General features: G+C 39.2%; 1 protein-coding gene across 1 annotated transcript; it reads left to right on the top strand.

Moving 5' to 3' along the window:
• The first annotated feature begins 29,156 nt into the window (after positions 1 to 29,156).
• LOC145048975 (inositol-3-phosphate synthase) lies at positions 29,157 to 34,853 on the top strand. The gene is made up of 10 exons (XM_078997645.1): positions 29,157 to 29,453; positions 29,533 to 29,601; positions 31,868 to 32,003; positions 32,435 to 32,682; positions 32,832 to 33,058; positions 33,157 to 33,272; positions 33,533 to 33,709; positions 33,872 to 34,060; positions 34,315 to 34,377; positions 34,494 to 34,853. The coding sequence occupies exons 1-10, from the start codon at positions 29,266 to 29,268 to the stop codon at positions 34,611 to 34,613; spliced, it is 1,533 nt and encodes a 510-aa protein (XP_078853771.1). The 5' UTR covers positions 29,157 to 29,265; the 3' UTR covers positions 34,614 to 34,853.
• The last annotated feature ends 37,236 nt before the right edge of the window (positions 34,854 to 72,089 follow it).

The following is a 72,089-nucleotide window of genomic DNA, read 5'->3' as shown; positions in this document are numbered from 1 at the left end:
TCATTCCCTATTTAAACCTTTTCACCTCTTCCCCAAACCTTTTTACCTTCCTCCAATCTTCTCTCTCTCTTAAAAAAATAAAAATAAAAATAAAAAATAAAAATAAAAATAAAAATTAAAAAAAACCCTAGGATCCTAAACTTCTTCAATGGCGGCATCACTGTTCACCTTCTCCTCCACTTCAAGAAGAGTCATCCCAGCTCACAACTCTCCTCCTCTTCCCATATACATCAAAGCCACCAACGTAGTTTTCCACCCTAATATTCCAAATGTTCATCGAGGTCTTGCACTTGATGATTTTGTTAATTTCTTAGTCTCCTGCCGACTCTGATACGTAATCAGTGACGTTCCATCAGAGTTCTTTCCCGAACAAGTCTGTGAGTTCTACTACACTGCAACAATTAATGATGAAAACAATTTCATCTCCGAGACTATTGGTCGTGGAAGACACTCAGTCTTTATTACCGCTGACCTCCTCAGTGTTGCGCTCAAGTTACCAATCTTTGAACCCTTCTCTGAGCTTCCACCTATTGAACGTTGTCGACGTCTCTTTGATCAACTGGGATATGATCACTCAAGGGTTGGTACTCGATCAGCTCTCATTCTGCGTCAATGTATGACTCTGGTATGGAAGTTCTTCACCGGTGCTCTGTGCAAATGTGTGGGTCACAAATCTCGTAGTGGTGATCAACTGAGCACTTATGAGCAACAAGTCGTCTGTTCCCATCTTCTTAACAAACGACTTGATTATGGGGCTTTTTTCTTTGATCAACTTGTTCAACTTCTTCGTGCAAATGTACGTGCTGATCATGTCCCCTTTCCACGCTGGATTGCTCTTGTGCTAGATAATTTTTTCGTTGAAGCTTACTACTCACACTCTGGAAACCCCATCCAATGCCCACGCATGTCAGTACGAATGTATCAGGATGATCCGTTGGAAACTGACATAAGCATCTCCGATCAGATGAGAGAATGGATTGCAAATCCATATATTGCTCCTTCACTAACCGCTGATACTGATGAAGGAGCTGATGGTAACAACGAAGATCATGCTGATCAAGAAGTTGAATCATAGGATGGTGGTCATTTCTCCCCTCAACTTTCTCATCATACTCTCTCTATCACTGAGAGAGTTCACTCAGCTCAAGGGGAGCCACTAATTCAGGGGAGCAACCATCCCAGGGGGAGCCACCATCTTAGGGGGAGTAACCATCCCAGGGGGACCAACCTTCTCCGAGGGAGCAACCTCACTCACAAGAAGTTCCTGGTACTTCATTCCTTCATATACCGGCCTCAGCATTTAATGAGCTTCTGACACTGACTCGGGACATGAGTCAGCATCTTCTACGAATTGAGGCCAATGTCCATCAACTGAAGGGAGTTCTTTTGCCAACTCCTTCCCCTGGCCCACAACATGATGATGATCAAAAATGGGGAGAAATTGATGATGATGATGATCCAAAAGAGGGAGACACTGAATCTATTGAGCTCGGATTTGAGGAAAACATCTTAAACCAGACTGAGCCACCACATCCTGTGCATGAGTCTGATAGACCAGTTGCTGAGGAGCCTGATAGACCAGCAGATACTGAAAAGCTTGCTGAAGATAGTGAGCATGATGATGAACATGATGATGAGTGTCAGATGCTGGACATGAACTTCATTGATTCCACTATTCCAGCTCAAGGAGATGCCTCAGAGGATAATGAAGATGAACATTATGATGAATGTCAAATGCTAGATATGAAATTCATTGATCCCATTATGCCAGTCCAAGGAGAAGATTCAGATGTAGCTAGTGAGGATACTCAACCTCTATCTCGCAAGCCCAAGGCAGCAGATACTGAATTGGCTTCATCACACACTGATACTTCTCTTCCTAGCAAGAAACCTAAGTCCATCGTCAGCATATCCAACTTGGCAGCTGAATGGAACATGTCTCCTGATCAAGTTAAGCAAATTCTTGATGAAGCCAATGAAGCTCAGCTTCTAAAGAATATTGCTCAAGCTGATGAATCTCTCATTCAGCATCAACTTCAGGCCAAAGGATCCTTTGAAGCTCAGATGCAGAAGTTCTTAGAATATCAGTCCAAATCCAAATCGTCCGAGCCTCCTCCCAGTAGTAGCAAGTCAAGGACTGAAAATGTTCTAGACAGGATTGATCGAAAGAGGTTTCAAGATGTTCTTAAACGACGAGTGAGTAGTGATAAAATCATCAAAGTTAAAGCTTCTAAACCTCGTAATGAGAAAATTCTTACATTGCTGATCACTCGTCAAGGTCCTCAACATCCATACACTGAAGTTGTCAAGAGGGATGAGCTTATCAGATACGGATATTCTGAATGGATGGAATTGATCGAATTAGCATCCAAGAAAACATCAGCTCTCTCTTCAGAACTGACATGTGCTCTCCATCTACTTATCAAGAAAGTTCAGCGTTTGGATCTTGTTCCTATACAGCACTCTCAGCATCAAGGCCAAAGTTCCTCAGTTCCTAGAATCCGAAGGACCAGATTTCAAGTTGATGGTGAAGATGTGTTGGTTCAAAATTTTGGTGCTGAAGGAATAAACAGCTCTCTTCCTATCGGTGTTGAGTCAGTTCAACATAAGTTCATATCTGTTCCTGAACATGGAATGTTTTATCTCGATAAAAACAGAAGAATGCGCTTTCTACGCACCACAGAAATTCCAAGAGCTCCAACAGCACATCTTGTTGGCTTAAGACAAATGTGCATGAGTCATCAAGATTTATCTGGAGAGTTTCACATACTGATTGCTATGGAGTTGCTGAATAGAAGACAGGAGCTGTTGGATAGTCCTTACTGGCCTGTGAAAATAGAAGTTGAAGCTGAGTATGAAGAATTTTTGTCCAGAGGTGTTCTCGTATAGCTGTTGTTTTGAACACCATCATATTGGGGGAGATTGTAAGGTCGAACCTTATAATATGATGATGTTTGAAACTGATCCATCAGCATCAGCGTCAGCATCAGCATCAGTGTCAGCATAAAAGTTGTTCAGTATATATATTGTCTTATATGTAACAGATTTAGTATTTATCTTGTTTCCATAGTTATCATATATTAGTTAGCTGGAACATTCCTGATTTGTAGGGATTGTCTATACTAGTTCTATATAATCTTTTGTACGGGTTTGTGAAGGGGTCGTCTTTCAAAAACCCTAATATCCGCTTTGTGCGAACAATAATCTCTTTGTGAGATTCTCATTCTTAGTGAAAGCTCTTTGTGATATTTCGTTGTTCTGTTCTTATTATTAGTCATTGTTTGATAAATCGATTGATCTAAGGTCCTTTTAGGGATCCCAAATAGTAAAACCCTAATATTGATAAACAAGAGGAAAAAAACAAGTACTTACCATCCACAACGAAGAAGAAAACCGCCATCTTGCCACAGCATCTCCAGGACGGGATCATTCCTACACCCGAGAGAAGGGCTTCTGGAATAATCCTCGGGGGACACCTTGATGTTCTTAAGAAAATCAACCACACCCTGGTTATGGGGAAAGAGTTTGGGAGTAGTATCGGCAAAGGTATTGGCATGGTAGCGACCACTACCCACCAAACCCTGGTTCACCTATAACCACTTATCTTGCCAGTTTTTGGGTGTGCGACCATCAGGCACAAGGGTGTGTCCTCCCCGTCGGATGGAAAATGTGTATTTATCGCCGGTACAACAAAATCGGAAGAAGTACTTAAAAACAAAGTAATCAGGAAGATAACCATTGGCCAGACAGATCATTTCAAAAGAAACAACCTTGTTCACATCATTCTGTGTGAGCAGTTGGATACTAAGGCCATATTTCTGAAGGACTTCCTCCTAAAAATTGGTTAATGGGAGACGGAGGTCAGCGACTAGGGTTTTTTGGTAGATACCGACTTTTCCGGGAGGGCGGACATGATAGAAAAACCTAGCAATAGAAATTCCACGCCATCCAGAGAAGAAAAAACATAGGTGCATTCAAGATGTGAGTACTCAGCAGCAGAGGGCACAATGCCTGGGCGAGTCTCCATGGGAAGAAAGAAAGGAAAAGGAAGAAGAAGAAGAAGAAGAAGAAGAAGAAGAAGAAGAAGAAGAAGAAGAAGAAAAGAAGAAGAAGAAGAAGAAGAAGAAGAAGAAGAAGAAGAAGAAGAAGAAGAAGAAGAAGAAGAAGAAGAAGAAGAAGAAGAAGAAGAAGAAGAAGAAGAAGAAGAAGAGAAGAAGAAGAAGAAGAAGAAGAAGAAGAAGAGAAGAAGAAGAAGAAGAAGAAGAAGAAGAAGAAGAAGAAGAAGAAGAAGAAGAAGAAGAAGAAGAAGAAAGAAGAAGAAGAAGAAGAAGAAGAAGAAGAAGAAGAAGAAGAAGGAAGAAGAAGAAGAAAGAAGAAGAAGAAGAAGAAGAAGAAGAAGAAGAAGAAGAAGAAGAAGAAGAAGAAGAAGAAGAAGAAGAAGAAGAAAGAAGAAGAAGAAGAAGAAGAAGAAGAAGAAGAAGAAGAAGAAGAAGAAGAAGAAGAAGAAGAAGAAGAAGAAGAAGAAGAGAAGAAGAAGAAGAAGAAGAAGAAGAAGAAGAAGAAGAAGAAGAAGAAGAAGAAGAAGAAGAAGAAGAGAAGAAGAAGAAAGAAGGAAAGAAGAAGAAGAAGAAGAAGAAGAAGAAGAAGAAGAAGAAAGAAGAAAGAAGAGAAGAAGAAGAAGAAGAAGAAAAGAAAGAAGAAGAAAAGAAGAAGAAGAAGAAGAAGAAGAAGAAGAAGAGAAGAAGAAAAAAGAAAGAAGAAGAAGAAGAAAAGAAAAAAGAGAAGAAGAAGAAGAAGAAGAAGAAGAAGAAGAAGAAGAAGAAGAGAAGAAGAAGAAGAGAAAAGAAGAAGAAGAAGAAGAAGAAGAAGAAGAAGAAGAAGAAGAAGAAGAAGAAGAAGAAGAAGAAGAAGAAGAAGAAGAAGAAGAGAAGAAGAAGAAGAAGAAGAAGAAGAAGAAGAAGAAGAAGAAGAAGAAGAAAAAGAAGAAGAGAGAAGAAGAAGAAGAAGAAGAAGAAGAAGAAGAAGAAAGAAGAAGAAGAAGAGAAGAAGAAGAAGAAAGAAGAAGAAGAAGAAGAGAGAAGAAGAAGAAGAAGAAGAAGAAGAAGAAGAAGAAGAAGAAGGAAGAAGAAGAAGAAGAAGAAGAAGAAGAAGAAGAGAAGAAGAAAGAAGAAGAAGAAGAAGAAAGGAAGAAGAAGAAGAAAGAAGAAGAAAGAAGAAGAGAAGAAGAAGAAGAAGAAGAAGAAGAAGAAGAAGAAGAAGAAAGAAGAAGTAGAAGAAGAAGAAGCAGAAGAAGAAGAAGAAGAAGAAGAAGAAGAAGAATAGAAGAAGAAGAAGAAGAAGAAGAAGAAGAAGAAGAAGAAGAAGAAGAAGAAGAAGAAGAAGAAGAAGAAGAGTAAAAGGAAACGTAAAAAAGGAGGCATGGTAAAACCCCTTTATAAGAAAACAACAAGGATGCGATATTCAAAATGCCTGACACAATGACGTAACTGTTGGCCATCATGAGCGGTTACGTCACCATTAAAACCGGAACAGCGGGCAAACAGGGTGGCAACATGTGTAGAGAATTCAAGTCCAGAATGTTGTAGCTAGCAGTACAACGCTACAGATACCGAACTAGGGGGCTTGATGACGTGCCTAAGCCAGTACGGAAGAGTCATGCCCGGTTGAAGAACTTGGTGCATTGGCTGAGCCAAGCTAAGTGGGCAAAACGCCTGCCAGCACCCCTAAGCGTAGGGCGCCCCGGTGAAAGGCTTGCTGTAATGTCCAAAAAATTTCAACCAATTTAAACTTTTCAAAAACAACCCGTATTCATTAATTCATTACAAAAAGGTTTTCAATACATTTATTATCAGAGTACTCCCAGAACCATATTATAAAACAAGAACATGAGGAGCGGTACGATCATACCTTCGCCTTGCCACGGTCTCCTGAAGTACCTGAAACATTAAACCACAACTATAAGCCAGAAAGCTTAGTGAGATACCCCCGAAATACCAACCACATATACCATACACATAACATATCATAACAGAACAGCCATGCACTTCGAGTCTACTGTGTGACTGGTCCGCCGCACTGAGCCTTCAGTCCACCTGTTCCACCCTCCGAGTCTAGCCATATCCATCGAGTTTGCAGTGTCATTGGTCCGCCCGCACCAGGCCTTCAACCCAACTGGTCCACTCTCCGAGTCTATAGTATGACTAGTCTGCCCGCACTGGGACTTCAATCGACCTGGTACACTCTCCAAACCTCGTCACATCTGGTCTGCCCTCGTGGGGCCTATAGCCTATCCAGACCGCTCGTTGGGCCTTCGGAATATCCGGTCCTTCCCTGGGTATGTTGGCCTACAATACAAAGCAGGACCCACCTCAACCCAGCCCCAGTCAACCAACCATGTGCACATAAACATATAACCATATAACAACTAATCATCAATCACCCGATCCAGTAGATCACATACACAGCATACTCTAACCAGGATACCGACATTAACCAGGTCTATAACATATACCATCCTAACTACCAAGATGCAAGCATATAGCAAATCAATAACATAACAACTACCCGAATTCCCATCCGATAAACGTCCAACCTTGGTGCCTTAGACCCTGTCGATATAGTGAGGATAACTCACCTCGCAACTACTGACTGAAGAGATAAGATCACACTGCTCCACCCTCCGACACGAACTCCACCACTGATCGACACAAAAAGACTGAATTCAATAAATACCAATAATTACCAAAATACCCTTGGAAGTTAACCGGTCAACTCCTTGTCAAATTAAAAGACTTCAGTCAAAGTCAAACTTCCTGACTGACTCTACTCGCCGAGTCAGCCCACTGACTCATCGAGTCCCTAGGCTCTGAAAACTCCCATATCGCGACCCAACTCATCGAGTCCCAGGAACTCTGAGTCCCTTCATGCTCAACTCACCGAATCACGACTTAACCAGAAAAGGCTAGGATTCCTCGACCAGACTCGCCGAGTCCAAGAATAGACTCGCCAAGCCCAAGGAAACATTCATCAGACTCACCGAGTTGTTCTTCCAACTCGTCGAGTTCCTCCATATCTTCATCCAACTCGTTGAGTTCACCCATGTGACTCGCCGAGTACCTCTAGCTCTAAATCCATACAGTGGCTTTCCAAGCCATGCAGGGGCTCCAATCCATAGATCTATCCTTCTACAAGCTATTCCTCACGTAAAGTTGCAAACTTTACGTGAATCTAGAGAGATCTAAGCATAATACACTCCAGGGCTAAGGCTTGGGACAAAAGAACTTTACCTACATCTCTTGATAGACGTTATGGCTCCAAGGGTCATTACAAGCCTAGATCTGAGGTAGCAACCTCAAATCTTACACCAAACTCGAGATAGACCTCATTTATGCCCCAAAAACCCCACAATTGATAAATCTAGAAGCACAAAAGCTCAAGAACATATCTATTACCTCCAATGCAAGCTCCCACTTAAGAATGAACCAAATCTCTACAAATCCCCTTGCTCCAAATCTTCTTGCTCTTTAATTCCCCTCCAAGATTCCCTCCTCCAAGGCTCTAATTTCTCACAAAGGAAAGCTCACGTGAATCTAGGGCTTCTGGAACTCAAAGGGAAGGTAAAGAGGTTGGGGAAGAGGTGTTATGTTCTTTATATAGGGCACAACCCTCGAGATTAGGGTTTTCTCTCTTCAACACCAACTCGCCGAGTCCAGCCTCCGACTCGCCGAGTCTATCCATCAACTCGCCGAGTCGACCTTTCTTCTTTACACTAAGAACCCTAAACTTGCACTTCTGAACTCGGGGTGTTACAATTTTCCCCCACTTAAATTAGGCTTCGTCCTCAAAACCTGCAGCAACACATCCTGGATGATACTTCCTCAACACAGTTCATGGTCTCAACCGACCCAGGTTCCTCCGAACACTGATATTGAACCTTTATAAAGTCCAACTCTTCCCTACCAGAGTTACGACAACAGATTCAAGCCGGCCACCGGCTTCTTTCTTTGATAACAACCCTTAATATTCAAAGATCACCTGATGACACTTTCATCCCTCCAATCCACAACAATCACTTGACCCTTACCAAGCTAGATATCACCCTGAACTATCGGGTCCTGACCCGGTACCAAGCTGCTACCCCTCTCCTCGACTGGTATATCCTTTATCGAATTCACTTCTGGGACTCATCCCGCTTTCCTTTCCGAAACCAACTCATTTTTAACCGAACTGAAAGGATGGCCCATCCTTCAGCTCCTGAGCAACTCTTATGAGCTCTCCCCTGCAATCACATACACATGTTGAACCTACTCTAACATCCTCAGGCTAGAAAACCCGACACACTGACGATACTTTCAACCGTCCCCCAGGATGAATTACCTCTACATACAACTTCCTGATCACAACCATACTAGAAAATCCAAGGCTCCCTCCTTGCATCCCCTCTGAACTCTTTTGGTTCTACACTACCAGAATCCTTCCGCGCTGTCGATAATCTACTTACTCCACTTCCTCCTCTTTTGGAGTACCCGCGCTCCTTGTGGAGCTACATGCCTTTCCTTTCCAGGAAATCCACTCAACAACCCTTACCGCACTTGCACGTGCCACTAAGCTACACTTCACTCTACATTATCCATGTAGAGCAACTGCTATTCTTGCACTTCCATATACCTTGAATCTGCTCACAAGGACTCTCAGGTCCATGCGCCGCTTTCCACTAACATGATTAATGCGTGGGGCTAAACCATATCAATTATCATCCCCTGGTGACGCTTTTTCCTCATTCTCCTCGTACCGACCCACTAACACATACAGAGTCTTCAGCATGACTGAACCGCCTCACCAGGCCTTCAGTCTATCTAGACCACTCTCGGAACCATCAGCATGTCCGGACCACCCTCCTGGTCCTTCAGCTTGTCTGGACCATTCTCAGAACCTTCAGCATGTCTAAACCACCTCTCTAGGCCTTCAGCCTGTCTGGACCGTTCTCCCGAGCCTTCGACCTAACTGGGATGCCTTCCGGCCTTTAGTCTTCCCGGTATGCTCAACTATCATACATCATTCCAACTACTCATCTAGGGAATCCTTCCCGTTCATACTGTTCTAGCCCCTTAGGGGTTCCGAACTCTCGTTCCGATCCCGGAATCCTTTCCATGGCCTAACCCAAGCCTAACATCAAACACTATCTACCCTGAGTCCATGGTCTGCTCCCTGCTCTCACTAGTTTTCCATTTACTCATACCAGCCCACACTCTTGGCTGACTGAAACACCACTGACTTCCAAACAGCTAATCAACCTCAATTACTTGACGATTGTCACACCCCGCTAAAGCGGAAACGCAAGATATGACAGCAATAACGGTTTCATTGCAAAAGATAAAGATACATCACCATAGCAGTATTTAAAAGTTTATAGCCCATAGCTTAAAAGAAACAAAGTACAAGTTTTTCCAAAACAACATTGTTCAAAATATAACTTCATAATAGCTTCAACACGATGCAGCATGCTCTATGATGATGAATCTTTACATCCACTTACTAATTATTTCCTAAAAAAGCATGTAAAACGAGCGTCAACTATGAAAATAGTTGGTGAGTTCACAAGTTTATAAAATCGAGCTTGAAATAAGGCTTTTCGTAATTACAAGTGCATTGATTTAATTATAAACAAAGTTGATTGCTATTAATGAATACAAGTTTATTGCTATAACGAGAAACGAGTTTGTATGTATATGAGAAAACAATGAGTCTCAACCAAACCTATGACTGAAGCCCTATCGAGATCTATGCTTATCGTTCCATAGATGAATATGGTATCATGCACTCCAGCAATAGGGCGAGTGAGGAGTTGTCAATTCCTAATAGCGCTATCCATAATGACCATTGGCTCAAAGAGTTAATGGTTAGAGATAAGGGAAGGGCCTTAGTACGATAAGTTCTCATGTTCCGTGTTGCATAGACATACATAAAGAAACATAGCAATACAATAGCAATCATGTTTGATAATAATCAATTTAAATACAACATGCAAACAATAGTTTTTCTGGACATGCTTTTCCACCCCAAAACATAAAAACTGAAAATAGGGGAGTGCGTACAATATGCTAAATATAGCAACCAAGTTTATACGAGTTAAATAAATACAATGGATATAAATAGTTTAGGACATGCTTTTCCACCCCAAAATATAAAAACTGAAAATAGGGGAGTACGTGAATACTCACAATATGCTAAATATAGCAAGCAAGTTTATACGAGTTAAATAAATAAAATGGATATAAATAGTTTAGGACATGCTTTTCCACCCCAAAACATAAAAACTGAAAATAGGGGAGTGCGTGAATACTCACAATGTTTTGTGTAGGCACAAGTGGTACTTCGGAATGCACCAACGTCTTACTACCGGGATCCTACGACATCAAACACACACTAGTGAGTTTCCATGTCGAAATCTAATGCAAATATGCTAAACTCTACATATAGTGAAATGCCAATTTATGTTTTGGTATTGGATTTTATATTAATTAGTTACACTTTTTCTAAAATAATGAAATTCTACAAGTTGTGCGATTAATTACAACTTTGGAATATATATTTTCCAAACTTTTAAGTCTTTATAACAACATAAATTCACGAAAAATAGCATTCAAAGGATAAAAATTCTCAAACTTTTTATTTAACTGTTATTACACAATACTAAGCTGGGAAAAATATAAAAATGGATTTCCAAGCTGTTTAATTATATTTTATGATTTTTGAGCATTTATTCCAATAAAAATTAAAATAAATAGAAAACAGTTTCCAAAATTACCCAAACTTTTTATTTAACTGTTATTATACATAGCTAGGCTAGGAAAAATATAAAAGATATTTTTCAGTAGATATTTCTATTTTTCCTTGTTTTATTCCTTTAAATAATCATTAATTGAAAAATAATATTAAACACTTAAAATAAATTACCAAAACTTTTTGCAACATCATTTACAGTATAGTTAACCTAGGAAAAATTCCAAAAGTGGTTTTCATATTGTATAATCTGGTTTTGGGTATTTATGTGTATTTAAGTGTAATTAACTTTAGAAATTAAGAGAAAAATAGTTTACAGTGGAGAAAAATCCTCAAAAAGTTTATGTGACCGCCTACTGTACAACATGACATTCTGGTAAATTTTCATGAATTTTGGATAATCAAAACTATTTTTCCTATTTTTAGACCATTATAATTACTAAAAATTGGGAAAAATAGTAAGGCGTGATGAAAAATGTTGAAATTATTTTTCTGAGTCACCCATCACAGGTAAGGTATGCAAAAATTGTTATATACAATTTTCACACTCTCTAAAGTGGTTTTGTGATTTATTATATCCTAACAAAAGGAAATCGGAAATCATACCAAACAGCAACAAAAATTGATGAAATTTAGTGAGGGGTCATTATTCACCATAAGGGTCATCCGTGAATTTATTCTGGATTTATTGAACTCTGTAAGTATTTTATGTGATTTATGCCCTTGGTTTCTAGCAATAATTTTAATAAATCAAAGAAATAATAAAAGCTTTTGGTATTTTACAGATTATCACATTCATGTGAGGACTTTCAAAAGGAAAAATGTTCAAAATTTATTCAGAAGGGAAATAGGGGTATTGAACCCAAACAAGTTAAGAAATGTTGCATGCAATGGTGCATCAGATGTAAATGTGGCTGAAGTTCATGAATTTGTGTAGCCCATTCAGTGGAGTTTTCCACGAAATTTCAGCCATCATTCACTGGATATGTTAAGTTTCTAAAGTATTTTTCCCCATATTTATGGTTGGGTTTAAGGCCATTGATCATGCAAGGCAAAAATGGTGATCACAGAAAAAGAGCTGTTTGCGAAACCATTTTGTAAAAATTGCCAAAAATCGGATATTTAATATTTTACAGTGAGACCCATTGGGTTTGAAAGTTAACTCGTGGAACTATCCAATACAAAAAGAATATCATGATTTGGTTAAGTAATGACCGAGTTATGGTCGTTCAAAGTTGAACAAAGTAATCTGGCAGATTGCATGTTTGCTTTGAGTGCATTCTTAAGATATTTTGACAAGAACATCATGCATGCCTTTGTTAAGGTCCGATTTCTAGCACATGCATTGAGTGAATGAGCATCCAATATGTGCTAGAAATGGTTTAAATGCTTTTGATCATGCAAGAACACAAAAGAAATGGAGAAGAAGATGTAATACTCGGTTTTGAAGTCACATGAACATATGTGCATCTTTTTCACTCCTTGCATGGGTTTAATCCCAGATTTTCACCATCTCAAACACATGAATTGTGTTATGGTGAGAATCTACAAACCACAAGGGAAAAATAAGGATTTCTAGCCATGGAAAGGCATAGAATCCGAAAAGAAGAGAAAACTATGAAGAAGAGGAAGTAAAATCATGAAACTATGATAGAGGATTGTGTTGTTTACCTTGGTTTTGATCTTGAGAGAAGCAAGAACACTTCAAGTTCTCCAAAATCTCGAAATTATGGCAGAGAAAGGGAGGATTTTCGTGAGTTAGAGAGAGAGAGAGAGAGAGAGAGGAAGAGAGTTTGTGTGTTAGGAGGGTGGAGTGTGAGAGAGTGAAAAGAGAAGAGGAAGTGTGAAAGATAAGACTTAATGATTGAGTTTTGGGAAGAGAGAGTATGGGGAGAGGGGAGATGGCTGGATTTTTGAGGCATTAAAGCCTCCTCTCTCCTCAATTCAAATTTTATAAAAAATCCCTCCTTAATTTTTATAAAAATCTAATTTTTATAAAAGTGATTCTTTAAGCAATTTTTGATTTATTTAAAAATCTTGTTTTTAACTAATAAATTATGATTAATGCATGATAATTTATATTTCTATTTCATTGGTATAATCCATCATTTGATTAATAAAAATTTGATATTAGGAAGTTTATAGCCGAATTTTATAAAGTTTTTAAGCTTTATGATTTATAAATTTGGATTTTTGGCTCTTTAGGGTTTTTGGAATATTGTTTGATATTCATCATCATAATGAAGTATAATTAGAATATTTTAATTTATTTTTAGGGTTTTATACCCTTTTTCAATTATAACAAAGCTTGAAGTTTCATTCTAACTATAGCATTGGCATTTCCTATTGTAGTTAAGCAACTTACTAGAATCGTAAGTGTCAAGTATATTAGTCCTAGGTCTTAGTTGGATCCTAGTTTATGCAAGATTTTGACCTAATTTATACTACTAGGCCATGGCATGTTGTGCATGAATGGTTTTTATAAAGATGCATGAGTCCGAGAATGACCTGAATTGATAGTTGTCACAACGATCCTCCTAATAATTTTAGAGCATTGACTACCAACCACTGGTGACCCAACCAACATCACTTAAACATTCTTACTCAACGAATTCTCTTTTACTTGAACTGAATCAAAACGAGCAACCTCCACAAAATCAATCTTTCGACATCCCACATCTCGGGAGTTCGACTCTTCGCTGAACACTTCTCAAATCGCAATTGTTATACCCGACAACAAGACCAATCAACCAAAATCTGACCAGCAATCCCTTGGATGCTAACTGATTTCAACTCCTAACTATCGACCCCTCAATAAAACCATAAACCCAAAAGATCAAACGCATACAATACCATGAATTATGCGGACAAGACTAGCAGATATAATACAACCATAAGATACCAAGATATCAAGAAGGAAACATACCCGCAGCTGCATCCGGCTCTACCCTGACCTCTTCTGCTATCAGCTGAAAAGCACGCCCCTGAGCCCTCGGGGGCTCTGCTCCACCGTGACCTCAACCCGTAATCCTCAAAGTCGCTGGTGCTGGAGCCTGCACCGGTCCTGCAGCAAGTTGTGGACAATTGACCCTCATATGACTAACCAGATGAAAATAATAACAAATCCTCATATCCTGAACTGGGGCTGACTGATGACAATCCCTCGCATAATGCCCCTCTCTCCCGCACTTGCGGCACGCACCACCAGACCTACCAACTCCAGTGTGACCCTTCCTGCACTTCCCACAAGTGCGGCTGCTTTGATCTCCCAACCTAGTATCAAAGGTCTTGGACCGTTTCAGCGCTAGCTGCGACTGTGTCGGGGCCTACCTTTGCTGCCTCAACTATAACTCAATCTCCAACTCACGCTGCCAAGCGGCCTCCTGCAACTCCAGCAAGATCTCGCACCTCTGCGTAGAAATAAACTGCATGATATCCCCCTTGAGCATACTCAGATATCGGGACATTTGAGCCTACTCCGAAGCAAACTCCAAGCAAAACATCGCCCTTTCAGTGAACATCCTGGTGATCTCCGTCACCGACTCGGAATCCTGCTTCAGTTCCAATAACTCTTGAGCCAACCTCTCCCTCTCAACCCGTGGAACATAACGGGTACTGAACATCTCCCGGAACTGACCCCACGAAACCGCAGCCTGTTGCGCATCCGAATATGACCCCGTGGTCAATCTCCACCAATCTTGCACCCCGAGCCTCAACAGGTTCAGAGCACACCTCACTCTCTGATCAGCAGGGCATGAACATGTGAAGAAACATCCCTCCACATCTGAAAACCATCGCATAGCAACAATCAGATCCTGAACTCCATCAAAAGTAGGGGGCTTCGTATTATCGAAGTCCCGATACTGAAAACCTCTACTGGCTCCTCCCCATGCCGCTGCTACAACCGTTGTAGCTGCCGCGGCAGCCGTCTCCGTAAGAGTTGCATAGCGCTCATCAAAATACTCGACCATGGCAGTCTTGATTGACCCAAACAGTTTTGGAAACTCAGCCCGGAAGATAGCAGCAACCTCATCATGCAGGATCTCATGAATCCTGGCATCCAACTCGCTTGTACTCATCTAGCCAATGATCTTGGGTGGTGCTGACCCCTCCTAACCACCCTCTCCCGTTCCTGATCCCAAACTAGATCCTGCCTCGAAACGTCTCGTAATCGCCATTCTGCAATACACCAAGAGATCCTCAGAACCTCGCATAACCACCCATAATGACTCTCTAATCAACCACCCAGAGGTTGTGACTTCCTTGATACGCGTATGGGTCCTGTGCTTTCAGTAGTACGGGCCCATACTACCTTCCACACCTACCCATATTTGTCTCATGTATCATCACAACGCCCCAAGCACTAACGAACATAGCAAGCACTCTATCCTCACTCCTAGAGGAACTGAAACTCTCATAAAAGGAGACCCTAGGCTAGCAAGCATCACAATCAGGAAACTCTATCATGCACTTCCTGAAGATCCCTAGCCTAACTCTAGCATGCTGCTCTAACATATCACATAAACAAATACTTGTATGGTAATTTTTGGGGTAACTTACTGGCTCCGGCTGATCGTACCCTCTGAGTCCTCTTTTACTTATTTTTTAAAAACCATTTTTAATTTCTCTTTGAAAACTCTCCTTGATTTGAGACTGGATTCACACGAATGTTCCTCCAATTCACTCAAACCAAGGCTCTGATACCAAGTTGTAACGTCCAAAAATTTTCAACCAACTTAAACTTTTCAAAAACAAATTGTATTCATTAATTCATTACAAAAAGGTTTTCAATACATTTATTATTAGAGTATTCCCATAACCATATCATAAAAACAAGAACATGAGGAGTGGTACGATCACTCCTTCGCCTTGCCACGGTCTCCTGAAGTACCTGAAACACTAAACCACAACTGTAAGCCCGAAAGCTTAGTGAGATACCCCCAAAATACCAACCACATATACCATATACATAACATATCATAAAAGAACAGACAAGCACTTTGGGTCTACTGTGTGATTGGTCCGCTACACCGGGCCTTCAGTTCACCTGGTCCACCCTCCAAGTCTAGCCATATCCATCGAGTCTGCAGTGTGGTTGGTCCGCCCGCATCGGGCCTTCAACCTACCTGGTCCACCCTCCGAGTCTAGCCAAATCCATCGAGTCTACAGTGCGGTTGGTCCGCCCGCACCAGGCCTTCAACCCACCTGGTCCATTCTCTGAGTCTACAATATGATTGGTCCGCCCGTACCGGGCCTTCAGTCGACCTGGTCCACACTCCGAGCCTCAACACGTCTGGTCCACCCTTGTGGGGCCTACAGCCTATCTAGACCGCTCGTTGAGCCTTCGGAATATCTGGTCCTGCCCTGGGTATGTTGGCCTACAGCACAATGCAGGACCCGCCTCAACCCAGCCCCAGTCAACCAACCATATGCACATAAACATATAACCATATACCAATTAATCATCAATCAACCGATCTAGCAGATCACATACATAGATATTCTAACCAGGATACCGACCTTAACGAGGTCTCTAACGTATACCATCCTAACTACCAGGATGCAAGCATATAACAAAGTAATAACATAACAACTACCCGGATTCCCATCCGATAAAGGGCCAGCCTTGGTGCCTTAGACCCTATCGATATAGTGAGGATAACTCACCTCGAAACTGTTGACTGAAGAGTTATCACGCTGCTCCACCCTCCGACACGAACTCCACCACTGATCGACACCAAAAGACTGAACTCAATAAATACCAATAATTACTAAAATACCCTTGGAAGTTAACTGGTCAACTCTTGGTTAAAGTCAAAGTCCTCAGTCAAAGTCAAACTTCCTGACTGACTCTACTCGCCGAGTCAGCCCGCTGACTCGTCGAGTCCCTATGCTCTGAAAACTCCGATATCGCGACCCAACTTGCCGAGTCCCACGAACTCTAAGTCCCTTCATGCTCAACTCACAGAGTCATCCTTCGACTCACCAAATCACGAGTTAACCATAAAAGGTTAGGCTTCCTCGACCAGACTCGCCGAGTCCAAGAACAGACTCGTCGAGTCCAAGGCAACATTCATCAGACTCGCCGAGTTGTTCTTCCAACTCGTCGAGTTCCTGCCTATCTTCATCCAACTCGCCAAGTTCACCCACGTGACTCGCTGAGTACCTCTAGCTCTTAATCTATACAGTGGCTTTCCACGCCATGCAGGGGCTCCAATCCATATATTTATCCTTCTACAAGCTATTCCTCACATAAAGTTGCAAAATTTACGTGAATCCAGAGAGATCTAAGCATAATACACTTCTGGGCTAAGGCTTGGGACAAAAGAACTTTACCTACATCTCTTGATCATAGACTTTATGGCTCCAAGGGTCATTACAAGCCTAGATCTGAGGTAGCAACCTCAAATTTTACACCAAACTCGAGATAGACCTCATTTATGCCCCAAAAACCCCACAATTGATAAATCTAGAAGCACAAAAGCTCAAGAACAGATCTATTACCTCCAATGCAAGCTCCCACTGAAGAATGAACCAAATCTCTGCAAAGCCCCTTGATCTAAATCTTCTTGCTATCAATTCTCCTCCAAGATTCCATCCTCCAAGGCTCTAATTTCTCACAAAGGAAAGCTCACACGAATCTAGGCCTTCTGGAACTCAAAGGGAAGGTAAAGAGGCTGGGGAAGCATTGTTATGTTCTTTATATAGGGCACAACCCCCGGGATTAGGGTTTTCTCTATTCAGCACCAACTCGCTGAGTTGGTCACTTAAGGTGTGACCAGAATCGCGACTCGACTCGCCGAGTCTATCCATCGACTCGTCGAGTCAGCCTTTCTTATTTATGCTAAGAACCCTGAACTTGCACTTCTGAACTCAGATTGTTGCACTCATGCCCGCCAGAGACGCTCCCAGCTCAAAGACAAAAGATACGGTCAAGCAACAAGGCAAAGGTTCAAGGCATTACCCTCGGAGCCAATGGCAGTACTCTGACAGAAGGAGATGTACAACCCTCCAATCAGCGCCTCTGACCTTGTCCCCTAAAAGCGATCTTGTCGCGTACAGACGATCAGTGTCGCTAAGTATGAAAGGGAACGATTAGGAGCCCTAAAGGCAAGCATTCTCTTCTCCAAAGTATACTAGTCAAAACCCACAGTCCTATCTAACTTGAACGTCGGAGCGTTCTTTCGGGAGCCTCCTCCCAGAATGGGGCTGATGGCTGTTCTTTCCTGTGACCTTGCTGATACCGTCAAGCACCACACGAGAGAGTAAGAGGAGGAGCGGAAGTGAGGTCACATCACTATGCTAGTTAGAATGAGAACCTTGGAAAAATCATATTTGCATGTATATTAGAGAAAACATAGATCCAAGGTTTCTAGGGTTGCATGTAACCCATCAAATATACAGTCCATTAGTATGGCCTAGACAGCTCTGGCACGCTAGCCCCACCTGGCGCTCCCTTGCCAGCCTTGCTGGGGACTCCCTTGCCAGCCTTGTTGGGGACTCTCCTGTTGACCCAACCTGGGAACTCGCTTCCTAGCCTTATTAGGGACTCGCATACTGGTCCGACTTGACGCTCCCTTTCCAACCTTTCCCGGTGTGCGCCCGCCAGCCTTTCCTGGTGCGCGCCCACCAATCTCGCCCGACGCCTCCCGACGGCCTCGCCCAACTCCTTGCTAGTTGGGCTTGAATTGTGTTGGCCCAAGGCCTGACCTAATTCTCCTTGACCTAATTGTCCCCTATAAATAGAATAGTGTCGCCTACATGAAGGAGGACTCTTCCCCAAGTGGCTCAGCCACCATTAGACCTATCCCCATGGATCAGCCGCCATATTATACTCTAGCCGGTGGCTCAGCCACCACCCGCCGTTGTCAACCGCCATCACTAGCACTAAGATGGTCCTCTCTAGCTAAAGAGAAACATTTCTGATCTACCAGATGGTCTAACTTGATCATCGGAGCCCGCTCTCGGGGCACAGTCCCTGGGGTGGCTCTAAGGACCTTGTCTATTGAAATACCCCAACTTTTGTATTTATGAAAGACCCAAACTTTCATACTATTTGAAAAGATTTCTTAAGTTACTTCTTCAAAACATGCTACATGCATATTTATAAAACAATATTTTATATTGATAAAGTGATTACAAAGGATTGGATACAAACCGACTAAGTTTTATTACATTTCATGTCTACCCAGGAATCTACTATTCATATACATACATGAACATTAAAAATATAGAGAAATACTATTAACTATTCTAAATCTTTCAGCAATATACAGCTATATTTTAATACTCATCACCTGCAATTGTTAAATATTGAGAGGAATAAGTGATAACGCTTAGTGAATTCAATAAATAGATACAATATAATCTTATGCCTTACATATACCAATATGAAAGAAGCAGAAGGGAACAAGAAGACATATGTGAATCATGTGACAAGCGTTCATGTCAATCAAAGACTTTATTAAAAGATATACTTTTCAATGATACATAACGATTTCAATACTTGATATACATCAATAAAGCTTTGGCCTAATTGGCACAGAAGACATATAATTTCTGATTAACATTTTGGTAGATTTCAGGCTTATAGCCCTGTCTAACCATTTGCCAATACCATATAATAGAGTTCATTCTCTTACGGAGTCATGCTCTACATGGTCAGAGGCTACATACCATTCTTATCTAACCTTCTTCCAATACCATAGAATAGAAGTCATTCTCTTACGGAGACACGCTCTACATGGCTAGAGGCTACGTACCAGTACCAATGTGAATCTAAGTCCTTTCACTGATCACATGGTCAAAGGTATTATAATTGCTATAAACATAGCGAATAAAATAACACGGGAGAATAACTCAGAATAATAACACTGAGAAGCATATAGCACATATAACATATAACATACAATTGTTCCTATATATTGAACTCGCCTTAAGTTAACCGGGGGTTAACATAGTAATTTGGACAACATTTCGGCTTTAAATATGACTTTCTATGTTGAAAACCGGGAGCTTAATTGAAAACTTGGCTCTGCGAAGGTAGGGCTTCAAAACCGAAAAGATAAAATTTTCAGGTTTCTCGCGGGTCTCGAAACGTGTTTCGGGTGCTAAAATTGATACTGGGGCATCAGGAAAAGTCAAAATAATGAAAATATGGAAAAAGGGGCTAAAATTGGAAATTTTCAAATTCTAGCCGGGAGGGTTTGCACCCTCCTATATATAGGGGTGAGGTTCGGATCCGGAGGGGCAGGTGGCAGCAGCAGCGAAGGCCACACAGCAGCCGAAGCAAGGTTCGGTGGCCAGATGCGAGGCTCGGAGTGGTGACACGAAGCTGCTCGGTGGCGAAGGCGGTGCGAAGCGCGTAGGCGAGACGTGTCTTGCGTCGGACTGGCCACCGATGCGAGATGTGTACCCTTCCTGCTGGACCTCAGCCTCGACGAATCTACTTGCAACACTTGCTGACTTCGAATTTGGCCACGTCTCCGGTGACGCACCTGCTTCGTGCGAGGTGACGTGGCCGGTACTATTCATGCGAAATTCTTCGGTTTTCGGGCCCCGAACTTCTAAAATCCATAACTTTCGCATACGAGCTCTGTTTTTGACGTTCTTCATATGCACACGTAGCTAAAACTATGCTCTACAACTTTGGTTTAGACTTGATCGGCTAATTTTGAATTTATTTTTAATATTATTATTTTTAACAGACCGGGACAGAAAAATCCGTTAAAAATTCATAACTTCTTCATCCGACATCCGTTTTCATCAGACTTTTTACCGTTGTACTACATATGACGAGACCTTCGATTCTCATTTAGGATGTATCGGTCAAATATCACTCGATCTAAATTTCAAGTTTTTAGCTGTCTACTACTAAATTGAAACTTCGAAAAATCATAACTTGCTCATACAAAGTCAGATTTTGGTGTTCTTTTTATCGAATTTCTCGGTTTAACGAATAATACGACTTTCATTTAGATTTCTAAGGCTAAAAAATAGTTTATCAAAAACTCACTTTTTACGTCATTCGGCGTCGTGCCGGTTTTGTCGCGGATCTTCAATTGGTCATAACTTCTTCGTTATAACTCGGATTTCGACGAGGTTTTCGCCTACAAGTTTCTAACGAGATTCTCTACAAAATCAAATAATAAAATTTTACTTATTTAAAATTTATATTTTCGCTAAATTTCACTATTTGTCTTTTAATTGGAATCTCATAAGACTTCCAATATTTTATGAGTGATTCTAAACATAATTTTACTTCATTTCTAGTAAAAACTATCCGTTAGAACTCAACACTCAATTTCATATAATATTATTCTCTTTTATAATTTACAATACACGATTTCAAAACGTGTATGTTACAAATACCTCCTCCTTTTGAGGATTTCGTCCCCGAAATCATAACGATTAAAACAATTAGGGATACTTCACTCTTATTTCATTCTTATTTTTCCCAAGTATAATTTGGGCCTCGATGGTGCTTCCACTTGACAATCACCAACTTCATTTCTTTATTACGTAAACTAGTTGTTCTTTTATTTACAATCTCTTCTACTTAACTTATTATCCAGTATCACCTCGGATAATAGAACCATTTCATCATATATGCTTAAACCTTTACATAGATAGCTCACATGAAACACTTTATGAATATTTGTCAAATCTTTAGGCAATTCCAAGCAGTATGCTTGCTTACCAACCATTCTTTCTTCCAAAGTAGTATAACGCCTATTTATGAAATACCTTCAGTATTACTATATCATCCACCCGGAATTCTTCGGGTCGTCTCCTCTTTTCTGCATAGGACATTTGTCGATCCTGGGCCACTTTCATTCTTTTTCAGAAAATTTGTATCTTGTTAGTGATGTCTTGATTCATTTTAGATCCTCTAAAGATCTTCTGTCTTACGTCACACCAACATATTTGAGTATGACATTTACGCTCATATAGTACTTTATATACCTTCAGTATATTTTCTACTGTTTGGATTGCTCTCTTCTTTTGATCATTTTTCTGAGGATGATAAGTTGTACTAAGAGCAACTCGAGATCCTAATTCATGCTTCATTCTCACCCAAAACTGAGGAGTGAAATAAGTATCACACTCGGAAATAATCTATAGTGGCGCATCATGACTTGCCATAATTTCATCTAGGTAACTTACGCGTAATTCTCCAATGGAGTCGTTTCACGTGTAGCGAGAATATATGAACTCTTCATCAGCCGGTCGATAATTATTCAAAGGTTATCATTCACAGTTTTCTTCTCCTCTTTCAAGGTATTAACTTTATAAGCCGGATAAGTAGAATATCCCTTCGACATAATTTACGAATTGTTAAGAAAGAATTTATTACTTTCATCGTAGACATAAATAGGATCTTCCCATTCGATAGGGATGCAGATCATCTCTTTCTAGATCAAGAGCTTTGCGTGGTTCTTTAACAACCAATCCATGTCGAGAATAATATCAAAGATAGGAATTAGGTTAGCAGGAAGATTATAACTTTCAATTCCTATAACACTAACTCTATAGGCTTTATCAACAAGTAATGATATATTTCCTGTGTTATCTATATGAAATGATTAGACAACTGCGTAACAAGAAACTTGAAAAGAATATGCGAATTTATAAGGCACGAAAGAATCTGAGGCATTGAAATCAAATAAGATGTGAGTAGATCTAGACTTTACGAGAAAATTACTATTCACAACATTCGAGTTTTAACTTACTTCCTTTGTGGTAATCTAAATGTATGATATTTAGCTTTTAGTTTTCCAAACGATTGTCAAATTCTTCAAACTTCCTAATTACTGGCGGTGTTCAAATTTGCACTCGCTCTTCATTCTTTATTGAACATTCGATCCTAATATTTGAGTTAAAACTCAATTCTCATTGCAGACTCCTGCTCCTTCTTGGTTTATAGACTAAACCCAAGATAAGGTCTTTACTTTTGCTATAACGACAACTCGAATGGTCATGTTCTAATGACCTTTGATTTTATCTCGCACAAGACACATAACGATCCAAACTCTTGTATTAGAATCAGATCGAATAAATCGAGCTGATAGAATAAAGAAAATGAAAAGAGTTTGATCAACACGTAGATGCTTTGAAACAGAAAGAATAGCACCACGTATCTCTAATTCGTGCTTTCGGACCTACATATCTTTTAGCTTTTAGCACCTCCTCCTTTTTATTTGGAGTACTCTTTGATTGTTGAACGGAAACTTGACTCCCCGCCATTTGATTAGTAAGTGTAGGGCGGATACATTTCTTGTGGCCAATAACACCACATAGCAAGTCACATCTCTGGTTAATGATTGCTCAATTCTTTAATGAAGATTGTTATATTTCTATCGACTATCTCGACCATTTACTTCTTCAGTATTCCTACTGATGTTTTGTCACTATATAAGACATGGTTCTCTGAACCAATTAACTCCTTTCGCGGATTTATACTAATCGGACTCGATTCTTTATGACATTAAGATTTGAACGATAATTATCTTCTTAGTCATTACCGAAACGAAGGTAACAACACACATGAATAAAACGAAATCATTTACTAGCTTCTTTCTAAACTTGTGACTTTTTCCTGATCCAAGTGTGAGTCCTATGCTTCCAGTAGTATAGGCCTCTACTACTATTCATACCTACTCATACTCGTCCCAAGTATTGTCTCGCAGTTCCGAAGTCACCATTCAAAAGTTTTCACAAAGCAACTTATCACACATGAACGTGTTCAAACAAATACATACAACAGTTTCTCCTAGACTCAACTAGGGTTTTCAGGTTTTTATCAAACATATATTGGATTACCTATACTCACCTTCTAAGATTCTTCTCATGCATATGCTCGATTTAATATATCCTAATACTTTTCCATAGGTCGATATAAATTTTACTTCCATTTCTTCATACTAATTCTTTCTTGAGTAGTGTCTACTCTACAAGACACACTATTCCAAAATTTACTTTAGCAACATGGAGATAAACGGTCTTCTACTACCTGCATCATCTTCTAACTCATGCAATCCATCATGCACTTTTGTTCATTTCATTATTTTTCCTTGGCATCGTTATTCTTGTATCTAAGTAAGTCTAAGTCTATTTCATAGGAGTCTATCCTAAGAAGTCTGCATCCTAGCTGCATCTCAGCAAGCTTTACTAGCTTCAACTTGGTTCTCTGTCATTCCTGACTACAACATCTCTTCTCATACGATACTATGGGTGTATTTCTTCTTCAATTAAGCATTCTACCTTACTTAAACAAGTAAGTTGCTTAACCATTTACCACAAAATGACTCAATTCACCATCCCAATCTTGTATGTTAAAGTCGGCTTAACACACAATGGAACTTTATATCACAAAGTCTTGGCTTATTGAGTCTGAAAACTTCATTTGCCTTTCTTTTGATCTTTATTTAATTCTTCTAAATCTTGCACAATATTCATTAAGATACTGCCGAAGTATTGATCACCGCCTTTAGTTCTTTTGACTCTATTAAACAATCACTTCTTCAATCTGAAGAGCGGTAGAACAACTTCGTGGATTTGTACCAACACATTTATCTTGTCCAAATGTGTTTCAAATGCACATCTTTCTTCCAAAGATGTTATTATAAATCAAACATACTTTAATGTATATTACCACTCTATTGGTATTAATACACTTACTACAATAACAATTCATATTATTTCACGATATCTCGCGATCGTTTATTTATAAACTTATCGATGTCAACCATCATAAGTCTTTATCACTCCGAAAAATTCTATTATGAAAATTCTTAAAATTTTCTAAACCATGGTCAGCAACAGACCTTAAGCTTTCTCACATAATAGAATATAAGTCATATATCTTCTCTATATTCATTTATCATTTAGCACATAATAGAATATAAGGCATATCTCCTCTTAATATTCTAGTGCTTGCCTCCATTAGGTATTCAACCTAAAATATATTGTATCATCTTTACTTAATAATTCTTGTTTAAGTTTAGAAATTCTTAAAATTTCTGGTTCACTTAAACTAATTTTCTTAAAATTTTGAAGTAACTTAATATCTTATAATACTAGGGTTTATCATTACCCAATCCCCAACTTAAATATTTCCAATGGTTTGTATCCAAATACTTATTATGAATAAGCTCATATATTGAGCTTCCAACAGTTTAAGTCTAAATATCAATCCGTGATATTTAGTTCACTTAAATCATTGCTCTGATACCATGATTAAAAGACCCCAACGTTCGTATTTATGAAATACCCAAACTTTCATACTATTTGAAAAGATTTCTTAAGTTACTTCCTCAAAACATGCTACATGCATATTTATAAAACAATATTTTATATTGATAAAGTGATTACAAAGGATTGGATACAAACCGACTAAGTTTTATTACATTTCATGTCTACCCAGGAATCTACTATTCATATACATACATGAACATTAAAAATACAGAGAAATACTATTAACTATTCTAAATCTTTCAGCAGTATAAAGCTATATTGGAATACTCATCACCTGCAATTGTTAAATATTGAGAGGAATAAGCGATAACGCTTAGTGAATTCAATAAATAGATACAATATAATCTTATGCCTTACATATACCAATATGAAAGAAGCAGAAGGGAACAAGAAGACATATGTGAATCATGTAACAAGCGTTCATGTCAATCAAAGACTTTATTAAAAGATATACTTTTCAATGATACATAACGATTTCAATACTTGATATACATCAATAAAGCTTTGGCCCAATTGGCACAGAAGACATATAATTTCTGATTAACATTTTGGTAGATTTCAGGCTTATAGCCCTGTCTAACCATTTGCCAATACCATAGAATAGAGCTCATTCTCTTACAGAGTCATGCTCTACATGGTCAAAGGCTACATACCATTCTTATCTTACCTTCTGCCAATGCCATAGAATAGAAGTCATTCTCTTACGGAGACATGCTCTACATGGCCAGAGGCTACGTACCAGTACCAATGTGAATCTAAGTCCTTTCACTGATCACATGGTCAAAGGTATTATAATTGCTATAAACATAGCGAATAAAATAACACGGGAGAATAACTCAGAATAATAACATTGAGAAGCATATAGCACATATAACACATAACATACAATTGTTCCTATATATTGAACTCACCTTAAGTTAACCGAGGGTTAAAATAGTAATTTGGACAACATTTCGGCTTTAAATATGACTTTCTATGTTGAAAACCGGGAGCTTAATTGAAAACCGGGCTCTGCGAAGATAGGGCTTCAAAACCGAAAAGATAAAATTTCCGGGCTTCTCGGGGGTCTCGGGACGTGTTTCGGGTGCTAAAATTGATACTGGGGCATCGGGAAAAGTCAAAATAATGAAAATATGGAAAAAGGGGCTAAAATTGGAAATTTTCAAATTCTAGCCGGGAGGGTTCGCACACTCCTATATATAGGGGCGAGGTTCGGATCCGGAGGGGCAGGTGGCAGTAGCAGCGAAGGCCACGCAGCAGCCGGAGCGAGGTTCGGTGGCCAGATGCGAGGCTCGGAGTGGTGACACGAAGCTGCTCAGTGGCGAAGCGCGTAGGCGAGACGTGTCTCGCGTCGGACTGGCCACCGATGCGAGACGTGTCCCCTTCCTGCTGGACCTCGGCCTTGGCGAATCTGCTTGCGACACTTGCTGACTTCGGATTTGGCCACATCTCCGGTGACGCACCTGCTTCGTACGAGGTGACGTGGCCGGTACTATTCATGCGAAATTCTTCGGTTTTCGGGCCCCGAACTTCTAAAATCCATAACTTTCACATACGAGCTCCATTTTTTATGTTATTTATATGCACGCGTAGCTAAAATTATGATCTATAACTTTCTTTTAGACTTCGTCGGATAATTTTGAATTTATTTTTATTATTATTATTTTTAACAGACCGGGACAGAAAAATCCGTTAAAAATTCATAACTTCTTCATCCGACATCCGTTTTAGTCAGAATTTTTACCGTTGTACTACATATGACGAGACCTTCGATTCTCATTTAGGATGTATCGGTCAAATATCACTCCATCTAAAATTCGAGTTTTTAGCTGTCTACTGCTAAGTTGAAACTTCGAAAAATCATAACTTCCTCATACGATGTCAGATTTTGGCGTTCTTTTTTATCGAATTTCTCGGTTTAACGAATACTACGAATTTCATTTAGATTTTTAAGGCTAAAAAGTAGTTTATCAAAAACTCACTGTTTACGTCATTCGGCGCTGTACCGGTTTTGTCGCGGATCTTCGGTTGGTCATAACTTCTTCGTTATAACTCAGATTTCGACGAAGTTTTCGCCTACAAGGTTCTAACGAGATTCTCTACAAAATCAAATAATAAAATTTTACATATTTAAAATTTTATATTTTCGCTAAATTTCACTATTTAGCTTTTAATTGGAATCTCATAAGACTTACAATATTTTATGAGTGATTCTAAATATAGTTTTACTTCATTTCTAGTAAAAACTATTCGTTAGAAATCAACACTAAATTTCACATAATATTATTCTCTTTTATAATTTACAATACACGATTTTAAAACGTGTATGTTACATCTATTGTGACCTCGTAGATCTGTCTCCGACATAGAAGCATCTTCTCAGAGCAGGTGGTCGGAGTCAATGTCGCACCACCGCACTATATTGGATATTTGTACTATAATGTTTTTGATATTGTATTTTGTGATTAACTTAAAGATATTTGATAATGAAACTTATGGTTTTAAAAAAAAATTATCACTGATTTTGGGTTGTTATAGGGTTTAAATGATTATACAACACTGTTGGTTGTTGATGTGCAACACCTTTCTTCTTCGTCAGTATCCATGGGAACTTATACCATATAGATACAATTTTTTTTGCATTGATAAAGCCTAAGAGGTGATGCAAGCATTTAGTATTGTTCATGTGTTACATCTGACGACTGATTATATGCAAACGGCTACTCGGATCTGTCATTCGGCATCTGTTTAATTGTACTGAACCCATAATCATGCTCCTATAAGTCATTGTTGTTTGTGGTACCAACATCTTCAATGATATGTGTATGTACGGTTTAACAGTATTTATTCATAAACGATGCAATAACAGGTATACCATAAAGTTTACTAAAAAATGTACGATCGTGAAATAATTAACATTGTACATCCACCCCTTTTGAGGTACCAACATCATCTCCTACAGTCTTATTAATAAATTTTAGAAGCATGACTAAAGTAGCATCATGTTCTACAAAACACATCTCATGTGCCCTGGATTGCTCACGACATTCACGAACCTCATTTTGCAACTCAATAATAATTCGCTAATTATCAGTCGACGGTACAATAGATAGTGGTGGTGAGTCAGATGCATATGAAACTTCCGCAGTATTTATTACCTTCTTTTGTCGAGGCTCATGGCTCAGATGCATATGAACCTTTTGCAACATCTATTTCTGCCTTCTTTTGTCAGGGCTCATATGTAGGCGAGTGCAGAGTTGACAGTGTTAGAGAAGGTGTCATGTAAACGTCTTTGGTAGCTAAAGCATGACGCTAAATCCATGCAGAGTTAAAAGTCATCTATTCAGCACAAATCTCATCTTATCAGCTCTAATCGTATATCAAACGTTTAAAAACCAATGGACCGAGCTCAATCCTATTTAAGGGGTGTTTGGATTAGCTTATTAGTTTATTGCGTATTAGCTTAATTCTAATGGGAATAAACAATAAGCAATAAGCAAGACGAGAGATGCTTATTAAAATTAGTTTATTTAGTTTATTCTTAACATGATAAACTGATTTTTAAAGATTTTATTCAAACACTTAAACTTAGCTTATTGTGATAGAAATAAGCAATAAGCAATAAACACCCTCTTTTATTCTTATTCAAACACCCCCTTAAAGAGATTATCTCCAATTATTTTTTACCTATTCAAACACCCCTAAAGTTTAAGCATTATACTTAAGTTCTTTTCATTTAAAATAAAATATATAAATTAAAAAAAAAAAAAAAAAAAAAAAAAAACCCGGCAAACATATATGTCCGATAAAACTCAACAGATTTTAAAGAGGGAAAAAAGAGTTGTGGGTCACCGCCCACTCACAATTCGTTTGCCTTTCATAACAATGATGGTGATTAATTTTGATATAAGAAAAATAAATGGTTTATAAAATGATACATCGGTTTCATTTTAGTTATTTTAGGAATTATTTGGTATCGAATTTATTTTAGAGGTGTCGACCTCTAAAATAAACTTGAAGATTCCATCTATGGTTCACAGTGTAGGACCCACTGCCACTTGCTAGTTGACACGTGTTAGTCCTAATCACGAAGCTCCTTTTCTATATATACACCGCTTGCTACCCTTTGCAAGAATCACCTCATCACTCATCTTTCTCTCTCTCCCCAAACACTCGCACTCACATTCGTTTCCGATTTGTCGTTTCATCGAGAAATCCAGAGCAAATATGTTTATCGAGAGCTTTAAGGTAGAAAGCCCTAATGTTAAGTACACTGAGGATGAAATACACTCTCTGTACAATTACGATACCACAGAGCTCATTCATGAGGAGAAAAACGGTGCTTATCAATGGGTTGTTAAGCCCAAAACTGTTAAATACGAGTTCAAAACTCAAACTCATGTTCCTAAATTAGGGTTCGTAATTCGATTTACTTTCTCTAAGATTCATTCGATTTCTCCTTTAATTTATTGATTCTTATCTCGATTGTGACAGGGTTATGCTTGTTGGATGGGGAGGCAACAATGGCTCAACCCTAACTGCTGGTGTTATCGCAAATCGGGAGTGAGTATATTTCTATTTCAATATTTCATACCTCAAAAGCTTCGATCACTTGTACAGTACAAGTAGTTGACGGAGTTTTTAGGCACAATTCGGATTTCTTTTCCTTTTTGGATCGAACATGCGTTTTCCAAAACATATATCGTACATTGTGCATGTACATATATTATGAACCACAAATTTATTCGAGTATTATACGTTTATATATATATTCTCGATTATTTTTTGATTACCATTCCTTCAGTCAAAGAAGAAAGTGACATAATCTGTTTGGATTCGTAACTATGTTAAAGTATTAAATTATAACACGAAAGCAACACAAGTGGGTAAAGGTGATGAGATACATGTGGGGAAGAAGGTGATCTGAGTCATGCATATAGTAATACATGTGTTTTACAAAATAGTACAATTTTTCATAAATAAGTTGATATAGTCGCATGACACATGTCACGTTTTGTCTTTCTGTGGCTCTGTTACCTTATTTTATCTTTATTTTCCTGTGAAAAACTGATGTTGTTTGGACGTATTTGCTTTCACAACTACCATAGATTTAATTCAAACGTATAGTATACTTTTTTTTATTCGACATATTATTATTTACTAAAAATAGTTTAATTGATTATCTTATTAAAATCTTGTAATCATCGTTGATTAACAGATTAATAAATATGTTAATTTGTAAAATATTCCTTATTTACTAAAAATAGTTTAAATTGATTATCTTATTAAAATCTTGTAATCATCGTTGATTAACAGATTAATAAATATGTGAAATTTTAAAATATTCCTTTGATTTATTGGTTAGGAAGACACCCAAAAGATTAGCTTTTTACATGAAAGAAAAGGTTTTTTTGTAAAATTTAACAATTTTTTTTATGATATCTTTTATATAGTTGTTATTGTCTCAAATATTTGATAGAATTAATTATATTTGCATGGACCACATATTTTTGTATATTGAAAATAAAACTTTAGCTTTTGGCTAAAAATTAAACTTTTTTGTCATTATTTTATTGAAAAAGACTTTTATATGGCCTCTAGTTATTTCTTTTATCAACTTTATGTCATGTCACGATATTTTTGCCCACTAGCTTTGTTCTACGTTACAAAAGTAACAATTTCGTGTTACACATCTTAATGAGCATCATTTAAACAATACTTTATTAATCAAAAACATCATACGAAGTAGGCAGTTTTAGGAAAACAAGATCCATAGATAACATATCCATAACATGGGGTATACCGACCAACTAAATTAGGTTTATATTAAACAACTTGTTTTTGGAACTCTTTTCACATTTCAAAAATTCGAAACTACTTTATATTTTACAAGTTGCCAATAAATTTAGCAAATCTAAAATTTTGCAAGTTAAAATCACATCTTTCTTTCTTAGTTTATTTTTATTTAAAAAAAATTTAAGTTACTTTAACATGTCACAATTAATTTATTTTTTGAGTTTTGTAATTTTTTTTAAATTGTCATGTTTTAAAAAATGAAAAAATAGCTTATAAATTAAATTACTAGGTGTGAGACCCGTGTACACGGGTTTATTGAGAATAAAATTTTAATATCAATATATAAATATGAAATATCTTATAATGTAATACTTTACATAACAGTATATAATTTTCTGAAAATTTGCACAAGAAATTAAATCGTTTGAAGTCTTTATTATCACATTAATATGAGGATTTTATTTTCTTATAGAATCCATTACAATTTTATTAAATTTTATTTTAGGAAAATAGAAATCTCAAAAAATAACAAGTGGAAAATAAAATTTCAAAAATTCTCACAAAATAACAAGTATCAAAATGAAGGAGAAAATGATATGTGTAAAAAAAACTTTCATTTATTAAAAATGATAAGCTAGCTTTTTTTAAGCAAATCGTTTTAATGAGTTTATTGAGCTTTTTCTCAAATATAACTTTTATTAATATAAAAAAATCAATTTTCTTTTTTAGGCGAAAAAACTTAATCTTCCAAATACCCTTTATCTAATTTTATATTTTTCAATTAGCTTATCATTAATTACTAAACTACATTTTTGTCCACTACTAGTTTTTTAATTACCAGTTAGCAATTTAACTAATTGGCCAAACATATTCTTAATAAAGAACCAATAAATTAGCTCCTCCAAGAATCAAATGATTGTCTCTTTTTGGAATATAATTACTTATAAATTTTAATAGGTTTTGTAAGATTTTTTTTTCTTATTTTGTTTTAGTATTTTAATCAAGGAATAATCAAAATTAAAAACTGAAACAGGGGAATATCTTGGGCAACCAAAGATAAAGTGCAACAAGCCAACTACTTTGGTTCCTTGACCCAAGCATCCACCATTCGAGTTGGATCTTTCAATGGAGAGGAAATTTACGCCCCTTTCAAGAGCCTTCTCCCTATGGTATATATATTTTTTTACTTTTTAATAATATTAATTAATTTCACTATCACACAAAATAATTTTATCATGTAAAACAACATTTCCGTTAAAAAGCTATTAACATAAATCAAAGACCTCAAAATAACTACAAAACGCAAATCCATCCAAATTAACATGTGTTTCCGTATATTATATTATATATCTCTCTAGATCTTTCTACCAAACACTTTTGTCACTTTAACACATTTGTCACTTTAACACATTTGTATTAAATTAATTAATCAACCAAATAATACATACACAAATCTTATGAAAAGATTCTCACCCCTTTTAGAAAATAGCACACTTGGAACCTTTACAGAATTTACAACAGTTTCACCCAAAAAGTTATCAAAAAAAAAAAAACTCATGACCCATTTACCATTTAAGAAAAGTTAAATTGGTGAATATAGGTGAACCCAGACGACATCGTTTTTGGAGGATGGGACATAAGCAGCATGAACTTAGCAGATTCGATGGCAAGAGCTAGGGTTTTGGACATCGATCTCCAAAAGCAGTTAAGGCCTTACATGGAATCCATGGTCCCACTCCCTGGAATCTTTGACCCTGATTTCATTGCTGCTAACCAAGGCTCACGTGCTGACAACGTCATCAAAGGAAACAAAAATGAACAAATCCAAAAAATCATCAAAGATATCAGGTAATCACTTATCCCATTTCTTTATTTCATAATAAATTAACAACAAATAAATTATACTCTGCGTCGCAAATTATATGCAAACATTTTTCGAGTCAAAATGTTGACTTTTTTTTTTTTTTTTTTTTTTTTTTTTTTTAAATGTTAAACAGGGAGTTTAAGGAGGCGAACAAGGTGGATAAAGTGGTGGTATTGTGGACAGCTAACACAGAAAGATACAGCAATGTGGTAGTTGGGCTTAATGACACAGTGGAGAATCTTTTTAAATCAATAGACAAGAATGAATCCGAGATTTCACCTTCAACGTTGTATGCTATTGCTTGTATTCTTGAAAATGTGCCTTTCATTAATGGAAGCCCACAGAACACTTTTGTACCTGGTAACTTCTCTATTTTATTTCATGTTTTTTTTCTTTTTTTTTTTACTGAATTGTATTTTAAATTTCTTCTTATGTTTGAATAAACTTGTGGTGTTTAGGGGTTATTGATTTGGCCATATCGAAGAACACCTTGATTGGTGGAGACGACTTTAAGAGTGGTCAAACCAAGATGAAGTCTGTTCTTGTTGACTTCCTTGTTGGAGCTGGCATAAAGGTACCCAACTCTATTCGTTTTATACTATTTACTTGTTTGTGACAAATTGATGTCACAATTTCGACATGATTTTTCAAAGTATAATGTCATGATTAAAAAAAAAAAAAAGAATTGAAAGTACAATGCTATAATTGTGTTGAGTTTTCAATGTACAATTAACAAGAAACAAATTGAAAGTATAATGTTTTAAAAGAAAAACAAAATGAAAGTATGTTGCTATTTCTTAAACAAACACTGGTAATTTTGAGGTTTTTTGACAGCCAACATCGATTGTGAGCTACAATCACTTGGGAAACAACGATGGAATGAACCTTTCGGCTCCACAAACATTCCGTTCCAAAGAAATTTCCAAAAGCAACGTTGTTGATGACATGGTTTCTAGCAATGCCATTTTATATGAGCCAGGCGAGCATCCCGACCATGTGGTTGTTATCAAGGTATATAAACATATACATTTAAAAAAATAAATAAATAAATAAAAATTTACATCTTACATGGTTCTAATGACCCTGTGTGGGTCAGCTCAAGGGTTGCTGGAACAATAACCATTTTGCAGTCTGCAGAAACATATGATTAATGTTGTGGTCGTTTTTATGTAGTATGTGCCGTATGTTGGAGATAGCAAGAGAGCAATGGACGAGTACACATCCGAGATATTCATGGGAGGTACAAACACTATTGTGTTACATAACACATGTGAAGACTCGCTTTTGGCTGCTCCAATCATCTTGGACCTTGTCCTACTCGCTGAGCTCAGCACTCGTATCCAACTCAAAGCTGAAACCGAGGTTTGATTCTCTTCCACTCTCGTTTTCATCGTCAATTCAACTTTACAAAATTGTACTGTGTTTCACATTCATTCGAAGACCAGACAGACCAGACTGATGTCAATAGGACAAAGTTTGATATAATTTTTTTTGTCTTAAATGAAAGAAATAGCAATGCTTGTGTGTTGTGCAAAAGGCGTAAATACCCTCGTAGACCAGTCCCACTTTTTTTAGAGTCAATGTACTTACCATGTGTGGGGAACATGTTATTATAGGGAAAGTTTCACTCTTTTCATCCGGTGGCTACCATTCTAAGTTACCTAACAAAGGCCCCTCTTGTAAGTTTTTTTTTTTTTTTTCAAGATTCGTTATCTTTTTATGTAAATTATTGTTACAATCACATGTCATGGGACCAGAAAATGATATAAAGTGAAAAAAATAAAAATACAAACAGGTGCCACCAGGGACACCAGTGGTGAATGCACTAGCAAAACAAAGGGCAATGTTGGAAAACATAATGAGGGCTTGTGTTGGATTGGCACCGGAGAACAACATGATCTTGGAATACAAATGAAGTGTGAAGTGAACTGAAAGTGAAGATGAAAGTGATATGAATATGGTTTGTATTTCTTAAGATTAGTGTTTTTCTGTGTTGTTGTTTGAAGTTTTCTTATGTTGGTAACCACAAATGTAATGTGTGTACTTTTGCTTTGCTTTGCTTTTTTGCTTAGCTTAGCTTTAAGAAGTAAGTACCCTTTTAATTTGGAAATGAATGAATATATATTGCAAAAATAATGCCAAATTTTGTGGTGAATTTGCATGTGTTAATAGTCTTATTGAATTCCATCAATCTTGTATAAATTTATCACTTAGATAAGGATAAGACATAAGAAAGTTTATTGTTAAGGGTCAAAAAAGTAAGGTTATAACTAACAATGGTGTATGTGAAAGAAAACTTGTGATTTTTTATGAATATTTAACTATATATCTACAAATCAACCACGCAATCTCTTTAAGTTAAAGAGATTAAGAAGTAATAATGGTGTATGAGAAAGAAAATTTGTGATTTTTTATGAATATTTAAGTATATATCTACAAAGCAAACACGCAATCTCTTAAATTTAAAGAGATTACGACGTATGTGTATAAAGAGAGAACATAAACAAACAACTGATTAAGAAAGATTAGTAAAATGTAAGGGAATTTTATTAATAGAAAAAGATTAGTAAACCTAAACACTAGACAGAGTTCACAAGGTAGAAGCAATAGTTTCGAAGATGAAAAATCCTAAAATCGAAAAATTATGAATTACAAAATTAATAAACTTAAACAAGTATTATTCTCTTTGTTCCGATAACCTTATAGTACTTAACTGTGCAACCCCAAAAAAAACAAATTTGCAAACCAAGACTGAAATTAAAGAGAATCACTTTTAACCAACCCTCCATCTTGGAATGTTGGACATTCATGATATGTAGTTTTCTGTATGAACTATAGAGATTGATGCTACTGACATTTAAAGGCTTAGTAAAAAAAATGTATATTCTATGTTTTGTAAATTCAACATTTAACATTTTAGTAAGGGTTAACGTCAACAATATGACCACCGATAATTTTTAATTTCCAATTTAAATCATTCAACTTCTAATTATACATCAATAAGCTTTCTTTTTATGTTTCAATACATAAGTGAAGTAATTTTCAATCTAGTAAAATGGTATAAATCTTCTGTGGCATCCAACATAACAAAATTTGTTCATTTATGTTTATAGGGACACTGACAATGCATCCATGGAGGCATGGAGCAAGTCTCGATAAATTTGGTCATGTTGTATACCATCTTAACTGCCATATTGTATGGAAAGTCGGTTTACCTTGTTGAAGTCCAATAGTCCATTCTAATGGTGTAATAAAAAATGAAAACAAAAGTTTATTGGTGTATTAAATACAATTATAAGTTTTTTTTTTTTTTTTTTTGAACCGGCAAACCTAATCTACTCCTAAGCTAACAACACCTATTCCACCTATGTCCACGACGGGACTTGAACCCTCGACCTCAAAAAGGGAGGGCACCAACTGATACCGCTGGGCTACAAGCCCTTTAAAATACAATTATAAGTGATCTACTAATTAGCAAATTGAGTATAATTGATGATTATTTTATAACATTACCCTTTTAGTAAGTACTTATGAAATCTTATCCCTTAAGCTTGAGGGTGTGGTGCGGTTCCAGGGAGTGCGGTTTTGCCACATAAGCAGTAAGCAGCGAACACCGCCCCCTGTGGTAAAAATGACGTGGCGCTTAGGTGGTAACGAAGGGAGTGTGGTTTCGGTGGCACCACACCCTCCAACCTTATAAAATAAGGTGAAGAGTATTTATGTAACACATGAACTATTGTACAACAAAAGTTTAACAATTAATTAATTAAAGGGAAATTGAGTAATCTAACCGTTACAAATAATCTTTTTGACAAAAATAACCCAAATATTATTTTTATAAAGTAACCACATTCTCCGGGGCATATTGTTCTGGAGAGATCTCCGGACCACAATGTTCCGGAAAGATCTCTGGAATTCCGGAGTACGATTCTGGACCATGGTTCCGGAAACATTTGAAAACAAAAGATTCTTCTTTAATTTACAATGTGACACTCATATAAATCAAAAAATAGTTAAAAACAATTAAAAAAATCATTAACCTACACCACTCACCACCCACGACCACTACCTACCACCCATCACCACCAACCACCACTACCAACCACCCATCACCACCACCAAGCCCACCACCATCACACACCGTCACTACCATCACCAACTACCCACCACCACCCACCCATCACTAGGACATGCCTACACTACCTATCACCACCGCCCCACCCATCACCCAACAAAACCATTACCACCACCACCCAATACCACCACCCACCTCAACCACCAACCACCACTACTCACCACCATTACCAACACCCGTCACTACCACCAAACACCAACATCACCACCCACCCACCATCATCCATCACCACCACTCGCCTCCACCACCCATCACCCACTAAAACCACAACCACTACCACCCATCATCATTACCACCCACCACTACCCTCTCCACCAACCACCACCCACCCCTCATCATCACTAACCACCACCATCCACCACCATTACCAGTACTTGCCACTACCACCTACTAACACCACTACCCACCCACCACCATCTATCGCCACCACCCGCCTCTATCACAAATTACCACCACTTGCCCCCACCACCAACACTACCCATCTCCCACCAAAACCATCACCACCACCAACTACCTCTTTCACTCATCACCACTACCCACCACAAGCACCGACCCACCACACATCACCACCACCAATCACCACCGCCCGTCACCACCATCACCACCACCAACTACCACCTACCCACATAATCACAACCTACACATATCATCACCACCTACCACCATCAATAGTCACCAACTACCTCCACCAAACATCACCACACGCCACCACCACTTGTGATCACCCACCCATCAACACCACCACCACCTGTCATAACCACCACTGCCACTACTATACACCACCCTTCACCACTCACAACCACTATAAATCAACTATCACCCACGGCCCCCATCACTCTTAACCACCCGTCACTACTACCTACCACCCTCCGCCACCTCCACCACCACCACAACCCACCACGCACTACTACTCATCTCCACCATACGACCACCACCTACTACCTACAACCACCAACACAATATGTGATTAAATGCATATAATGATATAAATCGTGTGTGATTATATGTATTTAAGCACATAAATCACATGTAGTTAAATACATATAATCACATATGGTTATATGTAGCTAATTACATATGATTTATATAAACAAGTTTTGTTTTCAAGTTTTCCTTTTAATAATTTTTCTCATGTACTTAATCATATCAGATTGTATTTATTTAATCACTTATGATTAATATGAACAAAGATTTGTTTTCACATTTTTAATTTAATGGTTGTTCTCTTGAATATAATCACATATGATTATATGTATCCGATCACATATGATTTATATAGACAATCTTCTTTTATGTGCATATAAATCTTAGGTGATTAGATATATATCACATGTTATTAAATGTATTAGTCAGTGTTCTAAAAGGCGCGCTATGGCGTGAGGTGTGGCTTCGCCGTTACGAAAAGCTTCATAACGTTGTTGTTAGGCGTGGCACATGACAAGACATGATATGGCGCGCCATGGCGCGTGTTTTTTCGTTTGAGACACAATTTTTTGCTCTTTGTTATGTCTTTACAAATCGGAGATATAAGTATTGTGGTTTTTGTTAACTTTTTGTTATTAGTTATTGATCTAACACTTCTAAAAAGTAGTTATATTTAATATAAATTTATATTTATGTGGTAATATAATTTTAAATTAATACAAAATCGCCGCCTTACATCACGCCTTGAAAAACACCATGGCTCGCCATGGCTCGTTAAGCTTGAGGCTTAGCCTTGCCGCCACGCCACGCCTCACTTCATTTAGAACCTTGGTATTAATCACATGTGAGTATATGTATCTAAAAAATATTATTTAAATAGACAATATTCATTTGCAAATTTTCGATTCAATAATTTTCTCATGTATTTAAGTACATGCGATTATATGTATCTAATTACATATGATTACTATGGACAAAGAACAACTTTTGAATCAAGAACACAAAAACAAATCTTGCGCTCATAAATCTTATGCGGTTTGATACATATAATCACATGTGATTAAATACACGAGGACAAACATTGAATCGAAAACGTAAAACAAATATTGTCTACATAAATAATATGTGATTAGATACATAAATCTAATCACATGTGATTAAATAATGAAAACAACTATTTAATCGAGAAAGCAAAAATGAATATTTTCTTTATAAATCATATGTTATTAAATACATATAATCACATGTGATTATATGTATCATATATAGACAATATTTGTTTTCATGTTTTCGATTCAATAATTTTTCTCATGTATTTAATCACATGTGATTATGTGTATGTTATCACATATGATTAATATGGACAAATAGTAACTTTTGAATCTAGTATACAAAAACAAATTGTGTATATATAAACCACATGTCATAAAATACCACCACCACATACTACATGCAACCATATGTGATTAAATGCATATAATCACATAAATCATGTGTGATTATATGTATTTAATCACAAAAATTACATTTGATTAAATACATATAATCACATATGATTATATGTATTTAATAACATATAATATATACAAACAAGATCATGATTATTAGGGGTGTTCATGAATGGTTAAGCGAACTGAAAACATATTTTGAAAGGTTAACTGATAATATTGGTTCTTTCGTTTCTTGAACCTAAACCTAAACCGAAAAATTAGATTAACCGGTATTTGGTTAACCAATTTTTTGGTTTGGTGTAACATCCCAAAAATACGGGCCAAATTTCATTTTTAATTAAGCGATTTGCAAAACGTTTGTAACAAAATATCATATGATTATAACATTTAATAAAACATGTCTCGTGACCGTAAACCAAAAAGTAAACATAATAATGTTAGAGTACAAATCCCAGAATGACTCATAGTACGGAAAACAAAGAGCGTGTGTGTGATGATCCGCTACCGCGCCTGCTCCTTCCCCTTGACTGAAGAGGTACCTGAAACAACAATTGTAAACCGTAAGCACGGAGCTTAGTGATTTCCTCCACTGTACCACATACCATATATTCACATAGCATACATACTGCTAGGCAATTCTGGGGTGCCCGACCTACCCGGTACGGCCATTCTGGGGTGTCGACCTACCCGTGCGGCCATTCTGGGATGCCGTCCTGCCTATGTCAAGCCATTCGAGGGTGCTGGCTACCCATGTCAAGCCGTTCTGGGGTGCTGACTACCCTTCGGTCCTAACGACCGAACCTCGAGGACTGCTCCCCTCCTACTACCACTAACACATATAACAGATCATACTAGCATATAAACATATCATCACATACTGTCAGACATAGCTGGAGTGCCTGACCTACCCTTCGGTCCTAACGACCGAACTCTACTACTATCACATATAACATATCATGTCAGCACATAACATATCAGGTAGTAGAAAACCTAGATGATATCACAAAGACAATCATCTAACATACAACTCCTACTGGTGGGCCGGCATTGTGGTTGTAGGCCCACCGCTACTGGAAGGTACTCACCTCAAAGTAGCTGCTGATTTGAGCGGGAACTGACTGTCTACTGCTGCTGATGCTGTTCCGGAAGTCCTCCAGCTATGATTCCCACAAAACGCTCAGTCAAACACTGCTAGCTATACTTAGGGTAAAATGACCATTTTACCCTTGATCAGGTCAAAGTCCAAGTCAAAGTCAACTTCCAGTTGACCCGACTCGCCAAGTTAGCTTGCCAACTCGTCGAGTCCCTACCCATTCGATTGTCCTTAATCCCGTCTCTACTCGTCGAGTTAGGCATTGACTCGACGAGTTCTCCTTCTAACTAATGTCCAAAAGTCCTTCATCCTACTCGCCGAGTTGCATGAACAACTCGTCGAGTTCATCTTCATCCGATGAACACTCTATGCTGCGACTCGTCGAGTTGTATGAACAACTCGCCGAGTCTGCTCTTGAGGTAAGAAGATTGCCTTGGACTTGCCGAGTCAGGGCATTGACTCGCTGAGTCCCTCCATGGATCTAAGCTCTTAGGGTAGGTTTTACACGTAAAGTTTCCAACTTTACGTGTATACATGCATAGGATGGGGATTTAAGGCTTAATAAAGTCTAAAATGGTAGATCTAGGATATTCAAGCAATTTACTTCCATAAAGGTCGTGGATCTAAGCTTCTGGAGCTCAAACATGCCTAGATCTAGAGGTTAATCAACTCATTACAATCCCTAATCCATAATCAGGCTTGGAAATGGTTCAAGAAGGACTTTAATGGTGCTCTAAGGGACTTTAAGCATAGAAACAGAAGGAAACTGAGTTATACCTCAATGAATCTCTGAAATAGCACCAAGATATCTGGCCTCCTTCTTGTGACATCCCCATTTTCACGGCCAGAAAAGACCGATTTTGTTTATGCTTTATAAAAATCAAAGTACTTCATTTCATAAAAAGGTTGCGGAATTTGTTCCCAGAAAAAACACAATAAATACGTATCAAAACATTTTCAAAGAAACGTACTTTATTCATTTTAAAATGTTTGGGATGTCATCGTCAATACAGAAACATAAGCATAAACGGAACTTACATTTATTTACACTAGTGATCTACATCTCTTTAATCCCTCAGTGTAATGTGCCTTCGTATCAACACCTATGATATAAATAAACTGAGTGGGTCAGGTTGGGAAACGTGGTGAGTACATAGGGTTTTCAACCCACAATATTATAATTATTATGTTTAAACAATCAAAAAATCAACCCAAATACCCATCCCCATTATCTTCTTTACTCTTAAGGATTTAACCTAAGAGTCATCTATCCTGCATTCGTTTATTCTGAAGTCCATTACTTCCAGGGTTATAGGACTGTCACTAAGTCCATAGTTGCCAATGTTCATTCATAAAGCACTAATTCCATAGCTGCTATAGTCTATTCATCGGGTACTAAATCCATAGCTACCAGTGTTTATCTAATAGGTACTAAGTCCATAGCTACCAATTCCCAACAGGTACTAAATCCGTAGCTACCGGTGTTTATCCAATAGGCACTAAGTCCATAGCTGCCGATGTTTATTAGGCACTAAGTCCATAGCTGCCAATGTTTACTCACATCATCTTTTTGTTGGATAAGGTGTCTAAGTCCATAACTTATTTGGTATATACTTGACCCAACCCGGCATGGTCCATTTGGGTTGCATTTCATCCAAACTATTTATGGATAATTTTATGAGAGTTATACACATATGATTATTAATATATTATAAGTTATAATATATTAATATGAAGTCATGTTATTTAATTAGTCTTAGTCTTAAATTAATTATGAATTAATTTATAGATTAAAAGGAAGACTAATTAGATTGTGGGCTATTGGTTTTATATGGTGTGGGCTAACACTCATTTGTTAATGGGCTAGGCTTGTATGGAAGTCCATGGATGATCCATAGAGCTTTTAACCCATGGATCCTTGGAAAAGGAAAGGTCATGGGTTATTAGGGTTTCACCCTAACCATGCACACTATATAAGCATGCTTATGTTGCATGAAATAGCCACTAGTGTGTGTGTTTGTGTGTGGTCGAAATTATTGTGTGTATACAATCTCTCAAAGTTTTCCAAGAGTTTGTGGTAATTTGTGATTCCATTTGAGGCATTCAGACTATTGGTGCTTGGCCCTCAAACTCCTTAAGAATCAAAATCATCAAAAGGTATGTAATCTCATCTAATTCTTTTATGTTTAAAAGTACCCCCTGCCATGTTAGATAGGTTATGAACCTTGGAAAATTATTATTTTGCATGTATTTAGACAAAAATAGATCCAAGGTTTATTAGGGTTGCATGCACACTTAGGAAGTGTTAGATTGCTCAAAACCCAACAGTGGTATCAGAGCCTAGGCTTGCTTGTTTGATACTTGATGCAAAATAGTGAAAAAAGTCGAAATTTTTGTTGTCTGCATGATGGACTCTCCGAGTCCGTGGGGGGACTCGCCGAGTCCATGGAAAAATTCATCCTACTCGCCGAGTAGGTTCGTGTACTCGGCGAGTAGAAGGTTCAGAATGCAGATTTTCGACTTTTGCTGCTGGAAATGGACTAGAAACTTTACCCTAAACTGTTTTGGTGTTTTAAAACTTATTTTAATTGGTTGTAATGGTTGTTCTAATCCATTTAAAATAGCATATATCAAAATTTCATGTTTTGTATGTGTTCATATAATTATTGAAACTTTGATAATCTTGTTCATGTTCTTATGAATTTAGAAGATGATAGGAATTATTTGCTGAATTGTTTAGGATTAATTCTTGATCATTTATGTGTTTTAATGGAGTCCATAATTTGTCCTCAAGTTATGGATATCCAAAGGTCACTTTTCTTTAACACACATTAAAAACACATAAGTTACATAAAATGAAGAGTCTTCATTTTATGAACCTTTAATTCATAAGTTATGAAATGAAAAGTTTTGAAGAGTTACAAAACTTGTCCTCAAGTTTTGGAATTTGGAAAAGTTTCACACACTTTAATAAACTTTAATTCCAACACTGATAGTTTTAAAAGTTAAAATTCAACACTTATACTATTTATAACACTAATGGTTAATTATTATATATATATATATATATATATATATATATATATATGTATAAGAACAAGTCGTTTTACCGTTAGTAGGCCTCATTCACGAAGCCGACCTATAAGGTGGGTATAAGGTTGTTGCCTATAAAATGGCGACTTAATGGGTGTATACTCTCACCCACCGCTTGCTTGACTGGTGGTGGGTCGTTAGCCGAACCAGTAAGATAAAGACTTATAAATTCTTATTAAGTATGATGAACATTATAAAGTAACTTAATCTTTTATTTAATTCCCAATCTTAGTTACTTTAGGAAAAATGTGAACATGGTGCTAATCCATGGAATTCACACTTTGTACCTTACCAAGTCGTTGGTGGAGCATGTGTGGTAACCGGCACACTAACTTGAACTAGTAAGGATCACGAAGGGTGACTTAATGTTTGTTATAGATCAATGGAGCGTGTGTGGTTAACCGGCACATTCATTAGGTGATAATATTAAGGGTACGAAGTGAATTGGCATGGTTATTCACGCCTTGTTTTGTGATCCTCGGCATCCCAGTCACAAAACTTGAAGGGCACAATCGAGATTGAAACATGCCATTGCAAAGTTCAATGAATCTCAAAAGAATCTAGGAATTTCAAATCCAATTAAAACCTAATAAATCATTTCGTTTTCGTCGTGGAAATTGGTGAATCGTCATTCACCTACCTTTCAAATATATTATTACTTAGATTACGGAATCCCACTTCTAAGTATAATATATTGTGATTGGATCCTAGCCTTAATATTAATTTTGGGTGTCTTATTAAGGACTCTATATATCTAATCTAAACTTGATTTCTTCTTTCAGATGTCTTCCAACACTAATGCTTCGGGCTCTAACCTAACTGGTTCTTTCTCTCTCATGAATCTTTGTGGGAGAGTCATTTTTGATGGTTCCAACTTCATGGACTGGATAATGAACATCAGGATGGTAACTCGTTATGAGGACAAGGAATATGTCCTCGATAAGGAGTTAAAAGAGCTTGATGAATCTAATACTACTCCTGAGGAGATCGCTGAATTCAGGACACATAAAAGAGATGCTACTAAGGTGGCATGCATCATGATGGCCACGATGACAGCGGAGCTCTAAAAGTCCTATGAGGACTTCTACCCTTTTGAGATGCACCAAGACCTGATGGAAAGGTACCATCAGAGTGCTCTTCAAGAGCGGTATGAAATAATCTCCTCCATAATAACAACCCGCATGAAGGACGGTGAATCCGTCACGGCCCACATGCAAAAGATGCAAAGGTATGTGGACCGTTTGCTGAAGCTGAATGTGAACTTCCCTGAGGAGTTGCAATTGACATCATTTTGCACTCCTTACCTTCTTGTTATGACCATTTTCGTATGACATATCATATGAACAAGGAGGAAGTTACCCTTAGCAAGCTTCAAGGACTCTTGAAGACCGCTGAAACCGGTCTTAAGGGCAAGTCGGTTGTTACCTCTACTACTCCTACTCCAACATCTACCCCTGTTTTGGCTATCGGGCAAGGCAAAGGGAAAAAGAGGAAGCGCCCTTCGAAGGGTACCAAGGGAAAGTCTCTTGAAGGCTCCTCATCAAGGACCAAGAGCGGTTCTGTCACTCCTTCTGCCATTCCCAAGGATGTTGATTGCTACTATTGCCAGGACAAGGGGCACTGGAAGTGAAACTGCCCTAAATACTTGCCGGATCTGAAGGATGGGAAAATGAAACCCACCCATGCAGGTATTTACACAATATTGTCTAATAACTCACCATATTCTAACTCTTAGGTGCTTGATACAGGATGTGGTATTCATATATGTTCTGATTTGCAGGGCCTAAGAAGAAGTGAGGATGTGGAGCACAGGAAGATAAACTTGATCATGGGGAATTGGAAGGCTTCACCTGTTTCCAAGATTGGAGTTTATACTTTGTTGCTAAATAATGGGTTAAAATTAGATTTGAATAAATGTGTGTACTCGTCTGAAATGGCGAGGAATATTATTTCCTTTCATGCTTTGTACAAACAAGGTTTTACCTTTTCGTTTGATAATGAATGTGGTGGTATTAATGCTTTCTTTAATAACGTGTTTTATTTTAAAGCATTACCTTGTGATGGTGTGTATGAAACTGTGTCGATTGTAGACAACTTAGGAAATAATGTGTTGTATATTGATTCTTCTACTAGCCTAGATAAGGCATCATTGTGGCATTGTTGTCTTGGACATGTAAACAAGAAACGCATAGGCCAACTCCAAAAGAGTGAAGTCTTGGAGTCATTCGACCTTAAATCGGATGATAGTTGTGAATCTTGTCTACTTGGAAAAATGACAAAATCACCCTTCATTGGAACTTGTGAAAGGGGTGAGGGTTTGTTGGACCTAATACATACTGATGTATGTGGACCATTCAAAACCGCCACAAGGGATGCTAATCGGTATTATGTGACTTTTATTGATGATTTTAGTAGATATGGGTATATCTACTTAATCAAACATAAGTCAGAAACCTTTGAAAGGTTTAAGGAATTCAAAGAGGAAGTAGAAAATCAATTGGGCAGGAACATTAAGATGCTTCGATCCGATCGAGGTGGTGAGTATCTTAGTACCGAGTTCCTTGACTATCTTAAGGAGTGTGGGATTGTCTCACAATTGATTCCTCCCAGGACACCACAGCTAAATGGTGTAGCTGAGAGGCGTAATCGAACCTTGTTAGACATGGTTCGCTCTATGATGAGTCGAGCTTCGCTACCAATCTCTTTTTGGGGGGTATGCCTTAGAGACTGCCGCCCATATCCTTAATCTAGTCCCTACAAAGAAGGTTACCAAAACACCTCATGAGATGTGGACTGGGAAGGTTCCCAATTTGGACCACATCAAAATTTGGGGTTGCGAAGCTTTCGTGAGGCGTGAAACTCATGATAAGCTTGAACCCCGAAGTGAAAGGTGTATTTTCATCGGCTACCCACAGAATCCTTCGGTTACCTCTTCTACAGACCCAGTTAGAATGTGGTCTTTGTAGCAAGAAGAGGGGTCTTTCGTGAGAGAGAATTTATAAGCCAAGGAGACAGTGGGAGGCAAATTGATCTTGAAGAAATCCAAGAATCAATTGGTGAAGGAACCTCAGACACTAGCAATCAACTTGAGGAGGAAACTCCTGTTGAGCCAGCTGACGAGTCTGTACCTCTGAGGCGTTCCACACGGGTTAGGAACACACCTGCGTTTTATTATGGCTTTCATATTACTACGGAAGGTGATACATTTATTAGTGATAGTACACTGGTAAATTTGGATGAACCTAGCAGTGTTAAGGAAGCCATGGTAGGCCCGGAGTCTGCTAAATGGAAGGAGGCTATGGACAGCGAGATACAGTCCCTGTATGACAATCAAGTTTGGAACTTGGTTGACAATGTACCAAGCCGTAAAACAGTCGGGTGCAAATGGATCTTCAAGAAGAAGACCGACATGGAAGGAAAAGTGCATACTTATAAGGCTCGACTGGTTGCGAAGGGTTTTACTCAGACTCGGGGTATTGATTATGATGAAACCTTCTCGCCGGTAGCAAAGATTAAGTCTATTAGGGTTATGCTAGCCATTGCTGCATTTCATGATTATGAAATATGGAAAATGGATGTCAAAACCGCTTTTATTAATGGAAAGTTGGCTGAGGATGTGTACATGAATCAGCTAGAGGGTTTTGTCAGTGCAGAGTACCCTAATAGAGTATGCAAGCTTGAGAAATCCATTTATGGATTAAAACAAGCATCTCGTAGCTGGAATCTTTGTTTCGATGAGAAGGTCAAAGAGTTTGGCTTCTCGAGAAGTGAAGATGAGTCTTGCGTGTATGTCAGAGCTAGTGGGAGTATAGTTAGCTTCTTGGTACTGTATGTGGATGACATACTACTTATAGGAAATGACATCCCAACCTTGCAGGAGGTTAAGTCCTGGCTTGGGAAATGTTTTGCTATGAAGGACCTAGGGGAAGCTGCCTATATCCTAGGGATAAGGGTATTAAGAGAAAGGAGTAAAAGACTAACTAGACTTAGTCAGAGTACCTACTTGGATAAGGTGTTGAAAAGGTTCAACATGCAGAATTCCAAGAAAGGAGATTTACTGATCCAAAGCAATACCAAGCTGAGTAAGACTCAGAGTCCGAGTACAGAGGCAGAGATAGCTGAGATGAGCCAATTATCGTATGCTTTCGTTGTTGGCTCGATCATGTATGCTATGACTTGTACCCGCCCTAATGTGGCCTTTTCTTTGAGCATGGTCAGCAGGTATCAGGGGAACCCTGGAAAAGATCATTGGACAGCGGTAAAGAACATTCTCAAGTACCTGCAGAGGACTAAGGATTGGATCCTTACCCTTGGTGGGAGTGATGACATGAGAGTATTAGGGTATAGTGATGCTAGTTTTCAGACTGATAGGGATAACTTTCGCTCTCAGTCGGGCTGGGTCTTTACCTTAAATGGAGGGGCAATCTCTTGGAAGAGTTCCAAGCAGGAGACAGTGGCTGATTCGACTTGTGAATCAGAGTATATAGCAGCGAGTGAAGCAGCGAAGGAGGTGATATGGCTGAAGAACTTCATCGGAGACCTTGGAGTTGTGCCAACTATTAAGGAGCCTATGAAAATTTTCTGTGACAACAATAGTGCGGTTGCTTTAGCTAAAGAACCGAGAGATCATGGAAGATCCCGACACATTGACAGAAAATATCACTTCATAAGACACAAGATAGAAGAAGGACTCCTCGTGGCAAAGATGATATTGTCAGATGAGAACCCTGTGGATCCCCTTACAAAGGGACTGACGAGGGCTAAGCATTTTTAGCGTGCGAGGCGCATCGGGCTGAGGGATGATATTAGTTTTACAGATTAGATAGATTCTTTGAAACTTGTAAAATGTAATCGACATTTGATGATGAATAAAATTGTGATTTATTTATGAGTAAGGAGTTGCTATCATTGTCAATTATTTACAATTATTTCATCTTTGCATGTTTTGACTTCCAGAATAATTAATTTATTCAAACTTCCACAATCGGTCATACGTCGGAAGTAGGTATGAATCAAGATTGTCATGAATTAGGTTTGTAGATGGCTAAGGGTGTTTAGACATGGCAATGGTTGCTACAACGTTCATGAGTACTCATAAGTTATGAGTATTGGAATAAACCCACGCTCACTTGTATCACTTCATGGAATTTATCTCGAGTGATCGTGAGACGGTAATATCATATAAGTCTTCAAACCTAGAGATATGAGTTGTTACCTATGAGTTGGTTGTGCATTGATTGCACGTAAACGCATCAGTAACTTGATGTTAAAAAACGTGCCTTTGTGTACAATTCAACAAGTAGTAGAACAAGTACATGAGTCGAAGTTTATCTATTCCTTCTAGAAATAGAAGCGATATCTGGGCCCCTCGATGATTTTGTGTTGACCCATGTACCGGGCCCGGTTAGAACTAAATTGATGTGTTCAGTTGAGTTCTTTGTCAAACAAATCGGAAATCGAGAAACAACTGCCAGTCAATAAGCAAGACATACTTCCATGTGTTTGTCCGGCATATATCATGAGAACAGAGGATTGTATGATCACTTATCTTAAAATGGCGCTTCATAGTTCAATAGAGTTTTCGAGAGCTATGATTGTTGGTTGGTTCCTGAAGTAGTATAGGCAAATACAGTTATTAGACTTATCCAAGTGGGAGTCTGTTGGATAAGATGTCTAAGTCCATAACTTATTTGGTATATACTTGACCCGACCCGGCATGGTCCATTTGGGTTGCATTTCATCCAAACTATGTATGGATAATTTTATGAGAGTTATACACATATGATTATTAATATATTATAAGTTATAATATATTAATATGAAGTCATGTTATTTAATTAGTCTTAGTCTTAAATTAATTATGAATTAATTTAGAGATTAAAAGGAAGACTAATTAGATTGTGGGCTATTGGTTTTATATGGTGTGGGCTAACACTCATTTGTTAATGGGCTAGGCTTGTATGGAAGTCCATGGATGATCCATGGAGCTTTTAACCCATGGATCCTTGGAAAAGGAAAGGTTATGGGTTATTAGGGTTTCACCCTAACCATGCCCACTATATAAGTATGCTTATGTTGCATGAAATAGCCACTAGTGTGTGTGTGTGTTTGTGTGTGGCCAAAATTATTGTGTGTATACACTCTCTCAAAGTTTTCCAAGAGTTTGTGGTGATTTGTGATTCCATTTGAGGCATTCACACTATTGGTGCTTGGCCCTCAAACTCCTTAAGAATCAAACTCATCAAAAAGTATGTAATCTCATCTAATTCTTTTATGTTTAAAAGTACCCCATGCCATGTTAGATAGGTTATGAACCTTGGAAAATTATTATTTTGCATGTATTTCGACAAAACATAGATCCAAGGTTTATTAGGGTTTCATGCACACTTAGGAAGTGTTTGCTCAAAACCCAACACTTTTATCTCTTATTGTTCACCTACCCATGTCATACCCAACATATTCATGTATATAAAATACGTATACAGTTTAAATCCTTTAAAACATGCATAAAAACGTTCATCCATCATAGACAGCAAGTATTCAAATAATATGCACACTTAGCATGTAATTTATATAAAATACTTCATATCTATGTGTAAGATTAAAGTAACTATGCACTCACTTGATTAGGTGGTGACTCGGTACTTGAACATCACTTCGTTATCTCAAAACAATTTTTCCTTGACCAAAACCTTGTATTAATGCCACTAGAGTTTAGTTTTAACGTTAATCGCGACTAATTAATAGTCTAGCTATTATTACTATTATATAAGTGTTAAATAACACTCAATATAACTCATAATAATAGCCAAATAATTATTTTAAGGTCCTAATAATGTTACTATAATTAAATAAAAGATATATTAAATATAGTATACGCGTAACTCACTTACAACGGTTTTTTATTAAAAACCGAGCTTCGCTGTAGCAACGTTTCCGAGCCAAAAGCTTTTCTTCTCGGAGCCATCGGGTGCTCCGGGGCTTTCTTCTCGTGATAGGGAGGTTCCCTAGACTTGGGAGGGGTTTAGGGAGGTTAGAGAGAGAAAAAAAGGTTTGAAGGTGTGAGGAAATTATGAAGAGGTCATCTCTAATTTATAGGAATTGTATAGTAAAGTAGTCTCCTAGCTTCATCCGTAACTTTTGCATATGAGCTCCATTTTTGTCTGTTTTTCTACCGTTGAGTTCCTATTATTGATATCTTCAACTTTCATTTAGACCTCGTTGGCTAATTCTCATTCTATCTCAGATTTACAAAACTGTATCGAATTCGCCGCGCTCGAAAAGTAGAGACTAAGCTTCGTCCATAACTTTCGCATACGAGCTCCATTTTTTCTGTCTTTTTACCGTTGAGTTCCTATTAATGAGATCTTCAACTCTCATTTAGACCTCGTTGGCTAATTCTCATTCTATCTCGGATTTACAAAACTGTTTTGAATTCGCTGTGCTCGAAAAGTAGGGACTAAGCTTCGTCCATAACTTTCGCATACGAGCTCTATTATCGAAGTTCTTTATATCCACACGTTGGTATTTACGAGTACAAAAAATTTTGTTTAGATCCTGTCGGCTTATTCTCACTCTATCTCAGATTTACAAAACTGTATCAAATTCGCAACGCTCGAAGAGTAGGGACTAAGCTTCGTCCATATCTTTCTTATACGAGCTCTATTTTTGACTGTCTTTTTATCGTTTAACTCCTATTAATGATACCTTCATTTATCATTTAGATTATTTTGGCTAAAAATCAACTGATCTAAAATTCATATTTCGGGTTGTGCACTGCTATGCTAAATCTTAGAAAACTCATAACTTCCTCACACGAAGTCAGATTTGGATGTTCTTTTTATGCACACTATCGGTTTAACATATACTACAACGAACGTTTAGATCGCTAAGGCTAAATCTCGCTCTATCGTAAATTCACTATTTACGCCTCCCGGTATCGTGTCGGTTCCATCGCGAAACTCCGATGGGTCATAACTTCTTCGTTATAAATCGGATTTTGACGCTCTTTATATGTACGGAAATCTTTTAACATATACTAAAACTTGGTTGAGATTATTTATTCTTAATAATCTTTTGTCGAAAAGTTGTTTTCGACCCCTATTGCCTCTAAATTGACTGGCCCGGATCTACGAGCGTTACAATTATCTCCCCCTGAGGATGATTACGTCCTGGAATCATCAACGAAACAGGGTTGTATAATGACTCCATACATTATCTCTTCATCCTAGGTAATAACTGTAACTTCTATGTTGCTTCGAACGAGTATCTAACTCTTGGACTCCTTGAATGCAGGCAGTGCTCAGTCTTGCACCTGCTCGTTAGACTTGCAATCATGACCTTCGTGTCACAATCTCAATCCTCATTGGGTACGAACTTAAGATAAGTTCTTTTATTACTATAATGGACTGATGTGTCATATTCTAATGACCTATCATCGTATGTTGCAACGCTTAGAATCAGGTCTCTTAGAGTTAAATTCCAGAACAGACTACCTTCCTTCATGTTCAAATGGGATATAATCACATCTTAAAAGGTAGCATTTCTAGCTACAAGCAGCTATCACGATACCTCTACTGATCGCTTTGATTATCTTTTATTTCAATCTTTCGGCTTAAGTCAGATGCTACATCGAACTAGGTTCTCTGAACTACGTAAAATACTCATCGTAGTCGGACTCAATTTAATATGACCACTAGGGTCGGAATAACAATCATCTGCTTAGTCATTACCGAATGATGGTAACGACATACTTGAATAAAACGAAATCGATTCCTAGTTTCTTGGTAACCTTGTGACTTTCCCTGATCCAAGCGTGAATCCTGTGCTTCCGGTAGTATAGGCCTCTACTACCATTCACACCTACTCATACTCGTCCCAAGTATCGTCTCGCAATTTTCCAAGTCACCATACAAGAAAATCACATAACAATTTAACACACCAGATAACAAAACGAAGATTTTATTATTTCTTGAAACTATTACATAGGTGTTCAATTTCACCCTGGACTATGCCTCTAATGGGCTACATCATACGATACTATGGCTACTGCATAACTTGATCTTCGGGTATAAAGTCCTCATCCTTGATTCCTCGCATGGTTTTCCGCTTCGTCGAGGATCATGTGAAATGCCCTTGGCCTTGGTGGCATTTCTGGTCTTGCTGCTTTATTTTTTTTCTTGGGCAGTCTCTGGACATGTGCTCCTTGCCTCCACATCTGTAGCATAATTTATCATTATGTGTGCAGTCCTTGGAATAGTGACCAGTTTTCCCACACTTGTAACAAGTCACTTCTTCGTTGCACTTCCCACAATTCTTCTTCTTGCATTTATCACACCATCTCGCTTCACCTCCATCTCCTCCTCCAAGCTTTGAGAATTTGCTTTCCTTGTTGTACCTTGAAGATCCTTCAAACTTCCGTTTCTCTCCTGCCTTATCTTTTTCTAGACCCTTTACTCTTACCTGGGCCTCTACGTTCTTAGCTGCCCTAACAGCTGTTTTCAAGGTAGTTGCCATTTTAACCTTTGGGCCAAAGTCAGTGGGAAGTCCGTTATCAAACCTATCAATCTTGTAGAGTTCAGTAGGCACCAAGTAGGGGAATAGCTTCATCCTCTCGGTGAATGCGGTGACATACTCATCAACACTCATCTTCCCTTTCTTCAGGTTCTGAAACTTGTTGTTTAGGTCTATCAGATCTATCTCCGAGCAGTACTGCATTTTCAACTGTTCCAAGAACTCTTCCCATGACATCCTTAAGGCTTCTCCTCGTGGCATCGTATCTACCAGTAGCTTCCACCAGCTCAAGACTCCAGTTTTCAGTTGTCTTACAGCGAAGACGGTCTTCTGTTTCTTGCTACAGTCGCAACTCTCAAACACCATTTCCATCTTGGACATCCAATCCATAATCTCAACATGCTTTGGGCTTCCTAAGAGACTTGGTGGTTTCGCACCCAAGAAATTCTTGTACATTCACCCATCCTTGTCGTTTCTCCTCTCCGGGCCATCTTGAGTCCCTACTTCACTCACTTGACGGTTGTAGTTCCCTTCCTCCGATTGCTCGGGAATCAGCTCGGGTTGCTCAGTGGGCATTGTAGGTTCGCCCCTATTCGACATCCTCCTCATTTATTTCCTTTGTTTAGCTAGCAGAGCCCGAATCATGGCTTGAACTCTAGCCATGGTGACTGGCTCAGGTGAAACTTCTTCTACAACAGGTATTTGCTGAACCACTGGGGGTTGGTTCCTATTCTCATTTGCATTCACATTTCTGCTATGGTTCCTTGCCATCTTGATCTATACACCGAATAAGGTAAATCTAGACCTTTACTTAGGATTGACGTTTAAAGCATCCTTATCACTCCGAAACGTTTACATGCTAGTTCTAGTATCGTAGTCATACGTTTAGAATCCTAAACACATAAGGTTTCCAGATCCGGTTGGCAACAGACCATAGATGCGAATAAATAACAGCATATAAGGCATCAAGCATTTAGCATATAAAAGCAGCATAATTCCTAAAATAAGCTAGTGCTCACACCTCACAATCATCGCTTAGCATTCTAAGTTTAAGTCTAGAAATAAATCCATTTTCCTAGTTCGCTTAAACTAATGCTCTGATACCAACTGTGACATCCCCATTTTCACGGACAGAAAAGACCGATTTTGTTTATGCTTTATAAAAATCTGAGTACTTCATTTCATAAAAAGGTTGCGGAATTTGTTCCCAGAAAAAACACGATAAATACGTTATCAAAACATTTTCAAAGAAACGTACTTTATTCAGTTTAAAATGTTTGGGATGTCATCATCAATACAGAAACATAAGCATAAACAGAACTTACATTTATTTACACTAGTGATCTACATCTCATTAATCCCTCAGTGTAATGTGACTTCGTATCAACACCTGTGATATAAATAAACTGAGTGGGTCAGGTTGGGAAACCTGGTGAGTACATAGGGTTTTCAACCCATAATTTTATAATTATTATGTTTAAACAATCAAACAATCAACCCAAATACCCATCCCCATTATCTTCTTTACTCTTAAGGATTTAACCTAAGAGTCATCTATCCTGCATTCGTTTATTCCAAAGTCCCTTACTTCCAAGGTTGTAGGACTGGTACTAAGTCCATAGCTGCCAATGTTCATTCGTAAAGCACTAATTCCATAGTTGCTATAGTCTATTCATCAGGTACTAAATCCATAACTACCAGTGTTTATCTAATAGGTACTAAGTCCATAGCTACCAATTCCCAACAGGTACTAAATCCATAGCTACCGGTGTTTGTCCAATAGGCACTAAGTCCATAGCTGCCGATGTTTATTAGGCACTAAGTCCATAGCTGCCAATGTTTACTCATATCATCTTTTATCTCTCATCGTTCATCTACCCATGTCATACCCAACATATTCGTGTATATAAAATACGTATACAGTTTAAATCCTTTAAAACATGCATAAAAACGTTCATCCAGCATAGACAACAAGTATTCAAATAATATGCACACTTAGCATGTAATTTATATAAAATACTTTATATATATGTGTAAGATGAAATTAACTATGCACTCACTTGATTAGGTGGTGACTCGGTACTTGAACAGCACTTCGTTAGCTCAAAACAATTTTCCTTGACCAAAACCTAGTATTAATACCACTAGAGTTTAGTTTTAATGTTAATCGTGACTAATTAATAGTCTAGCTATTATTACTATTATATAAGTGTTAAATAACACTCAATATAACTCATAATAATAGCCTAAATATTTATTTTAAGGTCCTAATAATGTTACTATAATTAAATAAAAGCTATATTAAATATAGTATACGCGTAACTCACTTACAGCGGGTTTTTATTAAAAATCGGGCTTCGCTGTAGCAGCGTTTCCGAGCCGAAAGCTTTTCTTCTCGGAGCCGTCGGACGCTCAGGGGCTTTCTTCTCATGATAGGGAGGTTCCCTAGACTTGGGAGGGGTTTAGGGAGGTTAGAGAAAAGTTAGAGAGAGAAAGAAAGGTTTGAAGGTGTGAGGAAAATATAAAGAGTTCATCTCTAATTTATAGGAATTGTATAGTAAAGTAGTCTCCTAGCTTCGTCCGTAAATTTTGCATATGACCTCCGTTTTTGTCTGTCTTTCTACCATTGAGTTCCTATTAATGTGATCTTCGACTTTCATTTAGACCTCGTTGGCTAATTCTCATTCTATCTCGGATTTACAAAACTGTATCGAATTCGCCGCGCTCGAAAAGTAGAGACTAAGCTTCGTCCATAAATTTCGCATACGAGCTCCATTTTTTCTGTCTTTTTACCGTTGAGTTCCTATTAATGAGATCTTCAACTCTCATTTAGACCTCGTTGGCTAATTCTCATTCTATCTCGGATTTACAAAACTGTATCGAATTCGTCGCTCTCGAAAAGTAGGGACTAAGCTTCGTCCATAACTTTCGCATACGAGCTCTATTATCGAAGTTCTTTATATCCACGCGTTGGTATTTACAAGTACTGCAAATTTCATTTAGATCCCATCGGCTTATTCTCACTCTATCTCAGATTTACAAAACTGTATCGAATTCGCAACGCTCGAAGAGTAGGGACTAAGCTTCATCCATATCTTTCTCATACGAGCTCCGTTTTTTACTTTCTTTTTATCGTTTAACTCCTATTAATGATACCTTCATTTATCATTTAGATTATTTTGGCTAAAAATTGACTGATCTAAAATTCATATTTTGGGCTGTGCATTGCTATGTTAAATCTTAGAAAAATCATAACTTCCTCACACGAAGTCAGATTTGGATGTTCTTTCTATGCACACTATCGGTTTAACATATACTACGCCTTTCGTTTAGATCGCTAAGGCTAAATCTCGCTCTATCGTAAATTCACTATTTATGCCTCCCGGTATCGTGTCGGTTCCGTCGCAAAACTTCGACGGGTCATAACTTTTTCGTTATAACTCGGATTTCGACGCTCTTTATATGTACGGAAATCTTTTAACATATGCTAAAACTTGGTTGAGATTATTTATTCTTAATAATCTTTTGTCGAAAAGTCGTTTTCGACCCCTATTGCCTCTAAATTGACTAGCCCGGATCTACGGGCGCTACACTTCTTTTCCTCTTGATCTACTCTCCTTCTTCTCTCAAAATCTTCAAGAAATCACACCAAAACACTTCAATCTCACAAGAAAAGGGGGTTAGGTCGATATAGGCAGTTCTGAGGGTGAAGGAGTCAGGCTTGGGGCGCATAAGGTTGGTTTAAATAGGGTGCAAACCCTTGAAATTACGGTTTCATCCAGACAGCAGGGACTCGCCGAGTCCAGAATGTGGACTCGCCGAGTCACCAACTTAAACGTGCTGAATATCCCGACTCTACTCGGCGAGTCGGGCCTACAACTTGCCGAGTCCAAGGCTAAAAATGTAAATTATTGAGATAGGTCTTACGTACCAAGAAACAGGTGCTACAAATCTCCCCCACTTATTTTAGACTTGGTCGTCGAAGTTTTCTGGTTGATCCTGAAACAGCTCGGGGTAATGTACTATGATTTCTTCCACCGGCTCCCAAGTCCACTCCGAACCCTTACGGTGCTGCCATTGCACCTTCACTAATTCCACCCTCTTGTTCCTCAGATCCTTCGACTTTCGGTCGAGGATTGCGACTGGGCGCTCAATGTAATTCAGGCTGTCATCAACCTGAATATCTTCTAACGGCACCACCGCTGAATCATCCACTAGGCACTTCCATAGCTGGGAGACATGGAAGGTGTTGTGGATCTGACTGAGTTCCCTAAAATCTCGGCCAGAAAAGACCGATTTTCATTTATGCTTTTAAAATAATTTCAGAGTAAATCCTTTTGGTTTGAAAGAGTTGCGGAATTTGTTCCCAAAAACAAAACGTGCTAAAACAACGTTTCCTAAAGCATTTCATAAAAGAAATGTATTTTCATTATATAATCAAAACTCGGGATGTCATGTTTCGATACAGACGATAAAGCATAAACGATAACATTACAAGTCATTCAACAAATATATACATATACAGACTTGTAAACAAAACAACTTGATGGTTCATCCATCTTATGCCCTTGCGCCACTTCCTGTAATACAAATAAAACTGACTGGGTCAGGCTTGGGAGCCTGGTGAGCATATAGGGTTTTCAACCCACAATAAATAATTAAATTAATTTTCATCAACCAACAATAACCCAATTACCCATTCCCGTTATTCTCACTTTATGTCCCTAAAATAACTAACACAAGGGACCTACTCTAAGAATATTTCATCGGGGCGACAACACATGCTTCGGGGGTTCCTCAGCAATATAAGTCAAATAAGGAAACCATGAGGGGGATGGAGTATAGCGAATGAACACCCAAGTCAATTAACACCTACAGGTGGCAAACCTGCTATCGTTCCACAAGACTGTCTAAAAAAGTCTGTGGTCGTTATGTAAACTCCGCTAGATGACTGGATCAAAACAACATCGAGACTTCTCATCTGTTTATCACACAACTATCTACCCATGTTCTACCCGATATATTAGTAGATAAAAATATATATTTTTATACATAGTTTAAAACCTGTATAGCATTCTCATTCACTACATATTCCAAAACAACAGATGAGGCACACACACATAACACGTATCTCATAGAGAATAAATCATATCTATGAGATAGAAGAAAGTGAATATACATTCACACATATAACACAAATTATACACATAACACGTATTTTGTATAAAATACTTCATAATTATTCGTTAGAAGAAATTAACCACACACTCACTTGCTCAGAAGATGATCGGACAACACTACGGCTTGTAGAAGTAGTATTCTTCGACAGATCTGGAAGATCTTCACAAAAACCGGACTCCTCGCGGGCAGAGCTTCGGCTCGGGAATCGCACTTCTTGGGATCTTCGGGGCTTCGGGACTTGCTTCGGGGCTCGAGAATGATACCGGGGTTTTGGGATAATTCTTGCACGAAAAACGATGCAAAACGCGAGAAAAAGGGAAGAAATGAGCAAACGACTCGGTTGACCTCGACCTCCTTTTATAGGGGCTGGAAGGTCAAATTATGCTGGGCATAACCTGAGATTACGCAGGGCGTAATGATGATAGGGTCGCTGACTCCCCCCCTTGGATAATATCGGATAATATGTATTTAAATTAAATATCGAAAATATTTTATAAAATTCAAAAATTCATATCTTCCTCATATGAACTCCGTTTTCGACGTTCTTTATATCCACGTGTAGGTGAGAGTACGATCTACAAGCTTCATTTAGACTCCATCGGCTAATTTTGACTTTATGTTTATTATTTATTTTTAGTAGGCCGGGACAGGAAAACTCTATATAAATTCATAACTTCTTCATCCAACGTCCGTTTTCGCCTATCTTTTTATCGTTTTACTAATACTAACAAGACCTTCGATTCTAATTTAGATTGTTTCGGATAAAAACCGCTCGATCTCAAATCGAGTATTCGAGCTGCATACTGCTAAGTCGAAACTTCGAAAAATCATAACTTCCTCATACGAAGTCAGATTTTGGCGTTCTTTTTATGCATGCTCTCGGTTTAACGAACTCTACGAATTTCGTTTAGATCACTAAGGCTAAATATCGCTCTAACGTAAATTTCACTTTTTACGTCATTCAGCGTTGCCGGTTCTGTTGCGAAACTTCGACAGGTCATAACTTCTTCGTTATAACTTGGATTTCGGCGTTCTTTATATCTTCGGAATCCTTGTTTCGACCACCACATCTTTATGCAAAGATATCGGGCTTATCTCATACTTTAATTTTGATGCTTATTTCATTCTTAATTCATTAAATTATAATAATTAAGTAAATAAACACATAATGCACATCATTCACATAATACTCAAGTATTTCATCATTAATACTTCAAAAGAGTTACAAGGGTTAACCTAGACTATTACATCAACGAAAATGCCTAGCCTGGAAACGCGGGCGTTACACCCTGCCCACACGAGCTACAACCGTGAACGGTCCAATGTATCTCGGGCCCAACTTGCCCCGCTTCCTGAATCGAATGACGCCTTTCCAAGGCGACACCTTTAGGAGAACCATATCCCCGACCTAGAACTCTAGGTCTGATCGGCGCTTGTCGGCGTAACTTTTCTGCCGACTCTGCGTTGTCTGAAGCCTGCTCCGAACCTACTGAATCCTCTCAGTCGTCTCGAGCACCACCTCTGTGCTCCCCATGACCCTCTGGCCAACTTCACCCCAACATATCGGGGTCCTGCACCTCTGTCCATACAACATATCTAATGGAGGATTGTCAATACTCGTGTGGTAGCTGTTGTTGTACGAGAACTCAACCAAGGGAAGATAGGTATCCCAGCTATCACCGAAGTCTAGCACGCACGCCCGCAACATATCCTCCAAAGTCTGGATGGTCCGCTCGCTCTGACCATCCGTCTGTGGGTGAAAGGCGGTGCTAAAATGCAGACGAGTGCCCAACTCATCTTGAAACTTCTTTTAAAACCTGGAAGTGGAACACACATCTCTATCTGATATCACTGACACCGGCACCCCGTGCCGTGCCACTATCTCCCGGATATAGATATCGGCCAACCTTTCGGCCGAGATGCTCTCCTGGATCGGAATAAAATGGGCGCTCCTGGTCAATCCATCCACGATGACCCATATCGAATCTACTCCTCGTGCAGTCCTGGGAAGTTTTGTGATAAAATCCATCGTAATATCTTCCCATTTTGTCACACCCCAAAACCGGAATGACGGAAACGTTCTGGGGTGGATGACGTCATGTCAAGTATCACAACATATGTAGTATAGTAAGCAAAATACAACAACCATTGCATTAATAGTAATAGTTATACATAAGGTTACATTTCATAGAGACATTACAGTAATACAAGTAATGATATAGGTGCAGCTTGGTACTAAACGGTCTTCACCAAAAGCGCCTGAGATGTACCTGTCTAATGCTAACCTGAGAATACAAGTTATTTGAAAAGCGAGTATCAGCATTTTTACAAATGCCGGTGAGTTCATAAGTATTTAGTGTCATTTTATTGAAATAACTTTATTAAAAGCAGTAGTTTAGAACCAACAGTGTATTAGAGTCCTTTCCAGAAAATCCTATATTTTCTTAAATAAAAGCAGTCTTCTACGAAGACTGGACAGAGTTATGTGGTAAAAGTAATTTTTCCTTAACGCTATCATTATCAAAATGTGGCATTGATTTTGAAGAAAGTAGGAGAATATCAGGGAAAAATAACATATGCCTCAGCAGTGAAGACTGCTGACTAAGGCAAAAATAAATCATAGACTCCAGGAGAGTATCGATTGAATCGGTACACCTAGCTTAGTCTAACAAAAGGGAGGCACAGACCCCAAACAGTATCAAATGAAAGATACGTCTAGTAAGGTCTAAAAACAGTGAACACAGACCCCAGATAGTATCAACTGAATGATACGTCTAGCAAGGTCTAAAACAGTGAATACAGTGTATATAGTGTTAAAACCCATTACCTTAAGGCCATGAATTATAAGGTAACCCCAAGATACTCGTAACCATACTGATAGACACTAGAGAACTTGACACCCTGCAAGCATCTGTGTAAGTGTGACATTTGTCACCCCTTGGCTTGGTAGGCTGTGGACTGTAGCTAGTAGTCAGGGTGTGGGGGTGTCAATCCCGTATAGCTATACACACAATGACCACTCTCCCTACAAGAGACTCTGGTTACCAACTTGACAACGGAGAAGGCCGTGTACTGAAGATGTATCTCGTGTAGTGAGATCTGATGTAAGATACTGGACTAATGATAGAGACTCACAACTAAACTGACTAATGTAAACCTATATGTCTATGCTTGTATACATAATTTATAACTAATGGTCAAACGACCTTCGGACGAACATCCGATCCCACCAGACCACATCTCAACGAAGAAAAGGAAATAGGGCGAACAAGCCTTCCTAAGTCCTTTAAACATTATTTATATATATCTATACAAGCACATGCATACATTTAACAAATAGTAACGTATCGTGAAGTATAAGCGTATCGTGAAGTAGAAGCGTATCGTGAAGTATAAGCATATCGTGAAATAGAAGCGTATCATGAAGTATAAGCATATCGTGAAGTAGAAGCATCTCGTGAAGTAAAAGTGTATCGTGAAGTATAAGCGTATCGTGAAGTAGAAGCGTATCGTGAAGTATAAGCGTATCGTGAAGTAGAAGCGTATCGTGAAGTAAAAGTGTATCATGAAGTATAAGCGTATCGTGAAGTAAAATCGTTATCAAGTAGGAGTTTAAACTAAGTAGAAGTGAAGCAGTAGTATCTAACAAGTAGGAGTTTAAACTAAGTAGAAGTGAAGCAGTAGTATCTAACAAGTAGGAGTATAAAAACATGGAAGAAAACCTTCATGAAAACTTTGGAAAACCTTTATACTTAAGAAAATCACAGTTTGGTATTCTTTTGTAAAATGAGTTTGAAAACCTTTAGAAATCTCTTGGGATCCTTTCATAAACAAGTTTTAAATGGAACTTTGATAAAACAATATAAGTAAAAGTTGAACAAGTAACGACGTTTTGGAAAACCATTTACAGTATCATTCTCGGTAAACCAGTTAAAAGTGTAGTAAATCCTTGTGCATGCGGGCTATCAATCACATGTGATTGATATGATAACTGGCATGTTTAACTTGTATCCCCCCCCCCATAAAAGCATGTAAAAACATTTAAATGGTTAATTCAGGGGTATGAACTCAGCTGTTGTAAGTGGATCGGGTGAAGGTGCCGGTGTAGGATGCTAAGTGTCAAGTGAGGACTTGACCACACACGCGAATCCTATTTAACATGTAATGATACATTTAAGTATCCAATTAGTCATTTAACAACTAATTAAGCAAGTAAGGATGTCTTACGACATCAAAACACTTTGCTACAAGTGCTAGAAGTGTCAAGGGTTGCATGGAAGGCGTGTATGGGCTCACTTTGGAGTTTACTCCTCAAATAAAGGCCCTTATGGGTGTTCACGGTTTCAAGACCCTTTCCCCCATGATTTTACGGCCGTAAACTCAAGCTAGTAGTGTCATGGGATGCTTAAAGGTCTTAACTCACTCATGGAGTCATGCTAGAGTTGAATCAATGGCTAAGGAAGTGACTAGGGCTCAAAATGGGCACAAAATGGAGTTTACACTCCAATGTTTACTCCTTGAGGAGTTTACGGCCGTAAACATATGATTTTATGGTCGTAAACTCATGTTGGCCCATTCCTTTAGTTGTTTGGTGGTTCTAACTCATGTATGTAAGGTTCTAGTGGCTTTTAGAGGCATAGGAAGGTGTTTAGGGCACTTAAACACCTTGGAAAGGTGTTTATGGTCTAAGGAGATACACTTGGGGAGTTTACTACCTTAAACACATGAGTTTATGGTAGTAAACTCATGTTAGTCCCTAAATCATGCATTTTTGTGGTTGTAGGTTAAGCATACGAAGTTCTAGGTCCAATTCCAAGCCATACAAAGTGTTGAGGGCACTTTAACACCCTTTGGGGGTGTTTATGGTCCATGAACATGGGTTTATGGTCCAAGAACATCCTTAGACCGTAAACTCATGTTTACTCCCCATTTGGTCCGATTTTGGTGTTTTAATTCCTTTCGGGTAAGCCTCTAAGCCATTGCTAAGCATGAGAAGTGTTTTGGAAGGGTTTTTGAGCATTAAAACCCAAGTTCAAGGGGTTCACGGTTTTGGGAGGCTCCCAAGACAGTAAACTCATGTTCTTGAAGTTTCCGGATGATTAAGTCACGAATTTGAAAGATAGATAAGTTAGATAACAAGCTAGGAAGGTTAGCTTACCGATTTGGAGCTTGAAAGCATGATTTTTGACCAAAACTCGTTTGTAGTGAGAGAAAGTAGAGAGAGAGTGTGTGTCTAAGGTGGGAGTGAAACCCACTCCTCTTTATATAGGGTGGAGCTTATGGCCTGGCTAGGGTTCTCCTGACACCGACCGCGAACGGGTTTTTCACCACTTCCTTAATCACGGAAAAGTTTAAAATTATACTGCCTTAATTTTTGTTCGCTTGACGAATATTATTTAAAATATTCCAACGGGTTTAATTTTGGTCAAAAATATTTTCTGGATAAATTTGGTTAATTTTTGACATAACTAATTTCGAGGTTAATTTCGACGTTAACTGCAATGTTAACTTTGACGTTAAAACGAACAGAAATTTTTGGGTTGTCACATCATCCACCCGTTAGAGGGAATTCCATCCTGAAATTCAGGTTTAGGCAAGGAAATAGGTATGAATGATCGAGTAAAGGCAGGAGGGTACTTCTTATTTGGTTTGCCTTGCACTCCCAAGTGATCTCTGGCCGGAATCTGTCATTCCAACAAAACTTCACCTATAGCATGCGGATTCCGTCTCGTGCAGTAAGCGATCTCTACAGGTTTGTCTATGCAGTTGGGATTCTCAGTGGTTTCTATCAAGAGGAGTGGGATACGAAGAGTGACATCGGGCAAGCACTTATCAAGTCTAAGAAGTGGATTGACCTGGTGTGAAACTTGTGGAATATCCGAAAGTAGTAGTGGTCTGATGATGGTTGGACCAATCTCCGTAAACGATCTCGGACGGTCCAAAGCTCTCGGAAGGGTAGAGCTTTTCAGTACTTAGAACATAGTGTACTTCTATGGCAAGATCATCACTAGCGTGATCGTCATTCCGAAGTTTCTAACATTCTCTCTCATACTGGAAGTGTAGTCCTTCAGGTTGGTTCTTAGGAAGCTTGGTTTGTCCTTGGTTTTGCATTTCTTGTCAATTGGCTTTTAGAGACTTTCTAGATTCTCGGATGGGTTGTGTGTCTACGGTATCTTTTTGTTGTAGAGTGGCTATCTCAATCTTGTGCAAAACGAACTTGCACTAATAAATCTTGAGATATTTCCGATGAAAACCCTCAGGGTCGGGGAGATAGGGTTTCACCAGACGAGCGTTGGACTATCTTGGGAGGTGGTTCTACTATTTCTGCACGAGATAGTATTCGTGGAACACCTAGTAGTCCAAGGAATCTCTAAGACGTTGGTTTATTTCAGTGCGGAAAATGGTTGCTCTTGTATAACCCATCGACTAACACCTAGACTGGTGTCAAGTCTACAATCTCTTCGGGATCTGGGTTATAAGGCTTAACGTAACTACTTTCGCACTTTGATTGAGTATTCTTGGCTGCGAAGGTTATCCTGTGGTTCTCGGTGTTCTAGTGCTCGCTTCGGAGAATGCAGTCTATCGTCTACAAGGTGACGGTGACTGCCCCCATGCGAGAGGGTGGAGGATCCTAGGCACTATTTGTCTGTAATGGGGTGGACGAAGTGCCTGAGTAGTGCGAACATCGTCTGCAACTACTCTTCTGAAGGTTCTGAGTTTTTCTTAGTCTAGGTCAAATCTAGTGAGTATAGGGTTCCATCACTCGGAACTTTAATCTCCTCATCCACTCTTCTAAGAGATTAACTCGTCGCAACTTTCAGATTTCCGGAATATCCGCTGAGATGCTTAATTCGTTGGATTAAGCGTGAGTGGATGGTCGTAGTCAATGTCCTTGACTCTTATGACTCAGATTTCTTTACCAACCGAGGTGTTAGCTACTATGTTGGCTTAAACGGGATGACAACAATTTCGGATTTGTGTTTATTATAGTAGCTCAATTCGTAGGTTTTCTCTTGACTCTAGCTCGCGTTCCATGGGATAGGATGAAGGGTCTTCCTAGGGGATCTACGAGGTATGCTTCGGGTGGTTATTGTCTTCGGCAATGTCTGCAGTGCCTTTCGCTTCGGTTTCTATCTGACTAATAAAGGTTGGGTAACAGCGCACGGTACCCTTCTCCTGGGTACTTCAGAAGGTTTGAAATAAAAGTGACGACTGGCAGATCGCATTATTCTTTATTATTCTTATTTTATTTAGGTTCGAAAGAACCTTTATCTACCGAAATGGCTATGGTGAAAGTTCTTTTTACACAGCACTAGGGAGTTACACATGGTTGCAAGAAGTCGAACCACGATCGATAGAGGCATCGAAGTTGACATACATTATTATGACATAGAATGAGGATCGATAGAGTCATGTGCCGAACGGGCACACAAGTTCTAGGCATCTCAGGTTTCGTCCCGTGTATCACTGTCGCGGATAGTTGGACCGATAGAGTCGACGCGGAACTATAAAGGGTTCTGAATGTAGTAGAGTACCTTTTCATGAACGGATTCTTACGAGGCATTTCCATAATCGCCAAACATATACTAGTCATGTATAGTTAAGGTGGGGAGGACTGTCGACTGAGCGACTCTGCCCTAAATCCACAACCAAACGAGGAACAGGAAATGAGGCGGCATTCACTCACTCTAGGTCTATCCATCTTAATTATACGTGGCCGTAACGTATATATTTAACCATTATAGTTTTACCTGATGAAATTTTTAAATTTTATAACAGTGCTGCGACTTTCGCCTTAACGGGAAAATAATTACATTTAGAATTAGCCTTTTTATGTTCTCGGTTAGTTATCTGAGATTGAGAGATGTACCAAAATCTAACGGGTTCCTTGATGCTTCTCCCTAAGCATTAGAGTTAGACTCTTCCTGTGCCCCTGTTGTTTCTCCTACAGCAGTGATCCTTAGTATCCTCCCGTCTGCGCCGGAGTTCTTTATTATTGGACAGTCCCTTATGAGGTGTCCCGTCTCACCGCACTGATGACATGACTGGTTCGTACAGGTATTGATGGTGGGAGTGAGGTGCTTAGTCAGAGTTACGTGGACACGAGTGCCCTCCTCGTTCCTCCACTTTGAAAATTTCCCTTTAAAGAGTCCAACTTTATCACAAACTCTGTGTGTAGGGTTGGTCCCGATGCCAGGGATTTGTGAAATGGGTCATGTTGGCACTGGAGGGGTGGGGGTTTCCACTTGTTGCTGCCGCGTGGCAAGTCTGTGGAGTCGTTGGCGCTCCTTTCGGGCTTGACGTTTTCGTTTCCTCCTCTCTGTTTTACAATTTTGCATGTCCGTGACTGTCGCCATTTGTTGGTTTCCTATGTTTGGTCTTGTAGGTGTTGGGATGGAAGGGTTGGTAGGGGTATTGACTGTCTCAGCTCGTTGCCCTTCGGAAGGTCTTTGAGCCGAGGTACATCCTTCCTCGTTCTTAAACTTCGTCTTCAGTAGAGTTGGTTGAGGTTCTTGAGTGGCTGGGTATGCAAGTGTTGGTTGCTGCTGTCCTTTGCTGGGATCGGAATTCCCAATAGGGCTATTGCTAACACTGGCGTTGTTAGGATTCAGTTGAGCCATGACAGCTGCTACGGCTGCCGAGACTACAGCTTGGAACGTAGCTTCATCGAATAGGAGAGTCGGTTTCTTGCCAGCGGAGGGGTTACACTTCTTTGGAGGCATGGTTTTTCCCTACACGGAAAGGAACACAAGCTGATGAGAGACGATTGTTAACCCTGGACGTATCAATCCTTACTATATTAGGCATAAATTTTTCCCGCACTTCGGATACTGGTTGTCTGGGTGTCGACCTACATCCCTAAGATGTAGTCCTGGTGTACAAGGTAAGAGTGTGAGTGTCGGAAAAAACCATAAGATGGGAGTCGTTCCTACTAAGTTACCTTTATAATGGGAAAGGTTTCACTCTCCGGCCTGGAGAGATTTGAGAACAGTTCGGAATGAAGACTGCGGGAAGAAAGGATCATGAAGACTTATGGCAAACAACCTCAACAGAGGTGTGGGGATCCGCTCTAAGCGTATTACTTGCAACGGGAAAAAGGCGATTTACCTAACACATAGCGTGAGTAGTGTAATCACTAACTCACTAAATTGTATTATTTTATGGATGTATTAGCGTGACTAACACGAGGAAAAAGACACTTCTCGGGTTCCATGCACTGGTTCCCTCTGTCTACCTCGTATTCTTTACTGGGACCAGCGTTGGTTTCCTTCGGGTAGTTACCTAGGGTTCTCTTCTCGTATGGACATATTGAATCTCTACTCCGCCTTCCTTCTGATTCCGACTCTGAGTGTCATCGCTTCAGGATGGATGACTAAAAATCTCGGAAGTTTAGGTGAATTTCTCACTAATGTCCCTAAAAAGACATAGGCACTTGGTGATTTCAATAGTCTCGACCTAGTTCATTCATTTCCGAACTAGAAATCTTCTCAATGAACCTCTTCGGGGTCTTAATTCAACTCTTCTACCGAGTACTGAAGTGGATAGGGTTTTCTATAGGGTTCTTGCGAGAATGGAATTGTCTAAAGAATCCTATGAGATTATTAACATTTCATTGAGTGATCCTGTAACGACGTAAATTTTAAAACCAATTTTTCATTTTTACAAACATCAAAACATCGAGTAATAATTTAGATTCCAATGTAAACAATATTGTCACGACTGATTACATAACAAAGATCACAAAAATAGTTTTCCCCGAGTGTGTGTATGATCACGCCGACGCCTTCCCACAGTCCTTGCTAGTACCTGAAACAAATAATACAACAATTGTAAGCATAAATGCTTAGTGAGTTCCCCAAAATACAACTTACGCACATATGCCTTTCCAAGCCCTAACCTTCCGGTGTATGTGTCTCAGGGGACTTCCGTCCCGACTACGTAAACCTTCCGGTCCTACCCACGTCAACCTTACGGTCCACATCACAACGCCTTCCATCCCATAACATATTCTCCTTCCGGCCCATAACATAATGCCTTCCGACCCATATCAAGCATATCATACATGGCACATATAACGATTAACTTATCACACATAATGCATATATCTCATATCATATTCGACCTTCCGATCACACAGTCATACCCTTCCGGGTACAATATAGTGAGAAGACTCACCTTGTATATCTCGATAACTCGCGAACCCTGGAAATCACTCGTGCTCGAACCCCCGAGCTATAATCCTCCTATAACATCATATATCTCTAATTAATACTTTTACCACTAAGGTTGACTATCCCTATCAAGTCAACACTGGTCAACTCTAGTCAACAGTCGATGGTCAATTTGACCGGACTCGGCGAGTGCACTAGAGCGACTCGGCGATTCTAAGCATTTTCACCAACTCGAAAGGATTTCCCTTTGACACATCGAGTACTCCCCTGACTCGACGAGTTCCACCTGGTCATGAATCGCAGGGCCACCGCGACTCAACTCGCCGAGTCACAAGGACAACTCGGCAAGTTCCAGCTTGACTCAGTCCACCTGTCAAACCCTCTCTAACTCCCCGTGACTCACTGAGTCAACCATAACTCGGCAGGACCACTCACTAAGTGGTTAAGGACAATCTTCATGCTACTCGCCGAGTCTGTTCTTCAGACTCGGCGAGTCCATGCCATGCATCGACTCAAACTTGCTTCTGAGGTCAGATCCGCTCCATAAACTCATAGATCTGGCCCTCCTAAGCTCATTTATCACGTAAAGTCACAGTCTTGGCCACCATGCAACACTTACAAGGTTCTTTTTGGAGAAATGACCACTAATATGGCAACCCTAGCCTCCAACCAAAAGGAAGGACATAAAGCATAGCATTTGGGACTTTCTGGACCTGCTAAGGTCCAGATCTAGGTACCATATCTCCATGGGACCTCTCACACTTCAATTACAAAGCAAATAAGGCAAGAAGAAACACTAGATTTGACCATATCAACATAAACACAGAAATAAGCTCTGAAAGATACCTCAAGAAGCTTCCCTTGGCGAAATGGAAGTAGATCCAAGCTCCCAACTCTTCTAGCTTGACTTTCCCCCTTCTTTTCTTGCAAAAGCACACAAATTTGGTGAACAATAGCCTCTTATCTCACTCACAGGAACCCTTAGCTCCTTTGGTGCTCTCAAGGATCAAGGTGGCCGCAATGAAGGGCCATAAGGTCCTTTAAATAGAGATTAGGACTGGAAAATTAGGGTTTCATCAAACAGCGCGGACTCGCCGAGTCCATGCTCGAACCCGCGTCTAGAACCGCGACCCTACTCGGCGAGTTCGAGCTGCAACTCGCCGAGTCCCCTCACAAAACACCAAAAAAATATTCGAATAAAAGATATCTGAAAATCCGGGCTGTTACAATTCACCCCCACTAGAACTAGACTTCGCCCTCGAAGTTTCGCTCTGCAAATAGCTCCGGATGCTGCTCACGCATCTCACGCTCCAGCTCCCAGGTCATCTCTGAACCCTTCCGAGGCTGCCACTGAACCAACACCAGGGGTACCTCCTTGTTCCTCAAAACCTTGATCTTCCGATCTCTGATGGCCACTGGTCTCTCGGCATAATTCAGGCTCGCATCTACCTAAATATCCTCTAATGGAACCACTGCCGATTCGTCGGCTATACAATTCCTCAGCTGCGACACATGAAAAGTGTCGTGAATCTGCCCCAACTCTGCTGGCAAATCCAAACGGTAGGCTACCCGGCCTACCCTCGCGATCACACGAAAAGGACCAATGTATCGGGCCCCAACTTGCCCCTCTTCCTGAATCGAATCACTCCTTTCCAAGGAGAGACCTTCAGGAGTACAAGATCGCCGACCTGAAACTCAAGCTCGGACCGGCGTCTGTCTGCATAACTCTTTAGTCGGCTCTGAGTGGTCAACAACCTCTGCCTGACCTGCTGTATCTGCTCGGTCGTTTGGAGTACGATCTCCGTGCTACCCATCACCCGCTGCCCCACCTCACCCCAGCAGATGGGGGTGCGACACCTCCGCCCATACAACAGCTCAAAGGGTGGCATACCAATGCTCGAATGATGGTTGTTGTTATACGAAAACTCTGCTAAAGGTAGATAGGTTTCCCAGCTCCCTCCGAAATCCAAAACGCATGCTCGGAGCATATCCTTAAGCGTCTGAATCGTCCGCTCACTCTGACCGTCTGTCTGGGGATGATATGCGGTACTAAAATGCAGTCTAGTACCCAATCCCTCATGGAACTTCTTTCAGAACCTGGAAGTGAAATGCACATCATGATAAAAAACAATCGAGATCGGCACCCCATGCCGTGATACCACCTCCCTCACGTATAATTCTGCCAACTTCTCCGCAGAAGAGCTTTCGCTGATGGCCAGAAAATGAGCGCTCTTCGTCAATCTATCTATGATCACCCAATCGCATCGACTCCCCTCGCAGTCCGCGGCAATTTGGTGATAAAATCCATGGCAATCTGTTCCCACTTCCATTCGGGAATATCTAGCGGCTGCAATTTACCGTGTGGTCGCTGGTGCTCGGCCTTGACCTGTCGACAAGTCAAGCATCTCTCAACAAACCATGCAACATCCCTTTTCATACAGGGCCACCAATACTCCTTCCTTAGGTCCAAATACATGTTCGTAGCACCGGGATGAATCGAGAATTTCAATCGATGCGCTTGCTCCATCAAAATAGCACGCGCACCACCCACAAACGGTACCCAAATCCGACCCTGAAAAGTTATAAGCCCGCGGCCATCCGTGACGAATCCTGATACCTGATCTACAACCCGCTCCCTCTTCTGGTTTTCTGGTTTCACAGCCTCAGCCTGAGCTCCTCGAATAGTATCCAAAATCGGGGTCATTACCGTCAACCTCAAACAAATATCTCGGATCAGGGCGCTTTCCGACCTATGGCTCAACGCATTGGCTACCCCATTAGCCTTGCCTGGGTGGTACAGGATCTTACAATCGAAATCCTTCACCACATCCAACCACCTCCTCTGTCGCATATTCAGATTTGGCTGATCCATCAAGTACTTCAGGTTCTTGTGGTCCGTGTAGATGGTACACCGAACCCCCATAAAGGTAATGTCGCCATATCTTGAGGGCAAACACCACAGCCCCCAATTCCAGGTCGTGGGTGGGATATCTCGACTCATGAGGCTTCAACTGCCTCGAAGTATACGCTATCACATGACCCCTCTGCATAAGCACCGCCCCCAAACCCGATATAGAGGCATCACAGTACACCACAAAATCCTCCATCCCTTCCGGGAGTGTGAGCACCGGAGCCACGCACAGTTTCTGACGAAGCGTCTCGAATGATGACTGTTGCTTCGGTCCACATGAAAACACAGCACCCTTCCGGGTCATCCTAGTAAGTGGCACAGCAATCGTGGAGAAATCCTTGATAAACCTGCGATAATATCTAGCCAAACCCAGAAAACTCCTGATCTCAGTGGGTGATCTCGGCACCTCCCACCTCAATACCGCCTCAATCTTGGCCGGGTCGACCAATATCCCTTTCTGGTTAACAAGATGCCCGAGGAACTGGACCTCTCGTAACTAGAAATCACACTTGGAGAATTTGGCATACAGCCTCTCCGATCTCAATACCCCAAGAATCTCCCTCAAATGTTCCTCATGCTGATCCCTAGACCTCGAATACACCAAAATATCATCGATGAATACGATCACCGACTGATCCAGCATCGGCCGGCACACCCGGTTCATAAGATCCATGAATGGAGCCGGGGCATTGGTGAGCCTAAAAGGCATCACCACAAACTCATAATTTCCATAACGAGTTCTGAAAGCAGTCTTCTGGATATCTTCCTCTCGAACCCTCATCTGATGATACCCCGACCTCAAGTCGATCTTGGAGAACCAAGATGCCCCCTGCAACTGATCAAACAGATCGTCGATCCTAGGTAACGGATACCGGTTCTTAACCGTCAACTTGTTCAACTCCTGGTAATCGATACACA

Source organism: Lactuca saligna, chromosome 5 (genome assembly GCF_052625555.1).
Source record: "Lactuca saligna cultivar CGN05327 chromosome 5, ASM5262555v1, whole genome shotgun sequence".
NCBI classification, from domain to species: Eukaryota; Viridiplantae; Streptophyta; class Magnoliopsida; order Asterales; family Asteraceae; genus Lactuca; species Lactuca saligna.
Note: the sequence above shows the minus strand (reverse complement) of the source record. Positions and strands in the feature narration are given on the sequence as shown.

What these genes read in the sequence shown, in the direction of transcription:
- LOC145048975 (XM_078997645.1), top strand. Translation starts at nt 29,266, where the DNA reads ATGTTTATCGAGAGCTTTAAGGTAGAAAGCCCTAATGTTAAGTACACT. An exon ending in TCAAGAGCCTTCTCCCTATG is followed by an intron (nt 32,004 to 32,434) that starts GTATATATATTT and finishes TGGTGAATATAG; the next exon opens with GTGAACCCAGACGACATCGT. An exon ending in ACAGAACACTTTTGTACCTG is followed by an intron (nt 33,059 to 33,156) that starts GTAACTTCTCTA and finishes TGTGGTGTTTAG; the next exon opens with GGGTTATTGATTTGGCCATA.